Source organism: Rutidosis leptorrhynchoides, chromosome 3 (genome assembly GCF_046630445.1).
Source record: "Rutidosis leptorrhynchoides isolate AG116_Rl617_1_P2 chromosome 3, CSIRO_AGI_Rlap_v1, whole genome shotgun sequence".
NCBI classification, from domain to species: Eukaryota; Viridiplantae; Streptophyta; class Magnoliopsida; order Asterales; family Asteraceae; genus Rutidosis; species Rutidosis leptorrhynchoides.
This window is the reverse complement of record NC_092335.1, coordinates 418,776,183-418,848,271: the sequence shown is the minus strand read 5'-3', so window position 1 is coordinate 418,848,271 and position 72,089 is coordinate 418,776,183. Positions and strand designations below refer to the sequence as shown.

Genomic DNA, 72,089 nt, shown 5'->3' with positions numbered 1-72,089 from the left:
GAACTCGATCATTACTACATATAGAGTGTCTATGGTGATTCCAAATAATATATATAGATGCGTCGATATGATATGTCAAAACCTTGTATACGTGTCCCGATATTTAAAGTGCGTAAAATAAATAACAAAAATTAAATGACAATAAATTAAATGCGTAAAGTAAATAACAAAAATTAAATGACGATAAATAAAATTGCGAGAATGTAAATTGCGATAATTAAATTGAATTAATATAAAATGTAATCAGTTAGCTAGGAACAATTAGCTAGGAACAGTTAGCGTGGATTCTTAATAAAATTTCTCATAGTTAATTTGTTTGTTTCTAACAAATTTTATTTTGTCTAATGTTTTCTTCATTATGCCACTTGTTGGATTCTGATAGGACAAAATCCAAATATGAAATTGTATGAAAATGGTTATTCTGTGATGAACGGATTCGTATAGCTGTGGTTGCAAGTAGGATAGTAAATGACTGTTGAATCACATTCGTACAGTGTAGTTTATTAATGTGAAACCTAAATATTCCTCGGGTATTACCTACCCGTTAAAATATTTTCACCATTAACAGTTTGTACAAAAGAATTTTTAATTACAATCTTTATGAAAACATACTTAAATATATATTTTCTTCAGATGTAATTATAGATTTAGTGAGTTAATATAGTATTAATCTCATTTGATTTACCGTTAGAACAAGAAAAATATTCTCTAAAACATTAGAGATTACATAATCGCCATGTCAAACGAAAATAACATAGATAGAACGATACGTAGAACGATGATTATACTCGAGGTACAGAATGAGATGTCGAAGCTGGTGATGCGAATGTTGTTGGTGGTGGTACTAATGATGTTGGTGCTAAGGTTGGTGATGTTACTGGTGTTGGTGATACGGCTGGTGCTTGCAAATTGTGTACCGTGCTCTCTAAAGTTAACACTCGAGCTCGAAGTTCTTTAACTTCTTCTACTAACCCTGGTTGGTTATCAGTGTGAGGTAGAGATCGAATATCTTCTCTAGTTCCGTTAATGATAGTCTCAAGACGAAAAATTCTGGCAAAAAGGGTATAAATGGTGTTGCGAATAGGTTCGCCGGTGAGCGGGTCGAGTACTCCAAGGTTAGGTGGTAGATTCGGTTCATGATATGTAGTACCTTCTTCCCTTCTCCATAGGGTGAGTATGTTGCGAACCCACCCCCATTTTCACCAGTAATCACGGTAGTTGATTGGTTGGTGTGCTCCTGTCACGCTGTCTTCGGAGTCAGAGGAACTTGGTCGATTCGTAGAGGCCATCTTACGCGATCTCAGGAAATTTTTTTGGTATGAAGAGTTTAGTGACAGCAATTGATAGTTGGATGGTATTCTCAATGCATAATTTGCATAGATATATATAGTACCAGGATCCCTTAAATTAAGGAGAAATTTAAGAGAGATATCAGGCAAGGTCTATAGTAACAGATACGCTAAGATATGAATTGTCAGATACGCTAAGATATGACTTTTATCTATACACTATTCATGCAGTCAATGCAGTAAAACGTGTCTAGACTAAGAATAATGAGTAAGTGATTTCCTAAGGATGATAAGCAGATGATTTTCGACAAAAATGATAAGCAAAACTTTTGGCATGCAGACACGGTCGAAGTCCAGACTCACTAATGCATCCTAACAACTATCAGTTAGACATACTAATGCAAGACCTGGTTCGCTACGACCACCGCTCTGATACCAACTGAAAGGACCCGTCCTAATCCATCCGGACGAATACATTACAATTGATTACATCGTGAGGTACTTGACCTCTATATGATACATTTTACAAACATTGCATTCATTTTTGAAAAGACAATCTTTCATTACAATGAAAGTTGACAGCATGCATACCATTTCATAATATAACCAACTATAATTGACTTAATAATAATCTTGATGAACTCAACGACTCGAATGCAACGTCTTTTGAAATATGTCATGAATGACTCCAAGTAATATCCTTAAATTGAGCAAATGCACAGCGGAAGATTTCTTTAATACCTGAGAATAAACATGCTTTCAAGTGTCAACCAAAAGGTTGGTGAGTTCATAGGTTTATCATAAACAATCATTTTATAACATTAATTGACCACAAGATTTCATATTTCCAATTCTCATAAACATACGTCCCATGCATAGAGACAAAAATCATTCATATGGATTGAACACCTGGTAACCGACATTCACAATATGCATATAAGAATATCCCCATCATTCCGGGATCCTCCTTCGGACATGATATAAATTTCGAAGTACTAAAGCATCCGGTACTTTAGATGGGGCTTGTTGGGCCCGATAGATCTATCTTTAGAGTTCGCGTCAATTAGGGTGTCTGTTCCCTAATTCTTAGATTACCAGACTTAATAAGAAGGTGCATATTCGATTTCGATAATTCAACCATATAATGTAGTTTCAATTACTTGTGTCTATTTCGTAAAACATTTATAAAGCAGCGCATGTATTCTCAGTTCCAAAAATATATATTACAAAAGCATTTAAAAAGGGAGCAAATGAAACTCACGCATATAATTATTATAAAACAGTTAATAAAACATTTGCATGTATTCTCAGCCCCAAAAATGTAATGAGTAAAAGGGGATCAATGAAACTCATGCATATAAATATTGTACAACAGTTAATAAAGCATTTTGCATGTATTCTCAGCCCAAAAATGTAAAGAGTAAAAGAGAATCAAATGAAACTCACCTAATGTATTTTGTAGTAAAAATACATATGACGACTTTTAACAATAGTAGAGTTGGCCTCGGATTCACGAACCTATACCAATTGTATATTTATTAATATGTAAAATGGAAAATTACATAATTTCATTTATTAATATATTATTTATATATTTATATTTAAAATAATTAATATTTATTTATTTAGTTATATTAATGTATAAATACATGTAGTTATATATATGATTGATATTATTTTTAAAATCAGTGGTTTGTTATACAAAGGTATTTATAAGAAAAATGATAATATGTTATATATATATATATATATATATATATATATATATATATATATATATATATATATATATATATATATATATATATATATATATATATATATATATATATATAGTTATATGCAAGGTTAACATAATTTTGGTATATATAATCTGTATACTTTATGTACATAATAAAATAAATAGTTTTGATGATAACTGTTTACTAATAATAACAATAGCAATAGCTTTATTAATAATGGTAATACTAATAATAACGATATTGTTAATAAAGATATTTATAAAATTGATACTAATTAAAGGAAATAATAATAATAATTTTATTGTTTTCATATTAATGATAATAACAATGATCCTAAACATGTTAATAATATTAATACATATGTTAGTAATGATATTAAGTTTAGTAATAATAATTATATATCATCATTGTAATTATAATTACGATAATAATCATAAATGATAACTATACTTTTATTAGTGAAAATAATAGTACTAATAACTATAACACTAGTAATAATAACAATAACAATAATAATAATAATAATATTAATAATAATAATAATAATAATAATAATAATAATAATAATAATAATAATAATAATAATAATAATAATAATAATAATAATAATAATAAGATTGATAATAATAATAATAATAATAATCCTAAATAATAATACTTGATAATAATAATAATAATCATAACAATCTTAATAATTAACAATAATTATACTAACAATAATAATAATCATATTTAATACATAATAATAACATTTATAATAATAATAATATTAATAAAATAAATTGTAAACTACCTCAAACTCGAATTTCTAAAAAGAGTTGCCCCAGACCGGACTTGAACCCGTGACCTCTCGCTACCTCAGAACACACTTAACCATCCATCCAGCCTTACTATTCTGTTCTATATCTGTTTTGTTTGTTTATATCCCGTGTATTATGTATATATATATATCATCTTCATCATCGTGACAATCAACCATGGCAACTATTTGACAAACATTACAACTAATATGAGATTTAAATTAAACCGTAAACATAAATGTAAACTGCCTGAAACTGATTATGTAATCAATTAAGCAAAAAAAAAATAAAAAAAAATAATAACAGCAGTTGCTGTCCGTCGCTTGAAACACAAAAAAAAAAAACTGATTTTAAAATTGAGAACGTTTTAGATAAAGTTATCAACACAACATGTGTTTCAAATGACTCCTTTAAACTATCTGACTTATCAATTGATCCCAAAACATAACAGAACGATCGAATTTTATCAAGAACATAATGTTTGACTTTTGTAAATAAAAGTTTGACTTCAAGAATTAGAACTTAATCGAACGAATTGGAACCTGGGATTTTTCAGATAGTTTAAGTGAAGGATTTAGGACAACACTGCATTTACCTATTTTTAGATTTCTTTTGATTTTGAGCTTTGGCTAAATAGATCACGAACAGGGTGTTTTGGTCGACTTCCCATCCTTTTTTTTTAATTCGATTAATTGTCAGGACCCAGCTTATGATTTAGAATGATAAAGGATATTTGAACAATTAATTGATTGATAATTGGGTGTAGGGATGTTGGATTCAACCAGGGTTCACGAGCAGGGAACAAATAGAGAAAGAGGGAGAGAAAAAAAAAATGTGATAGAGACTCTGAGTTATCTGGCCATATCTATCTGTTCTTATTTCTTTTTTTTTATTTATTTAAAAAATTTGTATTAATAATTAAGTAAATAGGTATTTTAATAATAATAGTAAATGATAAAAATAACTATATGATAATATTAATGCTAACAAGAATGATAATAATAAGTTTAGTAATAATTAATAGTGATGATAACTATACTAATAAAATGATGATTTTTAATGATAATAGTTACAAAAATTTATAAAAGTAATAATAATAATATTAATGTAACAATTTACATGTATCATACTTTATATCCATATATAATAATTTTAATAGTATTAATAATACTGATATTATTATTTATATAATGTTTAATAATTATACAATGTATATTATATGATAATATCTTTTAAATTTTTAATATTTATGCATTTTAATATAAATACATTATATAATATATGTTTGCATTTTCATAATGAAAATATAATTGTCTTACCTATATATATATATATATATATATATATATATATATATATATATATATATATATATATATATATATATATATATATATATATATATATATATATATATATATATATATATATATATGATACCAACTGAAAGGACCCGTTCTAATCCATCCGGATGAAGTCCACATCGATTATAAATGATTCACAACAGTTGATTACATCGCGAGGTACTTGACCTCTATATGATACATTTTATAAATATTGCATTCGTTTTTAAAAGACAAATTTTCATTTCCTCGTAAGTTGACAGACATGCATACCATTTCATAATATATCTAAACTATAAATGACTTGATAATATTCTTGATGAACTCGACGACTCGAATGCAACATCTTTTGAAATATATCATGAATGACTCCAAGTAATATCTCTAATATGAGCAAATTCACAGCGGAAGATTTCTTTCGTACCTGAGAATAAACATGCTTTAAAGTGTCAACCAAAAGGTTGGTGAGTTCATTAGTTTAACATAAATAATCATTTCATAATTTTAATAGACCACAAGATTTCATATTTCCATTTCTCATAAACATACGTCCCATGCATAGAGACAAAAATATCATTCATATGGATTGAACACCTGGTAACCGACATTCACATTATGTATATAAGAATATCCCCATCATTCCGGGATCCTCCATTGGACATGATATAAATTTCGAAGTACTAAAGCATCCGGTACTTTGGATGGGGCTTGTTGGGCACGATAGATCTATCTTTAGAGTTCGCGTCAATTAGGGTGTCTGTTCCCTAATTCTTAGATTACCAGACTTAATAAAAAGGGGCATATCCGATTTCGATCATTCAACCATATAATGTAGTTTCAATTACTTGTGTCTATTTTGTAAAACAGTTATAAAAACAGCGCATGTATTCTCAGTCCCAAAAATATAAATTGCAAAAGCATTTAAAAGGGGATTAATGAAACTCAAGCATATAAATATTGTAAAACAGTTAATAAAGCATTTGCATGTATTCTCAGCCCAAAAATGTAAAAAGTAAAAAAGGGCAAATGAAACTCACCTAATGTATTTTGTAGTAAAAATACATATGACAACATTGAACAATGCAGGGTTGGCCTCGGATTCACGAACCTATATCATTCGTATATAAATTAATACATATATTTGTGATCGGAAAAATATGTATATTATTAGTAATATAAGTTTTAGTATTAGTAACTTATATGTTTCATTATTTTCATTTTATTCATTTTAATAAACGAGATATTAATATAGTTTACTTTTGTATTATTAAATATATTGTTATATGAATATCAATTGTTAGTCAATTTAATGAAAAAAAATATATTTAGATATGGATGTTAATACTTTTAGATTTAATAATAATAATATTAATGCAAATTTTATATAAAATGATAAGTTTAATAATAATAATGATAATGAAAATAATAATTTTAATACCATTACATAATTCTTAATAATAATTATTATTATTATACGATCTTATTACTAATAATAATCTTTATAATAATAATTTTGTTGTTAATAATAATAAGTCTAAAATGATACTAATACTAATATTAAATATAATAATAATAATAGTTTGTGTTATCTTCATAGGAACAATAATAATAATCATATTCGTAATAATAATAAAAATCATACCTTGTATTAATAATAATAATACTTTTAGTTCATAACGATATTACTTAATAATAACTAAAATTATAATAATAAGAATCATGTTATAACAATAATAATACTTACTAATGAACATAAAATCAATACTAGTACTACTAATGATTATGATACTCATAGTTGTGATGATAATAATAGTAATTGAACTAATAATAATATTAACAATAATAATACTATTACCTAATACTAATACTTATATTAATAAGATTACCCATTTTCATAATTATAAGTAAATAATATTCATTACTTGTATTAGTAATAATGATGACAATAATAATATCCTTAATCCTTAATACAAATAATAATACATCATTAACAATAATCAGATTAATAATAATAACAATAATAATAATAATAATAATAATAATAATAATAATAATAATAATAATAATAATAATAATAATAATAATAATAATAATAATAATAAATGAATGACTACCTCAAATAAGATGGGCTTTTCAAAAAAAAACTGACTCTGCACGGTATCGAACCCCCAACCTCTCGTTACCTCAAAGCACACACAAACCAGTTGGGCTATTGCCATATATCCGAAATATTACTGAATTCATTATTATTTAACCCGTATTATGAATATATTCATCATCTCCTTCGCCCAAAATACAATCGACCAGGATTAAACCACGATAATCACAGTTTGTTCTTTCGGTTTTAAGACACTCAACCAACACAGAAACAAATAAGATTTAGTTGAATTGTTTTATGTAACAGAAATAAAAAAAATATTTGAAACCGTCGTGTTCTTGGGTTTAATAAACTCAATGTTTGATTTTGATTTATAAATGGTTTCAGGAAAAAATTATAACATAAAATATGTTGAAAATGATTCATATAAACCTTGTGAATCATTAATTTCAACATCAACAACACCTACAGCTCTGATTTCTTCTTGAATCGTTTATTTGACTTTTTAACTAGAACCTTTGACTTCAAAATTCTTTCTCAATTTAAGAAATTGAAAACTGAAACATTACAGATAGATTAAACGTATCCATCCTAACATGACTACATTTCAAGATTTTTAATTACGATTTGAATTCGAAGTTTTTGAAAATAAAAGAAGAAACAGAGATACCGATGCAGTTAAATAAATAAATAAATAAATAAATCTGTTTACTCTTTGATTTTCAGGAAGCAGAGTTGTTGTGTGATTCATAAAGGTGTTGGGAGTTTGAACGAATTGATTAAGACTGATACAAATCGAATTATGTATCAAATTTTGGTGTCGACAACATTTTCCCTCAGACAAGAAGAAGATACAAAAAAAATTAAAAGGTAGATAGTGATTTATAACAGAATTGTACCAATTAGGCTACAGATAACTCTTAGATTAGACAGAAAGTAGAAATTACACAGTTCGATTCGTGATATGCAATAGATGGGATTTGTACGTATGATTTTTATTAATATTACTAATTAATAATTAAATTAATAATAATAAGGGTTATCATAATAATAATAATTGAAATAATAATAATATTAATAATTACAATAATAATACTAGTAATGATATAAGTGAGTAAAAAAAATATTGATAACAATAACTTTAAAATCTATAACAATATTATTATTGGTAATAATAATAATAATAATTATAATAATAATAATTATAATAATACTAATATCAATAATAATAATAATAATAATAATAATAATAATATTAATAATAATATTACTAATAACATTAAAAGCAATAATAATAATGATATGATAATATTTATAAGAACAATAATAATGATATTAATAAGCTTACTAATATTTAATAATGATAATATTTATAAAAATGATAATAATAATTTTGTTATTGATACTATTAGTAATATTAATTATATTGTTAATATTATTACTGATAATAATATTAATAATAATATAACAACTTGTACATATCACATCTCATGTTACAAACAATAATATTATTAATAATAATGTTAATATTAATATTAATATTAAATGTAATAATACTAATGAAAGTAATAGTAATAATAATAATAACAACTTATGTTATAACTCGTAATTAAACTTAATATATTAAAATTACATATTTTTAATTATATCTAAAAATAATAACATATAATATTTATATCCAATATGTATATCATAATAATTATTTATAGGACTCATACACATTTATATTTAACTTTATTTTAATAACCACTTTATTATCTTGTATTTTATTTTTCATACTTAATCTTACTGATCTATTGTATTTTATTATTTTAAATCATTATATATACTTTTGTTTATATTCATATATATATATATATATATATATATATATATATATATATATATATATATATATATATATATATATATATAAATATACATATATGTATACATATTTATTTACACTCAATTGTTCGTGAATCGTCGGACACAGTCAAAAGGTAATTGATTACATGAATATAGTTTCAAACTTTTCGAGACTCAACATTACAGATTTTACTTATCGTGTCGGAAACATCTAAAGATTAAAGTTTAAATCTAGTAGGAAATTCCCGAGTCATCACATTTAGTCCAAGTCCATGTTGCATGGTATAAGGCGTATATGTATGTGGTGTAATGTGTAGCCCTACATGTAGCATTGTGAAGCAAATAGTGCAGGTATGGTGTATAAAAGTCATCCAAGACACACGGCTATAGACTAGACTTCACTAATGCGCCCTACGGTTAGACACACTAATGTATCCTAGTTCCCTATAGCCACAGCTCTGATACCAAATGTAACACCCCGTCAAAAATCCCTTTAACGGAATGTTAACGCTGGTCCCAGTGCTTGGCTTGACTTCTACGTAATAGCAATATTCTACAGCGGAAGCAATTAATACCCGAGAATAACAACACGCAAAAACAGGTCAACAAATAATGTTGGTGAATCTACAGGTTTAAAGTAATGTAACAGTATCTGAAAATCAGTTATCAGAAAAATAGTTTAGTTTCCTTGACCACGAGATGTTTGCATAATCTGAGCACCTGAATATTAGCAATGACCCGAGTATAGAAGCCACTATACCCGCCTTACCTCGTAAAATGTTATACACTTGTTCAAATGTATTTAATGTTCAAAATAAATGCACCACAGTTTTTATAGTTGAGGTTGTCAACCTAACGGATCCGTTCATCTAAATTGTACTTACACCGATGGTATTAAAAGTATTCAATCTAGAGGTTTTTTGAACAAACTCAATATGCATATATAGTACTTATGTCAATACAAAAGTATTTGAAATGTAAATATAACAGCGTGTATTCTCATCCCTGAAAATATGTAAAAAGCGGGACTGTAGACTCACCTTTGAATAAAGCTCGGATTGAAAAGTGAACAATTAACTTGTACGGTTTATAGCCAAATAATGCAACCTAAGTATACGTATGTAGGTTGGTCAATATATGTATCTTAAATAAGTGTGGTTTCATAGTGTACGTTGTCTTATTGCTCGACTCGACGCGTTTCAAAGTAAAAGTCAACTATATCATGCAAGTCAAACAAAGTCAAACCGAAAGTCAAACTTGGTCAATGTGGTCAACTAAAGTCAACATCAGTAGTTTCATGTCAAATATTGGTCAACATGTCAAACCTAAGTCAAAAAATACGTTTTAGGTCATGAATGATCATTTTCACAATTTCAGTTTATCGTTATGCACAAAGTTCATGAACACGTAGCATACTTAGCACATTATCTCATAGTACAAAATTCAAGTAAATATGACAAACTCCAGATCATAAATATACTTAAAATTGATTCCAAAAAGTCAGTCCAGGGACTCATACGACAATTAAAAGTCAGGAATCAGAAGGGATACATTCGGGGTTTGCCAAGTCAGTTTCTGACCGCGCACTGATTTCATTTTTGCTATAAACGGAGTTAGGAACATGAAATTGATACAAGACCAGCGGACATAGTTCAAGGACAAATCAAAGTAACACATATAAAAAATATAACAACTTTTGTTTAGCCAATTTGTACAGTTTATTCGTGCAAGTTGAACATTCAGTTTTCAGCTCAAATTAGAACTCACATAAAGTATGGCTCTATTGTGCCCAATGTATAAGATTTCAGAGATTGACATAAACTAACAATAAGTCAAATATCATGTTAAGTTTCATTTTCCAGAAGCATACATTCTCATGCAATTCTCACAATCCACAGAGTACAAAACCGTGAGCAAGTTACAGATTCGATTCTTATTTAGTTAGTCACATTCGCACGCGATTATCCGAAGATCTAGATACAATTAGCCTATGATATTCACATGAAAGATGAAGTACCTTTTGTCTAATTTTCAAATATGCAAAGCTTTAATCACATAAGTTAAGACATTTTATGATACAAGGTTATTTTCATGCAAGTGCTGTATAAAACTATCTTTGCACTAATTCAAGTATATCTCGGGCTATACAGAAGCAAACGACATGATATCCTAGTCTAAATTGAGTGTTTTTAAATTATATTTCCAGTGGTATAAGTCTCACATTCCAATTCATTGTCTATAAATACCAGATTTCTGATCAAGCAACAAAAACACATCGATAATTCAAATTGACATAACTTAATCATACGGAAACGAAATCAAGCGATTCCAAAGCCTAAACTCAATAGTTTTTCGCAAGGAATCTGATTATAACATAATAATTAACATTTGAAAAACTTAATTTTTCTGATCAAACAATAACAAATTCGTTTTTAAACCCTAGCGCATCAAACAATCAAAATAACGATAACGATTAACACGTACGCGTATAGACTTGAGCAATTGACAACATAACTATGAAACTCTTATAAAAATCAGATTTTAAGAATTAAGGTTTATGCAATTATACCTTAGATCGCTAAAAGAATTATACCAACGCGTAGAGGATGAAGGGAATTGCACTTTTCGTGTTCGAGGTTTAATCTAAAACTCAAAAATTGAAGGTGATGTGATGGTGGAGATGGGCGACGGTTTTGGGGAGGGAGAGGGAGATCGACTACACAATTTTTGTTGTAGGGGATTATGACTAAATTAGGTTATCACTTTACATTTATAACAAACCCTAACTTTGATAATTAGCACTCGAGTCCCTCAAGTAAGCAAAAATTAAAAATAAAGGGGTGGGGTGGGGGGTTTTCGGCTGAATGGGGCCCAAGGGGAGTGCCCGGGCTCACGTTTTGCAATTCCGTGTAATCGTGATCCGTTTTAAGTGTCGTTTAGTCGTACCGAAGGCCCGGAACGCTAAACCGATCGTTAAACGCAACCAATCGTTTAATTTATTAAAAACCCAATAAATTAAATATTTTAAAAAGTTAATAATTAATAAAATTAATTATTAAAATAAACCCGAGTGTTTCGTTGTTCAAAAAGCAGTTATCAAAATCGTATCGTTTTTATCGTATTTCATTATCCGAAATATTTATTTGAATTAATATCAATCCATATTAATTATTGTAACCCTCCAAAGATCAAATATGCATTTATTACACGTAAACGCACAAAAGTTAAATAATCGCTGTTAAGTAAACTAACGAAAGGTTAACAAAAGTAACGGAAAATGTAGGGTTGTTACACCTTAATTGATGATAACCCGAGCGGAGATCGATTTTCGAATATACGCGAGATCCTTGTAGTTGATCAAAGAGGTCATCGATGCGTGGAAGAGGATATCGGTTCTTAACCGTCAATTTGTTTAGTTCACAATAGTCGATACACATTCGTAGGGATCCATCTTTCTTCTTAACGAATAAAATCGGAGCGCCCCATGTTGAATGGCTAGGTTGAATAAAACCACGGTCAAGTAGTTCTTGGATTTGACTTTGCAATTCTTGCATTTCGGATGGAGTAAGTCTATACGGTGCACGTGCTACGGGTGCGGCTCCCCGAATAAGATCGATTTGAAATTCAACCGGTCGATGAGGTGGAAGACCCGGCAATTTGTCGGGAAAAACATCGGAAAAGTCACTAACAATTGGCACATCATCGATATGCTTCTCATCGGTCTCAACTTTCTTAACGTGGGCTAGAATCGCGAAACAACCTTTTCGAAGGTATTTTTCAACTTTAAGGCATGAGACGAGGTTGAGTCCGGTGCAAATCTTATCGCCATAGACAATCAAGGGTTCACCATTCTCGATAGGAATTTGAATCGCTTTAAGATTGCAAAGAATGTGGGATTTCGTTTTGGCTAACCAATCCATACCAATGATTACATCGAAGCTCCCTAGTTCTACAGGTATCAAGTCAATTTAAAACTCTTTACCCATTAAGTTTAATGTACACCCCCGATAAAATTTGTCGGCACTCAATAGTTTTCCGTTGGCCACCTCAATGGTGTAAGTAGTATCTAGTGGGAGTGGTGCAGTGCTAAAAGAATGAGTCAAAGTCTCGGATACAAAACTCTTATCGGCACCCGAATCGAATAAACAAGAGACATAAGAATTATTGAGAAGAAACGTACATGTGACTAGTTCATTGTCATCTCGGGCTTCCTCGGTGTTAATGTTGAAAGCTCAGCCGCGCGTATTGGGATTATCTTTCTTCTTTGGGCATGCATTTCTATAATGACCCGTTTGGCCACATTCGTAACAAGTGACCGTCTTTGGTGCATTGGGCTCCTTTCGAGCGACGGGGGCGGCACTTTTACAATCATTAGCCTTATGACCAATTCCTTGGCACCGATGGAAAATTAGCTTGCCACATTCACCAAAGTGATGCTTGTTGCATTTGTTGCAAAGAGGTAGGTTTCCGGCATAACCCTTCTTGCCGTCGGAGGTGAAAGGCTTCTTGGCAAAGTTGTTGTTGCTTGATTGGGGGGCTTCCCATTTTCTTTTGTTGTTACCCGACTTATCCTCTGCTTTAGGTGCCGGTACTACGATTTTTTGCACCGTTTCAATCAATTTGCGGGCCATATTCAAAGCTTCTTGATGATTAGTGGGTTTGGATGACATTACCCCGTGTTTGATGCTCTTTGGGAGACCATCCGTGTAGAGTTCAACCCTTAAAGACTCGGGGTTCACAAGGTTTGGGCACATCAAGGCTAGTTCGAAGAATCGTTGATTGTAGGATTTGAATCGTTTCCGACCGCTTTTAAAGTTCTTAGCTCTTGTTCGAGCCTTCGGGTTTCTTCACGAGGAAAATATTCGATGATCATCTTTTCCCTTAATTCGGCCCAAGAGAGGGCGTGAGCTTCATCGGTACCCATCGATTGTACATAGGTGTTCCACTACGTAAGAGCGACACCAGCGAAAGTGTGAGTGGAGTATTTGACCTTGTCTTGGTCCGAACAACCGCTTATGCTAAATACGGCTTCCGTTTGCTCAAACCATTGGGTGAGCACAACCGGTCCTCCGGTTACATCGAAAGTGTGAGGTTTGCACCCCATGAAAGCTTTATAGGAGCATCCCTCGTTTGAATTACCGGCTCCATTGTTGTTGTTGTTGTTATTGTGGTTGTTGTTATTGTTATTGTTGTTGGATGAGTGACCGGCCATGGCCGCATCTACGGCGGTGGCTATCATCCGTTGGAGAGCTTGTTCGGGTGTTTCATGGCGTGGTACACGGCGAGGAGGCATCGTTCCTTCAAAACACAAGAATATCGTTGATTAGTATTCTCAATAATACTAACCGTGATATGGAATGAGGATAAAGAGAATGTTTTCCTTGACTCGCCTTAAATTCTTTATGTCATAATGTCGGAACGTTCATATGAGTCACCGTAATATAATCCCGGAAATTATATTACCCTAATTCATATGTGCATTCGACATTATTTCACTAAGTCAAGGTGGCGTGTCAACCAAATTAAACAACGTGAGATTAAGATGGAATAAAAGTTAGATATGAATAGAAGAGTTCGAGTATAAATGCACAAGTAGTCAAGTAATTCCTACTTCAAGTCTATATAATGTACCCTATAACTCGGGGTTGACACCAATGAACTCTAAATCCCTACAACCAACGCTCTAATACCATCTATAGCGACCCGACAAAATCGTCATTGACGGCGCCGTCTACTTAGGTCCCGTTACGTGGTCATAAGTCTTTAAAACAACGTTTGACCAAAAATATGTCGCATTCATTTCAAATGTAAAGATTGTTTCAAAGTTTACAATAATAGTTCAACCACAAGTTACGTTATAACGTTATAAGTACAAATGAAACCTATGCGACACAATTTAAAAGTAGCCAAAAGACGCTCCATGTATGCATATATACTCGACATCCAAAGCAATTATCAAAATATTGAGCGGAAGCATGTATCACAAAACGTTCAGGGACCTGAGAAAAATATAGAAATCTGTCAACGAAAACGTTTGTGAAATCATAGGTTTAAGTAAGTAAGTAAGTACAAATGAGCCACAAGATTTATATCATTGAAATAATAGTAAACCATTCTAAAATTTGTTGTCACGAGCACCCAATTATCAAGGCTTAACTTTTCATCCATAGAACCCCATCACAATAGTGTTAGAACATACACTGTTTCTCGAAAATATATTTCATCCAAATAACGGTAGTGAACCGTCCTGTGATGACCCGAAAATTTCTGACCAAATTTAAACTTAATCTTTGTATGATTAACATTTCCGACACGATAAGCAAAGTCTGTAAAACTGAATCTCAAAATTTTTGAACTACTTTTATATATTTAAATACCCTTCGGTTGTTTTCGACGATTCGCGAACAATTATATGTAAATAGATACATATATACTATAACTTGAAAAGGTAACAATGTATTAATTATTTGATACCGTACATTAAACTTATTGGTTTAAATATCTATTTGAAAATATATGATAAGTTGAAATATTTATTATTAAAATTTATTTATAAATAACTTCCAATGTGTATTTAAAAACTGATTTATGTATATTAAAAAGATATATACATATATATAATTTCAAGTTATTTAGTAAACGATAGTAACATTTTCAAATTGCTAGAGTACCCAAAATGCTACAGTGTTTTCGAAAATCACTATTTGCTACAGTGAAATGGACTTTGCTACAGTGAATTGCTACAGTAAAAAATTGACTTTGCTACAATGAATTGCTACAGTGGTATAGTTTATGGATGATTTAAGACTATATTTTGACAAAGGTACGATTCACGAAACGTAAAGTACAAGTTTTCTCAGTATACGATAGGACGTTCGAAAAACCGGAACCGGGATATAAGTCGAGTGACGACGTACGACTTATCGGAACGAAAATTACAAGTCAACTATGCATGTGAATTTAATATAATATATAATTAATTATATAAATTAAATATATTATATTTATAATTAAAAAATATGTCGACAAACTAGAAGTTAAAAGATCATGAGCTGGAAATCCATCCCATGCGATCGCATGGGAAATGGTCTTGGAGGCCATGCGATCGCATGGCAGTCCTGGACAGGCCACACCTATAAAAGCTCGATATATCTACCTCTGTTTTAATTTAAAAATTACTCCGCATTATATTTATTAATTATATTATTATTATTATTATTATTATTATTATTATTATTATTATTATTATTATTATTATTATTATTATTATTATTATTATTAAGATTAATATTATTATTAATCTTATTATTATTAGTAGTATTTGTATTATTATTAGTATTATACATAAAATACTACGACGAGGTCATGAGCGTGTCACTTTCAAAATAGTTTTATGAGCGGGATAAAGCTAAGAAAATTATGGGTTATTGCCAAGGAGGTTATGGGTAATATTCATGGGTATTATTTTCAAGTCAAACCTAGTGTTATCATCTCCGTTACGTCTACGTACTTTTCTACAATATTGAATCTCAATATTGATATGTTGAGATCTACGATTATTTGGTAATCCGTGTTTCGATCACATTTTGGTGAACGACTTTATATGCTGCTAAGGTGAGTTTCATAAGATCCCTTTTACTCTCTACATTTTTGGGCTGAGAATACATGCAAATGCTTTGTTAACCGATATACAATATTTATATGCGTGAGTTTCATTGATCCCTTTTTAATTGCTTTTGCAATATATATTTTTGGGCTGAGAATACATGCACTTTATTTTAAACGCAATGGATACAAGTACATACTAAATTCTACACTGAGTTTGAACCGAAAATCCCTTAGCTTTGGTAACTGTTAACTGCCAGTTATAAGAACTGGTGGGCGCGAGTAGTAGTATATGGATCCATAGGGCTTGATATCCCCGTCCGAGCTAGAGCACTAGCCTTTTAACGGACGTATGCTATTTGAGAAGCGTACACGTTGGTTTGCGTGTATTATTAAGATGATTATACAAAGGGTACAAATTATATATACGTTAAGTTTAGTTACCAGGGTGCTCAATTTCGTAGAATATTTTGATAAACGTTTCTGGATTGAACAACTGAAATCTTGTGATCCATCTTTATATACAGATTATGCGCAACATTAAAACTATGAACTCACCAACCTTTGTGTTGACACTTGTTAGCATGTTTATTCTCAGGTTTCCTAGAATTCTTCCCCTGTTTGCTTAGATGTTAAACAAGCTATGTGCATGGAGTCTTACATGACATATTTTTCAAGGAGACGTTGCATTCACCAAATCATCACCATGTATCTTATTTTGACTGCATTGTCAACGGAAATACTGTTGTAAACTATTATTTATGGTGATTGTCTATATGTAAAAATCATCAGATGTCGAAAACCTTTGATTTAAATATTCATTTATGGTGTGCCTTTTCAAAAGAATGCAATGTTTACAAAACGTATCATATAGAGGTCAAATACCTCGCAATGAAATCAATGAATGACGTGTTCGTCCATATGGATTTGGAGCGATCGTCACACGTCCGAATGAGGGTTTGTCAAACCCATATGGCCATACAACATAAGTTCTCGCTTACACCCGGCAAGTGTAACTAATGATAATCGAATTGAGGATTTTTGTTCTAACTCGTATGTAGAATGTTTGTTTTCGTACTTGTGTTCACTTTGTAAAATGAAACGTTTATGTTTTCTCATCCCAAATGTAAGTCTAAAAGAGTAAAGGTGGGACTATGATCTCACCTTGAGTGCATGAGTAATAAAGTACTTCACAAGTAAACGTGTGCAAGGACAATTACTAGTCTTGACCTAAACAAGTAGGTTGTATCAATAACGGGAACACGATTGGTCAAAGTTGTTCAATTAGTCCTATGGCTCGTTACGACTCGAATATATAGCATGTGAATCAAATTGTCAAGTTTCATGCAAGATACAAGTATAAAAGCATGTTAGAACGATTGCCTAAATATTTGGTTAAGTTTGACTAAAAGTCAAACTTGGTCAAAGTTGAAGTCAACGGGGTCGGGTCGGGTATCCGAAAATTTTCATGTTAATCGGAGTTGCGGTTAAGCGGGAAAAATTTGTGAAAAATAAAACAACAAAGGAATTTTGGTCTGGGGAAGTGCGCGGCGCGCGCAAGTATGCGCGGCGCTTGCTAAAGCGTGGAATCAGGTTTAGGAATTGTCTAAAGGGGGTAAGCATCTGGGTCTTCACATTTGCGTGGCGTGCGAAAAAATGCGCGGCGCGCATTACTACTTAAAAGGTGCTGTTTGCTGAAATTTTGTTAAGTCTCGAACCAAACATCAAACAAACATAACTCATGAACCGAAAACATTCAAAATGCATGCCATACACCGTTGGAAAGGTAATTTAACGAGGAACACAACTAAACACATTTCATCAACCAAAATCATAATTTACAATAATCAAATCCAAGTTGAAAGCTCATTAAATGCCCACCATAAATGCTTTCAAGTTCATAAATGCACTTTGATGATTCGAAAATTAAATGCACACATATAATACGCCGTTTTGTAGGTAATCATGCATACAATGCTAATAAACACTTACAATTAACCTTGCAAAGCATTCAATGCATTTAAATTCCATTTTACTTATATCAAAGCCTAACCTAAAATCACAAAATCAATAATCATTTTAATGAAGTGTTCTTAATCAACCTACACATCAAATTGAAGCTAGTGATGCTAGTAACACATTTAATACATGCACTTTTAACATCTAACAACATTTAAGCAACCAAATCTCAAGATCAAACACACCCATTTCAAGTTTAAGCTAGTTTCATCAAAATAACAAGAACAAGCATACAAATCATATATTCATGTTAGACTTGAGCCATAGACACTAATTAACACTTTTAAATGTTAAAAACATCAAGAACAAAGAATCTAGTGATTTTAGAAACTTACCCAAACCTGATGAAATCGGTATAGAATTGAAGAGGAAGATGCAAGGATTCCAAATATGTAATTTGTTTTGATGTTTGATTGCTAGATTGAAAATGGATGATGAATCTTTAATTTGGAGTTTTGAGAGAAAAGATGAAAGTATTAAGAAAAATGAAAAAGGAAATGGATAATGAATGGAGGAGATGGATGTTGACTCTTTGACCTAGTCATGAGTTTGATCAAATGACAACATTGGTCCCTCAAGTTTGAAGCGGGTGCGTGTATTAACCAAACGGATTACCTAAACGAAATATTTTAAAATGCGTATTAACGGAAGATGTTATAATTATATAACGGACTTTAAATAAATAAACGGAAAGTAAACGAAAAAAGGCGGGATGTTACATTTTCATAAAGTAATAATTTTACGTTATCTACCCCTAAAAAGTTGACATGTTTAATATTGTTTGGGGGTGTTTATGTAAGTTTGGTGGATGTTGTCGTTTGAGAAATGTATAGAGCCAAAAACGGCATAGAATCCCACTCTTTTTAGTAAATAAAGGATTATCGCGTAAAAAATGGAGACGGAACCATCGATATGATGTATGCATGTAAGATAGCCCGAAATATTTACCGTTTATTAAAAAACGTTCGTTTAATGTATAGTTAGCTGTGTTGTGTTCGTAAAATTATTTCGAGTTGAACGATAACGTCGGAAAAATTTAACTCACGGCGGGCGGGAAGATACGGCCAATTAAAAGTGCGGGTGGAGTTTATTTAAGTTTTTTCATAAAGTAATAGTTTTACGTTATGTACCCCTAAAAAATTGACATGTTTAATATTGTTTGGGGGGTGTTTATGTAAGTTTGGTGGATGTTGTCATTTGAGAAATGTATAGAGCCAAAAACGGCATAGACTCCCACTTTTTTTTAGTAAATTAAGGATTAAATAAATAATAAATAATAAATAATAAATAATAAATAATAATAACAATAATAAAAATAATAATATAAACTATACCTTATCAATTCTTTTAATTATAATTATAATGTTATGATTATGATATATGCATATGATATGATACGTAGTATAAATAATAAAATCCCTGAAACTGTTGATCCCTTTATATAAATCTCATCTCATTATAGCATTATATCTTGTTTCAAATTGAGTGGTTTTGGTTATCTTTAAATCAGGCAGTAGGCCCAGAGACAATGGGACATACTCCATTATTTTCAATACCAACTCTCATAGCTTTATCACATGAACTTTGATATCATAATCATGAGCTAAGATCAATAATAATCTGCCCATAAAAAGAAAAGATCAATAATTTCACAGCCGATTTGGTTGAACTTGTCATGCTAATTTTTTCCCTATCTCAACATTTATCATACTTGGTCAAAACGAGGATACAAAGTCCGCGCTTCGCTGCTGGTTAGTTTTGGTCGGTTAAAAAAAGAGTATCGGGTCGGTCAACGTTACGGTTGATTGAACGGTGCAAAACGGTTAATGGTCAGACTACTAGCTGTTTAAAAAGTAAAAAAGTAAGATAAAAAGAAAGTAATACAAATTTAAATTAAAAAGGTTTTAAAAAAATGAAAAAATATATACCAAAATACTCTTAAAGTTGGGGTATTTTCAATAATGTTGCATGAACAATAAATGGGATTTAGTGTATTAGTTAATTAATAATGAACGGCAGTTTCGAAAAAATTTAATGCGTGGCGAGCGTGAATATATAGCCCGTTGAAAATTTAGGTGGAGTTTGTTTAATTTTTTTTTTATTATAATATGGATTTTACGTTCTACCCCCACCATTCCGATTCGCGTATAGTTAGTTGCGTTGTGTTCGTAAAAACATTTCGAGTTGAACGGTGGTGTCAAAAAAATTTAAAGCGTGGCAAGCGAGAAAATTTGGCCCATTAAAGATTTGAGTGGAGTTTGTGCAAGTTTATAATTAATATATTAATAATTATACATTTTGCCTCCTTATGTTGGTGGTAGAAATGTGTTCTGGTCAGTTTTGAGGTAGAAATGTAGGTTGGTGTGTGGGGTGATTTTATTTTTTTGTTACTACCACCCCTTGTGGGTACAACACTTTAAGCAAAGAGTGCAAGTCTTTGAAACTTAGGAGAGACTAGTATTCATCGAGTTTTTTTTTTAAATGGTAATAATTTTAAACCAACTTTCAAAACTGAAAAAAATGAAAAATTCGTTGCAAAAATGGTAAAACCGAAGTTTGGAACTTCGGTTTTGCCATTTCCGAAGTTTCAAACTTCGGTTTTGGGTGGTCTGTCAGCAGAAACCCTAAACCGAAGTTTGGAACTTCGGTTTTGCAGTCTGCATCATCAGTCACAATTATGGACTGAAACCTGCAACCCTAGTCTCAATTATGGACTGAAACCTGCTAACCTATCATTTCAAAATCTAATTTATCATCTTTTTTCATTTATTTATATCACCCTTATCATGGACTCAAACACAAACATCACCAAGAACACAATTCAAGCATTTCAAAGTCAGTTTCAAACACCAACAACACAATTCAAACTAATCTTAATCAGTTTCATACATCAATAATTACAAAAATGTCTATAATTCGTCCATTTATGGTTCATTTTCTTTGGGGAGGGCAAATTTCATTCCAAAATGGTTGGCTTACTGGTGATAACACAACGATTAGAAGGAGTTTTGTGTTGACAACCAAGGTTAACTGTATGCAGTTAAACCAAATGGCGTATAATTATGTATGTGTGAGTCAAAGATCACACACGTTAAAAATGTTCTTGTGGGTTCTTTTCAATAGAAATGAATGAAAAAGTGAACTTACTGATGATAACACTTTGGAAACAATATATTTTTATTCTCCATAATGATTCAAATTACGAGGCTCAAATTGAAATTCAGTTTGAGGAAGTTTTTTCAACCACCCAAGGTTCGGGTTATACTGATCTTATTCAAACTTTGGAGGGTGGTCCATCAACATCAAACTACCATTCAACAGTTGTTGAAGATGAACAAGAACGAAGAGACGAAGTAGAAAATGTAGTAGACCCAGATGATGGTATGTCTACTGCAACCGACGATACAGTTTCTGAAAATAGCGTTGAAGATAATGTTTCGGGTGACGAAGGTAGAGAAGAGCAAGTGGAACCACAATTGGAGCCTGCCCCAGTTTCACTTTTTGGGTTTGTTAATGAAGGTGAAGGTAGTAATAGTTTTCCATACGATGACGACCAAGAAGCTTCATGGATTTTTTATGATAAGGAGATCGGTATTATTTCCAAAGGAATGGTGTTCCAGAACAAATCCGAACTTATTTATGCTGTTCGAAAATGGAATATACACCATAATAGAGAAATAGTTGTTACACAAAATAGGTACTGCTTGCGCCACATTCGTAGCAACTTGTTGAGCAAATACACTAAAGTGAAATCGCTCAAACACTTGTGTTGGACAGTCGGTTCAACAACAAATCAAATATTGTACAAGAATGCTTTAAGAGCCATCAAACAAGCTAGTGTTGAGGCTTGACAATATTTGCAAGATGCTGATGTAGGAAAATGGACTGTGTATAGGGACAGTCAGAGGAGTCGTTGGGGTAACACAACGACAAATATTGCTGAGTCCCTCAACAATGTGTTCCGTCATGCCCGAATGATGCCGATCAAAGCGTGTATCGAATATACATTTGATTATATAACGACTCTCATTTTTCCATTCTATATTTCTCATTTTTCCATTCAATACTTTTCTTATTAAATGCCCAATAAAATAATTAAACTTTAATCGATAAAAGTTAAGCGTTAAGAATTATAAAATACGATAATTCACTTTGTACAAGTTAATAAATATAATAAGTTAATAAACTTTTGTGAGTAAATATATAACTAAAAGACTTGTGTAATTAAAATGAATAAACTTAAATAATTAAGGGTTATTAAGCTAAATTAAAGTGCAAGGTTTAAAGTGAAAAATGTTAACCCTAACCCACAAAAACCCTAGCCGATTTTGAAGGGTAAAATACCCCTTTTATCCCTCTATAATTCGGCACCCATCACCACCATAACCTCCTCATCAAGCTAACTTGATCCCTAAGTAATTCCTTATAAAACCCTAATTCTAGAATAATCCTAACACTCCTATAAATAGGGACCTAGGCTAAACCATTCCATGTACTAAATCAGAATCAAATCCCTCACTCAAAAATCTCTCTCTCCCTCTCTAGATTTTGGCCAAAACCAAAATTCCCCACCACCCATCGAAATCCTTGAGGGTTTCCAAGTAATCTTCAAGTGTTCTTCGCGTTCTTCGTGTTCTTCAAGAATCTTCAAGGTGTTCTTCAAGATATTCAAGGCTTTGATATTCCATCTTCATCAAGTTCTACTTTTCTTTGTTAATCTTCTTGGATCTTCAAAGGTATAACATAAAACCCTAAACTATTTTCATAAACTTTGATCTTTGTTAATTCGTATGCATATTATAAACATGTTATACATAAGTAATTACATAAACACCTAGATCTATATATGTAAAAAAAAAGATAAATCTATACATATACATATACATGTCGACTAAAAAAAAAAGGGGGAAGAAACTTTGATCTTTAAAACCCTAGATACAATTAGGAGATTTGTTAGTGGTTAATTAAGGAAATAAAATAAACTTATATATACATACATATAAATCGACATACATATATATACATGTGGAAAATAAATTTTTGTATATATATATATATATATATATATATATATATATATATATATATATATATACACGACATCATATACATATATATACTAAAACCCTTAACCCTAATTTGAATTATACTACTTTAATCAAAACCCTAGTTTTATTAAAAACCTAATTAATTATTAAACCCTAATTCATTAAACCTAACTCTAATTAATTAATACCACTTTAATTATTAAACCCTAATCATTACCTAATCATTACTACATTAAATAAAACCCTAATTTACTAAACCCTAATTTATGAAACCATAGGACATTAATTACTAAACCCTAGTTAATTAATTACTACTCTAATTAACTAACTCTAATTAATGAAACCCTAATACTACTTATACTATTAATTAACATGTATATACTATTACTATTACTAGCACCTATAACCTACTACTTATATTATAACACTTAAGAACGTTTTGGGATATGTATTAGAGATGTATAGATCTTCGAACTTTCTTGACGAATGGTTTCTACGAGACTCTAGGCAGAGAGTTTGGATTTCCGATTTAAAGGGTCCTATGGCTCAAGCCCCTAGATCTGAAATGGCCATTCGAAGGGAAATGGGTGATTGGAAGCTTATCTAATACAACAAGTATCCTAAAATGGAAAACACTCTTTAAGTAGAAACTTTCTAAGTATAGAAACCTACAAAAAAAATAGGAAACTTTCTAAAAATGGAAACTTTCTAAAAATAGAAACTTACTAGGAATAGAAACTTAGTGAAACAAACTATACATAAACAAGTACTTAAACTCAAACATGGGCAAAACACTTAACTACTCTTAAATGTCAATAGGCTGACTTTTCTGCTCACTCGTTCAACTCTCTATTCCGAGGAATAACACTCTCTCTACTTACTAAGGTGAATTCATAGCCCCTCTTCACTGCTAGCAAACTTACTTACTTTACTTGGGGTGAGACACATGCTGTTTTTACTTTTTACACTTTAGACACAAGTACCAAACTGTTAAACTATGCTATACCCGGCTATGTCCGACTAAGTCCCTACAGTGATATTTTTAGTTGCTGCGGCATGCTTAATTATTGGGGGTAGGCCTATCGGGAGTAACGTCCCCGATACATTTTACTAAGTCTTTGTATTACTTGATAATGAAATTAAAACCGACAAGGACAGACACAACTTGTCATGGGGCAAACTTGAACGTTTAGTCTAAATATCACGCTTTGACATAACTTTAGATCTTGCGGGAGATCAACTTTACAAACTAAATCTTGTAGTCTAAAACAACGGTCAAACTTTTGTTAAACCTATGAACTTCACTCAACCTTTTTGGTTGACACTTTAACATGTTTTGTCTCAGGTGCTGTCTGATTTAAGCTTACTTATCTACTGCTTATGTGATGCTACTTGGACATAGGATCAAGAGATTATCGCATATTTTACTATTGCATTTAAACATTTACTTTATTCCTTTGTAACGACATTTCATTTTCCGCTGCGTACTCATTAAAGTTAATTTTCTCATTTAGTATTGTTCTCGTTATTATAATATGTTGGTATATTTTGGTATTAAGTCACATTTCGCCCAGGCCCTAATTGGGGGTGTGATAGATTGGTATCAGAGCATAACCAGGCTGTTATAGAGGACCAGGATTGCATCTTTATGTGTGCCTTATTTGCTAGATAGGGTGCCTTAGCAATCTAAGAAACTATAACCTTTCCTGCCTCAGACTTTAAAGCACTTAGGATTGCCCTATAATCTTAACATTTATGATTTCCAAAACTTCACTAAAAGATTCTAATCAAAGTCTCTTTCCTAATGATAGGATGTCAAGCTCAAGCGTTAACAAGCTCGACAAGGCAACTCACAACCCTACTACCGAAGTAGGTGTTGGACACTCTGAAACATCAAGACCTGTTAGAAATCCTTCTTACAGTCCTGCTTCACCAAACTATAGTCCAAATACTCTGCGAAATTCACAAAGGTCTCCTCAATATTATCCAACTCTGAGAATCGAAGATAAAGGAAAACTTCATGAAGAAGCCGGTCCATCAAGGAAGAGAGCCCGGACTCCTTCTTATAATGATGCTGCTAAGTATGAGGGTTTGCTTCGCCACATGGCGAGAGTGGAGGTCCGTATGGATGAAAAGGACCGCGAAATTAAGAAGTTGGTGGAGGAAAATGTTGAACTAAGAAAGGAATTAAGGCACCTAAAGTACGAGGAAGAACGCAACACTCGTTGGGGAAAGCAATCACTTGCTCTTCTCCAGGAGGATGTTAACTTCCAAATGAAAATTGAGAGAAGCCGAGTCGACAAACAACTTGCCTTAAGGGAATACGACACCAATGCCGTTAACAGTCGTGTTACCAACCTTTACGACAATCTCGAGTACCTCTACAAAAAGCAAAAAGCAAAGAACGAGCGATACGAGAAGTTCATCAAAGAATCCCTCGAATCTCAAACCGAAAGGCTAGAGAAACTTGTGAAGGATAACATGGAAAAAGTGATGAAGCAGTTTGAGGACGAGAAGAAGAAATATGAAGATTATTTCAATCTTAATATTCTTTAGTTATCTTTCCTATTTTTCCATCTATGTAAAGGCTATGCCTTAAAACTATTTCTAATTCCGAATCGTGTATTAAGGCTTATTTAATGCCTCATTCCTTAATAAAATAAAGTGTTTTATTTATATCATGTGATATTAATACTTTATCTTATTCCTACTTGTAATTGCTCAACCCTATAATTTGTTAACTTATCCGACTTATGTTCACTTATGTAGCGACATCATGGTTCGTCCAGCTGCACCTACTGTTAACAATATCGTTTTGACTACTGAGCAATTCCAACAACTACTCACTGCCGCACAAGGCAACAATCAAGCTAACAATGTTAATCCTCAACCGAAACCTTGTTCCTACAAGGATTTTTCAAACTGTCATCCTCCTGCATTTAAGGGAACTGAGGAAGCTGTCGAACTAGTCCGATGGTTCGAGAAGATGGAATCTATTTTCCGTATTTGTAAATGTGGTGATGACGATCGAGTAAAGTATGCCACTAGCTCATTGGGTGGTAATGCTTTAACTTGGTGGACTGCTCATGCCAAGTCCGTAGGAATTGATAATGCTAATGCAATTCCATGGGACGAACTCAAAAGCATGATGGTCAACAAATTTTGCCCGAGGTGTCAAGTCCAGAAACTTGAAGCTGAGTTCTAGGAACTCAAGGTCAAGGGTACTGATATTGAGAACTACACCAATCGTTATTTGGAACTTTCTACTCTCTGTCCTGAGATGTTTCCTACCGAAGCTAGAAGAATTGAGCGGTATATAGAAGGTCTTCCCGAGGATGTTCAAGGGAATGTTATAGCTGCCGAGAAGGTTACTCTGGATGCTGTGATTCTTATGGCACAAAATCTGATGTTGGCCAAGAGAAGAAGAGCGTTAGCCAATAAGCAGGTTGAAACCAAGGGTAATGATGGTAAGAGGAAGTTTGAGCCATCACAAGGTTCGGCTCAGAATGATAATAAGAAGCATGCGGATAACACAAGGTCGAATTATAAGGGTACTTATCCTTTCTGTATTCGTTGTGAGAGGCATCACCCGGGGAAGTGTACTGCGGTTTGTGCGTTATGTAAGAAAGTGGGACACGTTGCTAAGACGTGTAAGACTCCTCCAAAGGATAAGGCTATTGTTCCAGCCAAAGCTCCTCCAACCTGCTACACTTGTGGAGAAAAGGGACACATTAGTCCTAATTGTCCTAAGAAGAAGGATAATCCTGCTACTGGAGCTAATGCTACTGCTGCGAAGGGTCGTGCATTTGTTATCACTGCTGCTGAAGCCCGAGATGAGGATGAGGTCATCACGGGTACGTATCTTGTCAATAATTGTTATGCAACTATTTTATTCAATACTGGTGCCGACCGAAGTTATATGTCTAGTGATTTTTGTACCCTATTTACTGAAAATCCTCAACCCTTAGAAACTAAACGATTAGTAGAAGTAGCCAATGGAAAGATCATGCAAGTCGATAAAATCTATAAAAACTGCAACTTAATCTTAGCCGATAAGGAATTTAAGATAGACCTTTTGTCGGTCGAGCTCGGAAGTTTTGACGTTATAGTCGAAATGGATTGGTTACGTCCATCACATGCTGCTATCATGTGTTACGATAAAACTGTTCATGTTCCATTGGGAAATGGAGAGACTCTCATCATCCAAGGTGAAAAGAGTGGTTCCAATCTCAATATCATCTCCTGTATTAAAACTCACAAATACCTTATGAAAGGGTATCCAGATATTTTAGCTCACGTTAAGATGATTGAATCGAAAGAGAAGCGTATTGAAGATGTACCTGTGGTTAAAGACTTTCCCGATGTGTTTCCCGAAGATCTTCCTGGTCTTCCACCTCCTCGACAAGTTGTATTTCAAATTGATTTAACTCCTGGTGCTGCTCCTATTGCTAAAGCGCCGTATCGTTTAGCAACCTCCGAGATGAAGGAATTATCCAACCAGCTCCAAGAACTATTGGATAAAGGTTTCATTCGTCCTAGCTCGTCCCCATGGGGAGCTCCTATTCTGTTTGTTAATAAGAAAGATGGTACGTTAAGGATGTGCATTGATTATCGCGAACTTAACAAGCTTACTATCAAGAACCGTTATCCGTTGCCGCGTATCGATGATCTATTCGACCAAGTTCAAGGGTCAAGTGTCTATTCAAAAATTGATTTGAGATCTGGTTATCACCAACTCCAAGTCAAGGAATCCGATATTTCTAAGACTGCTTTTTGTACTCGATATGGACATTATGAATTCTGTGTCATGCCTTTTGGTTTGACCAATGCTCCTGCTGTATTCATGGATCTTATGAATCATGTCTGCAAGCCTTATCTCGATAAATTCGTCATTGTTTTCATTGATGACATTTTGATCTATTCCAAGAGTGAGAAAGAACATGAGCAACATTTGCGTATGATTCTTGAACTCTTAAGAAAGGAACAACTCTATGCTAAATTTTTTAAGTGCGAGTTTTGGCTCAAAACCGTACAATTCCTTGGACATGTTGTTGATAGAGACGGAATACATGTCGATCTAGCTAAGATTGCTGCTATTCGGAACTGGGAGATACCAAAGACTGCGAAACATATTCGCCAGTTTTTGGGACTTGCCGGTTACTATCGAAGGTTCATAAAAGATTTTTCTCTCATTGCTAAACCTCTTACGAAGCTAACTCAAAAAGGGAAGAAATTTGAGTGGTCCGAAGAACAGGAATCTGCTTTCAAGATTCTGAAGGAGAAATTGACCACAGCCCCGATTCTATCTTTACCTGAAGGTACTGACGATTTTGTTGTTTACTGCGATGCTTCGAAGTAAGGCTTTGGTTGTGTTTTAATGCAACGAGAAAAGGTTATTGCCTACGCATCTAGGCAGTTGAAGAAACATGAAGAGAACTATACCACACATGACCTTGAGTTAGGTGCTGTGGTATTTGTATTAAAGATATGGAGACATTATTTGTATGGTACCCATTTTATGGTGTACACTGATCATAAAAGTCTTCGACACATCTTTGATCAAAAACAGCTGAACATGAGGCAAAGCCGATGGCTCGAGTTATTGAACGATTATCATTGTGAGCTGAAATATCATCCTGGCAAGGCGAATGTAGTTGCCGATGCCCTTAGTCAGAAAGACGATGTTAAACGTGTTCGTGCTCTAAACCTGAAAATCAAATCAAATCTTATCTCACGTGTAACAACCCAAACCGTAACCGACCAAACACGACGAAATTTCAATCAAAAAAAAATTTCTGGTGCAGGCCATCTGCGCGGCGCGCCAGATGGCCGCGCGGCGCGCCAAATCACTTGGACAGCCCGCTGTCCCCGGAAGTCTATTTAACGAAAATGTTTGACTAGTTCCCGACATTTTTAGCCAAAACGCTTTTAACCATACATTCATATATGTAAAACTAGCACATAACTAAGGTTTGAGCGAGTTTTACAAAGTGGGGCCCACACGTGCCCAAAACGCCACTAAGTTTAAAATACAATGTTTAATACAAATTAGAGTTTCGACCACAAAAGGTTTAATTGCCAAACGACACACGAGCATGGTGTTTGGGGTTAAACTACCCAAGTCTCGGTCAAACTCCAAGCCATAACCCAAAAGTGCTTCCTAATCATCGAAGCGGGAAACTCAATCCAAGGTAATGCCCTTACCCTTATCCACACACGAACCTATAAAAAGGTAAACAACGAGAGGGTAAGCAAAGCTTAGTGAGCAAAATAATTATACATATACATATATAATCTACTTACTCGCATCACTTACACAACTTCATATTCGAGTTTAACAACTCATCAAGCATGCTACAATATTAAGCATATACCAATAACCGCAATACCACAATAGCTAGTAATACAATAGCATATATTTCATGATTAAATACTTTCAATACATAAATCACATAACCTTGGTTAACCAATTCGAACAAGGGAAACGGTGCTTAAGAGCCCGTTGGAGTTCATAACATCCGTTAGTGCTACTTAACCAACGCGTAGTCACTAATCCCCCGGGTGATGTCTTAAACAACGCGACTCACTCACCCTTTCCAATGTGGCGTCTTAAACAACGCGACGATTCCACATGCCATTCAATACGATGGGTGGTGTCTTAAACAACGCGACATCCACCCCAATACATTGTGGTGTCTTAAACAACGCGACATCCACTTCTATACCATGTGGTGTCTTAAACAACGCGACAATGCCACATTCATGCAACACAAATAAATACATTATATACACATACGCATAATTATTCCACTCACCTTATGCCGTCGGTGATTACTAAACCAAGCTTGAATTCCGAGGTAACGTACCTATTTCACAAGCATATAATCAATCAATCGACTCGGCCTAAACTCATAACACACATCATCCTAGGTCATCTTGACCCATTTTGACACTTAACCCTAATTTGGGTCATTCTTACCAAAAACCCTAACTCTTGGCACTCAAGGCCTTCATACACTTTAAATCACTAGATTTTAACACAAAACACTAACGTTAACCAATCTTGGTCCATTTTGACCCGTTTGACTCAATAAAAGTCAATACGCCCATTTTGGGTCATTTATACCCAAATCACACCCATTTACACTTCCCTAAGGTGTTCTAGCAAATTATTAGCCAATTAGGGTTTCATAACAACAATTAATACCTTTAAAACCCTAGCTTACACATAATTGAGTCTACATGACCCAATTTACCCAAGAACACCCAATTTACCTACAAATGGGTCTTAGTGTTCATCTTCAACACAAACCCTAACCCATACACGAAAACAAAACAAGAATTGAAAGTTAAGGCATACCACAACTATCAAAAGGTAGCAATTGACGAGATGAACAACTTTAGAACTTGGGCTTTAGCAAGAAACCCTCTTCTTCCTCTTCAAAGTGAGCTTTCCCTCTCTAGAACTCACTCTCTCACTAAAATAAATTGGGAGGTGATAAGGTTGGTGAACAAGGGAGTAAATGAGCTCCCAACTACTGAACCAAGCATTAAACTCGGCCTTGATGTGAATTTACCAAAATACCCCCAAAATATCTAATTTAAAAAGAGAAAGGAAACTGTCACAGACAGTTGGCGCGGCGCGCCACAAGGCCGCGCGGCGCGCAACCCTGCCAGTTCAGCTCCTTTTGTATTTTAAATACGCGCAACAGAACCCCGTTTCAAGTACCGTACATTACACTTATATACACTTATGTACACTATAAATAATCGGGTCTTACAACTCTTCCCCACTTATTCGGATTGCGACCTCGCAATCCATGCCGCATGACAAGCGGGAAGATAAACCAACACAAACTCTTCAGGTTCCCAAGTGAACTCGGAACCCTTATTCCGCCGCCATTGAACTTTAAAAGTCCTAACCTCCTTATGCCTCAACCTCTTGACCTTTTCATCAAGTATTGCAATTGGCTCTTCAACATACTCCAACTTATTGTTTAGCTCAATTTCATCTAAAGGCATCCATGAAGAATCATCCGCAAGGCACTTACGGAGGTGAGAAACATGAAACGTGTTATGGATCCCCGCAAGCTCTTCGGGCAATTCCAATCGATATGCAACTTCACCAACACGAGCTAAGACTTTAAACGGTCCAATAAACCGAGGGCCTAACTTTCCCCGTTTCCGAAATCGAATAATACCCTTCCATGGCGAAACCTTAAGCATAACCATGTCGCCCTCTTGGAATTCGATCGTTCGTCTACGTTTATCGGCATACGACTTTTGCCTATCTTGAGCCTTTTTCAAATGCTCCCGAATAATATCAATCTTGTTATTCGTCTCTAAAACCAAATCGGTACTTCCGATTTCTCTTTGACCCACTTCTCCCCAACAAATGGGAGTTCGACACCTTCGGCCATAAAGCATCTCGTAAGGTGGCATCCCGATACTAGTATGAAAACTATTATTGTACGAAAATTCCACCAAAGGTAGATGCTCATCCCAACTACCACCGAAATCGATAATGCACGCCCGTAACATATCTTCCAAAGTTTGGTTCGTACGTTCGGTTTGACCGTCCGTTTGAGGATGATACGCCGTGCTCAACTTTAATTGTGTACCCATATCTTCATGAAACTTTTCCCAAAATCGAGATGTAAAACGGGTATCTCGATCCGAAATAATAGATATAGGAACGCCATGTCGCGAGACCACTTCCTTGATAAACAACTTAGCCAAGGCCTCCGACGATATTGCTTCTTTAATGGGAAGAAACAAAGCGCTTTTCGTCAACCGGTCCACGATCACCCAAATCGAATCATATTGAGTTCTCGCCGTCTTAGGTAATTTAGTGATGAAATCCATGGTAATGTGCTCCCATTTCCATTTCGGGATCTCTAACGGTTGCAACTTACCATACGGCTTTTGATGTTCGGCTTTAACTTGCAAACAAGTAACACATCGTTCAACGTATTTTACAACATCGCGTTTCATGCCCGGCCACCAATAATCTTTCTTCAAGTCATGATACATTTTCGTCGCGCCCGGATGAATGGAATATTTCGACTTATGTGCTTCATCGAGTAGCACCCGTCGGTAATCACCCGTCTTAGGCACCCACACCCTTCCTTGAAAGGACAACAAACCCCGCGGACCCATAGTAATAAACTCCGATTGGCCCACAATTCGTTCCGTGTGCTTATCGTGAACATAAGCCTCTATTTGGTCTTCAACCATCTTTTCAAGAAAGTCGTTAGTGATAATCAAACGTAACGATGTTATACGTATTGCCGGATGTTGAGTCTTTCGACTTAACGCATCCGCGACCACATTCGCCTTACCCGGATGGTAAAGTATCTCACAATCATAATCTTTCACCACATCCATCCATCTACGTTGACGATAATTCAAATCCCTTTGAGTAAAAAGGTGTTTCAAATTCTTATGATCCGAATATATCGTACACTTGACACCATACAAGTAGTGGCGCCAAATTTTCAACGCATGCACAACCGCCGCCATTTCAAGATCATGAGTCGGGTACCTCGTTTCGTGTTCCTTTAATTGCCGAGAGGCATAAGCAATGACTTTACCCCTCTGCATAAGAACGCACCCGAGCCCATTTAAGGAAGCATCACAATAAACCACCATGTCTTCGACGCCTTCCGGTAACACTAACACCGGAGCTTGACACAACTTCTCTTTCAATAATTGAAAAGCAATTTCTTGCTCGTTTTCCCAATTGAACTTAGCACTCTTCCTCGTCAGCTTTGTTAATGGAGAAGCAATCTTAGAAAAGTCTTGGATAAACCGACGATAATAACCGGCCAATCCGAGAAAACTTCGGATCTCCGTGGGCGTAGTCGGTCGTCCCCAACTCTTCACCGTCTCAATCTTCCCCGGATCCACTTGGATACCGCTTTCGTTCACAATGTGACCAAGGAATTGAACCTCTCTTAGCCAAAATTCACATTTAGAGAACTTTGCATACAACTTCTCTTTTCTTAGCGTCTTCAAAACTTCACGTAAGTGACGTTCATGTTCGTGCATACTTTTCGAGTAGACTAGTATGTCGTCAATGAATACAATAACCGACTTGTCCAACATAGGTTGGCACACCCGGTTCATAAGATCCATGAATGCCGCCGGTGCATTCGTAAGACCGAAGGGCATAACTACAAATTCATAATGCCCGTAACGCGTTCGGAAAGCCGTTTTCTCAATATCTTCCTCACGGACCCGCATTTGGTGATAACCGGACCGTAGGTCGATCTTAGAGAAATACGTTGCGCCTTGAAGTTGATCAAACAAATCGTCGATCCTAGGTAGTGGATAACGATTCTTGATCGTCACCTTATTCAACTCACGGTAATCAATGCACATACGCATACTACCGTCTTTCTTCTTCACAAATAAGACCGGAGCGCCCCATGGCGAAGCACTCGGTCGGATAAAACCCTTCTCGAGCAATTCTTGAATTTGATTCAATAACTCTTGCATCTCCGTTGGTGCTAAACGATAAGGAGTTTTAGCAATGGGGGTAGCCCCCGGAACCAACTCGATGCGAAATTCGACTTGTCTTTCCGCCGGGACACCCGGTAACTCATCCGGAAAGACATCTTCAAACTCATTGACTACCGGAATTTCACGAATTGGTGGTGGCTCATTACGAGTGTCGACAACATGAGCAAGGAAAGCCATACCACCGGTAACAACGTGACGTCGTGCCCGAGCAAAAGTGCATATCGGCACCGATCTCATTCGTTTGTCACCATGAATAATCATCTCTCCCCCACTTGGGGTCTTTACACGAATAAACTTGTCGTGGCATGCAATATCGGCTCTATAACGATCGAGCCAATCCATACCAACGACAACATCAAAATCACCCAAAGTCATCGGAATAAGATCAATTTCGAAACTTTCGGCGCCAAACACAACATTGCAATTTTTACACACATCAACCACTAGCGCCGTCTTGCCATCCGCTATTTCAACTTCTACCGGACGACTCAACTTTACTAGCGGTTTATTTAACTTAGGCACAAATCTTGGAGATACGAAAGACAAATTAGCACCACTATCAAAAAGTATTCGAGCCGGATTAGAATTAACCATGAAAGTACCTGAAACGACTTCATTGGATTGTTTAGCTTCTTCATTAGACATCAAGTAGTTACGACCCCTAGCCGTACCCGCCGCCTTCTCTATCCGCTTAGCATTATCATTACGCAACTCGGGACACTCGGGCCGTTTGTGCCCTTCTTTACCGCAATTGAAACAAGTAAACTTGGGTGTAGTAGAGGGATTGGTGCAATCACGGGCCATATGTCCCTTTCGCCCACAATTATGGCAAGTATAACGAAACTCTCCCGGCGCACTCTTCTTGACACTTCCGACACTCTCGGTTGCACCCTTCTTTGAAAAGTTTGACTTCTTGCTTGAAAAATTTGAGTGACTCGAACCTTCATACTTTCTCTTCCTCAACACAATCGCTTCAAACCCTTTCGCCATATTAAACAACTCATCGAAGCTCTTCACCACATTTACGCTAATCTTTTCTTGATAACTGTCATTCAAGGTTCGATAGAAATCTTCTTTCAACATTTTATCATTCCCGACATACTCCGGGCAAAATTGCGTCTTGGACAAGAACACGGATTTGAGAGTGTTCAAGTCCATCGACCCTTGCCTTAAGGTGCGTAACTCGTCCTTAAGCCTTGTAAGATCGGCCGAAGTTCGGTACTCATCGAAGAACTCCGCTTTAAATTCATCCCAAGTGAAGTCCATACATTGTTCTTCACTATAAAGTTGGATCTTAGCATCCCACCACAATTTCGCGTCACCCCTTAACATGCTACAACCATACCTAGTCTTCTTGTCGGGTGGACACTCACAAGTACGGAAGGCCCCCTCCATATCGGAGATGAATCGGGCACTCTTGAGTGGGTCCCGATCGCCCTCAAAAGTAGGAGGTTGAGCATCCCTAAAGTTCTTGAAGAAAAAGTCACGCCTTCCCCCATTTTCTTCTTGAAGAGCAATCTTAATTTGCTCCTTAACCAAAGTGACGACTTGTTCGTCAATTGTCTCGAGAAACATCTTCTTAACATCTTCGCGAAACTCCGCCTTTTGGCGTTGAAAGATGGCCTCAACCTTGGCCGTGAACTCGGGGTCCTCGCTCGTGCCCCCAATATCGGTGTCGTGTCCGTTTCTCATCTTCATTCTATAAAACGGAAAGATTAAACAACGAAACTAAAGACATGACACATATATACATATACACCATACCACTCCATCTCGCTTGACAATCGTCGTACATCGCTTGCTTGACACGATTTGCACCCGTAGTAAGGGTAGCTAATCATTACTACGCGAGCTCGTCGCGTTAACTCGCTAGTACAACGTTCATTTCGCTCGATGATTGCTATACAACACAAACAATAACGCATGATTAGTTCATATAAACCTATGCGCTAACCAAGACCCGGTCCGACCCAAAGTCCTACAAGTCCCGCACAATACGCACACAAAAGTCTAAGTCTAGGCGCCTATCTCAAGTCACCTAAATCCCTTAGACCATGCTCTGATACCACTTGTAACAACCCAAACCGTAACCGACCAAACACGACGAAATTTCAATCAAAAAAAAATTTCTGGTGCAGGCCATCTGCGCGGCGCGCCAGATGGCCGCGCGGCGCGCCAAATCACTTGGACAGCCCGCTGTCCCCGGAAGTCTATTTAACGAAAATGTTTGACTAGTTCCCGACATTTTTAGCCAAAACGCTTTTAACCATACATTCATATATGTAAAACTAGCACATAACTAAGGTTTGAGCGAGTTTTACAAAGTGGGGCCCACACGTGCCCAAAACGCCACTAAGTTTAAAATACAATGTTTAATACAAATTAGAGTTTCGACCACAAAAGGTTTAATTGCCAAACGACACACGAGCATGGTGTTTGGGGTTAAACTACCCAAGTCTCGGTCAAACTCCAAGCCATAACCCAAAAGTGCTTCCTAATCATCGAAGCGGGAAACTCAATCCAAGGTAATGCCCTTACCCTTATCCACACACGAACCTATAAAAAGGTAAACAACGAGAGGGTAAGCAAAGCTTAGTGAGCAAAATAATTATACATATACATATATAATCTACTTACTCGCATCACTTACACAACTTCATATTCGAGTTTAACAACTCATCAAGCATGCTACAATATTAAGCATATACCAATAACCGCAATACCACAATAGCTAGTAATACAATAGCATATATTTCATGATTAAATACTTTCAATACATAAATCACATAACCTTGGTTAACCAATTCGAACAAGGGAAACGGTGCTTAAGAGCCCGTTGGAGTTCATAACATCCGTTAGTGCTACTTAACCAACGCGTAGTCACTAATCCCCCGGGTGATGTCTTAAACAACGCGACTCACTCACCCTTTCCAATGTGGCGTCTTAAACAACGCGACGATTCCACATGCCATTCAATACGATGGGTGGTGTCTTAAACAACGCGACATCCACCCCAATACATTGTGGTGTCTTAAACAACGCGACATCCACTTCTATACCATGTGGTGTCTTAAACAACGCGACAATGCCACATTCATGCAACACAAATAAATACATTATATACACATACGCATAATTATTCCACTCACCTTATGCCGTCGGTGATTACTAAACCAAGCTTGAATTCCGAGGTAACGTACCTATTTCACAAGCATATAATCAATCAATCGACTCGGCCTAAACTCATAACACACATCATCCTAGGTCATCTTGACCCATTTTGACACTTAACCCTAATTTGGGTCATTCTTACCAAAAACCCTAACTCTTGGCACTCAAGGCCTTCATACACTTTAAATCACTAGATTTTAACACAAAACACTAACGTTAACCAATCTTGGTCCATTTTGACCCGTTTGACTCAATAAAAGTCAATACGCCCATTTTGGGTCATTTATACCCAAATCACACCCATTTACACTTCCCTAAGGTGTTCTAGCAAATTATTAGCCAATTAGGGTTTCATAACAACAATTAATACCTTTAAAACCCTAGCTTACACATAATTGAGTCTACATGACCCAATTTACCCAAGAACACCCAATTTACCTACAAATGGGTCTTAGTGTTCATCTTCAACACAAACCCTAACCCATACACGAAAACAAAACAAGAATTGAAAGTTAAGGCATACCACAACTATCAAAAGGTAGCAATTGACGAGATGAACAACTTTAGAACTTGGGCTTTAGCAAGAAACCCTCTTCTTCCTCTTCAAAGTGAGCTTTCCCTCTCTAGAACTCACTCTCTCACTAAAATAAATTGGGAGGTGATAAGGTTGGTGAACAAGGGAGTAAATGAGCTCCCAACTACTGAACCAAGCATTAAACTCGGCCTTGATGTGAATTTACCAAAATACCCCCAAAATATCTAATTTAAAAAGAGAAAGGAAACTGTCACAGACAGTTGGCGCGGCGCGCCACAAGGCCGCGCGGCGCGCAACCCTGCCAGTTCAGCTCCTTTTGTATTTTAAATACGCGCAACAGAACCCCGTTTCAAGTACCGTACATTACACTTATATACACTTATGTACACTATAAATAATCGGGTCTTACATCACGAATATGTGAAGCTCAATTGGAAGCCATTAAACCGACACTTATCAAAGGTGAAGGACCCATTGGTTTCGAGAACCAACTTCAAGTGAAAGCTAATGGTATACGGTATTTTGGCAACATAATTTGGGTTCCTCGTTTCGGTAATCTCCGTGAACTAGTCTTGGATGAAGCTCATAAGACTAGATATTCTATTCATCCCGGTTCCAGTAAAATGTATCACGATGTGAAGCAATTCTACTGGTGGCCTAACATAAAAGCCGACATTGCTACTTATGTTAGTAAGTGTCTTACTTGTTTGAAGGTCAAGGTCGAGCATCAAAAGCCTTCTGGTCTATTGACACAACCTGATATTCCGCAGTGGGAGTGGGAATGTATCACTATGGACTTTGTTACTAAGTTACCTAAGACTGCGAACGGTAACGATACTATTTGGGTCGTAGTTGATCGTCTTACTAAATATGCACATTTCATACCAATCAAGGAAACCGACAAGATGGAGAGATTAGCACAGCTTTATATTAAAGAAATCATCTCACGTCATGGTGTTCCTATCTCGATTATTTCTGATCGCGACAGTCGATTTGTTTCTAGATTCTAGAAAACTTTACAATCTGCTCTTGAAACTCAACTCGACATGAGTACAGCTTATCATCCTCAAATTGATGGTCAAAGTGAACGAACTATTCAAACCATGGAAGATATGCTACGTGCTTGTGCAATCGATTTCGGCAGAGGTTGGGATGGACACCTACCTTTGATTGAATTTTCCTACAATAACAGTTATCACTCTAGCATTAAAGCTGCACCTTTTGAAGCTTTATATGGACGGAAGTGTAGATCCCCTCTGTGTTGGGATGAACTTGAGGACAGACATTTAACTGGCCCTGAAATTATCCACGAAACTACCGAAAAGATCGTTCAGATTAAGCAACGTTTAGAAACTGCCCGTAGCCGACAGAAGAGCTATGCCGATAAGAACCGAAAAGACATCGAATACTAAGTTGGAGATAAAGTCATGTTGAAAGTATCCCCTTGGAAAGGTGTTGTTCGCTTCGGTAAGCGAAGTAAACTCAGTCCACGATATGTAGGACCTTTCACAATCACTGAAAGGGTTGGTCCTGTGGCGTATCGATTAGAACTACCAATCGAACTCAGTCAAGTACATGATATGTTTCATGTCTCAAATCTCAAACGGTGTCTTGCTGATGACACACTCGTTATTACACTGGATGATGTTTGCATTAATGAGCAAATGCACTTCGTTGAAGAACCTATAGAAATCATGGAAGGAGAAGTCAAACAAACGCGTAAAAGCAACATACCTATCGTTAAAGTCCGGTGGAATTCGCGTAGAGGCCCCGAATATACCTGGGAACGCAAAGACCACATGAAACAGAAATATCCCCATCTCTTCTCAACTGCTGATGCAAACGAGGAAACTACCTAAAAACTTCGGGACGAAGTTTTCAATAACGGGGAGGTACTATAACGACTCTCATTTTTCCATTCTATATTTCTCATTTTTCCATTCAATACTTTTCTTATTAAATGCCCAATAAAATAATTAAACTTAATAATTAAACTTTAATCGATAAAAGTTAAGCGTTAAGAATTATAAAATACGATAATTCACTTTGTACAAGTTAATAAAAATAATAAGTTAATAAACTTTTGTGAGTAAATATATAACTAAAAGACTTGTGTAATTAAAATGAATAAACTTAAATAATTAAGGGTTATTAAGCTAAATTAAAGTGCAAGGTTTAAAGTGAAAAATGTTAACCCTAACCACAAAAACCCTAGCCGATTTTGAAGGGTAAAATACCCCTTTTACCCCTCTATAATTCGGCACCCATCACCACCATAACCTCCTCATCAAGCTAACTTGATCCCTAAGTAATTCCTTATAAAACCCTAATTCTAGAATAATCCTAACACTCCTATAAATAGGGACCTAGGCTAAACCATTCCATGTACTAAATCACAATCAAATCCCTCACTCAAAAATCTCTCTCTCCCTCTCTAGATTTCGGCCAAAACCGAAATTCCCCACCACCCATCGAAATCCTTGAGGGTTTCCAAGTAATCTTCAAGTGTTCTTCGCGTTCTTCGTGTTCTTCAAGAATCTTCAAGGTGTTCTTCAAGATATTCAAGGCTTTGATCTTCCATCTTCATCAAGTTCTACTTTTCTTTGTTAATCTTCTTGAATCTTCAAAGGTATAACATAAAAATGTAAACTATTTTCATAAACTTTGATCTTTGTTAATTCATATGCATATTATAAACATGTTATACATAAGTAATTACATAAACACCTAGATCTATATATGTAAAAAAAAAAAGAAGATAAATCTATACATATACATATACATGTCGACTAAAAAAAAAGGGGGGGGGGGGGGAAGAAACTTTGATCTTTAAAACCCTAGATACAATTAGGAGACTTGTTAGTGGTTAATTAAGGAAACAAAATAAACTTATATATACATACATATAAATCGACATACATATATATACATGTGGGAAATAAATTTTTGTATGCATATATATATATATATATATATATATATATATATATATATATATATATATATATATATATATATATATATATATATATATATATATATATATATATATATATATATATATATATATATATATACACGACATCATATACATATATATACTAAAACCCTAAACCCTAATTTGAATTATACTACTTTAATCAAAACCCTAGTTTTATTAAAAACCTAATTAATTATTAAACCCTAATTCATTAAACCTGACCCTAATTAATTAATAACACTTTAATTATTAAACCATAATCATTACCTAATCATTACTACATTAAATAAAACCCTAATTTACTAAACCCTAATTTATGAAACCCTAGGACATTAATTACTAAACCCTAGTTAATTAATTACTACTCTAATTAACTAACTCTAATTAATGAAACCCTAATACTACTTATACTATTAATTAACATGTATACACTATTACTATTACTAGCACCTATAACCTACTACTTATATTATAACACTTAAGAACGTTTTGGGATATGTATTAGAGATGTATAGATCTTCGAACTTTCTTGACGAATGGTTTCTACGAGGCTCTAGGCAGAGGGTTTGGATTTCCGTTTAAAGGGTCCTATGGCTCAAGCCCCTAGATCTGAAATGGCCATTCGAAGGGAAAGGGGTGATTGGAAGCTTATCTAATACAACAAGTATCCTAAAATAGAAAACACTCTTTAAGTAGAAACTTTCTAAGTATAGAAACTTACCAAAAAATAGGAAACTTTCTAAAAATGGAAACTTTCTAAAAATAGAAACTTACTAGGAATAGAAACTTAGTGAAACAAACTATACATAAACACGTACTTAAACTCAAACATGGGCAAAACACTTAACTACTCTTAAATGTCAATAGGTTGACTTTTCTGCTCACTCGTTCAACTCTCTATTCCGAGGAATAACACTCTCTCTACTTACTAAGGTGAATTCATAGCCCCTCTTTACTGCTAGCAAACTTACTTACTTTACTTGGGGTGAGACACATGCTGTTTTTACTTTTTACACTTTAGACACAAGTACCAAACTGTTAAACTATGCTATACCCGACTATGTCCGACTAAGTCCCTACAGTGATATTTTTAGTTGATGCGGCATGCTTAATTATTGGGGGTAGGCCTATCGGGAGTAATGTCCCCGATACATTTGACTAAGTCTTTGTATTACTTGATAATGAAATTAAAACCGACAAGGACAGACACAACTTGTCATGGGGCAAACTTGAACGTTTAGTCTAAATATCACGCTTTGGCATAACTTTAGATCCTGCGGGAGATCAACTTTACAAACTAAATCTTGTGGTCTAAAACAACGGTCAAACTTTTGTTAAACCTATGAACTTCACTCAACCTTTTTGGTTGACACTTTAGCATGTTTTGTCTCAGGTGCTGTCTGATTCACGCTTACTTATCTACTGCTTATGTGATGCTACTTGGACATAGGATCAAGAGATTATCGCATATTTTACTATTGCATTTAAACATTTACTTTATTCCTTTGTAACGACATTTCATTTTCCGCTGCGTACTCATTAAAGTTAATTTTCTCATTTAGTATTGTTCTCGTTATTATAATATGTTGGTATATTTTGGTATTAAGTCACATTTCGCCCATGCCCTAATTGGGGGTGTGATAGATTACAGCAGACAACACTTCTACGATAAAAGTCGAGAAGCAAGGCTATGTAATTCATCACTTTCGAAGTTCACGTTCAACGTCTTTAACGAACGGGCAAAAAGAGCTCAACGTTACAAAACAACATGTTATCACGAAGAACAAGGTATCTACAAGGTTCATTCAACTTATCAAAGAAGTGGTGAAGGTGGCACTGATTACACAGTGGAGTTTAAAAAGAAAAGGTGTTCATGTGGTATTTGGCAACACCAAAGATTACCTTGTTCTCATGCCATTTCCGTATGTAGCCATCTAAACGAGGATATAAATAAACAAATCAGTAAAAAGTATACAACTCCTACATGGAGAGAGCAATATAGCGATCATTTTAATCCATTAAGAGATGCGATATACTGGACACATATAGAATGGAAAATTATGGCCGATCCATCAAGATTGATTAAGCACAGGGGGCGGAAGCAATCAAAACGTATGAAGAACCAGATGGATGAACGTGAAAAGCAAGCTCCGAAGTGTGGTATATGCAGAACTGAAGGTCACAACAGGAATACTTGTCCACGTACTAGAAACCCATAGGTTTTCATTAGTAATTTGTTGTATTTAGTTTGTTGTACTTTGTTTCTTGTAGTTTGCTTCTTATGAAGTAACTTTAATTTATAAAAGGTCTAGGTGCATAATAGTATTCACCATGACTATCATACATCGTATCGAACTCTAGTGCGTCTTCAAAAACTCCAAATAAAACATACAACTCGATGTTTTCTGAAAGTATACACGCTTTCCCTACTAATGTATACCATTCTTCATCATAGCACATTGCTTCGGCTTCACTTGCTCCTGCTTTGTAGTAGTATATGTCCATTGAACGTGGATTCTTTGGTAGCTTTTCTCGAAGAAACTCATTCAACTTCTCCATATTAAAGCCCCGAACATCTACGTTATCAAACGTCATTTTAGGCCCTTTAGAGAGTTCCGTTTTACCATCGTTCCATTCAAAATCACAACCATGATACACGTCAATTGATACGTATTTCGAATTCATTTTTTGTTATGTATTTACGAAACAATCACAAATCACTTTTATATGCCCGAATCTACATATAACCGAAGTTTTAAAGTTCGGTTTCAGACCTATCAGAAAAAATCATGCAAAACCGATGTTTGAAACTTCGGTTTGTCAGGTACTAGACATGTCATAAAAAGCAATTAAAGAAATGTTACTGTTACCTTTTACTGTTCGGTAGCTTTTACTGAAACCGAACTTTAAAAGGTCGGTTTTTCAATTTTAACTACGCTATATAAACCGACATCTATTACAACAAACAGATGTATCACTCTATTCTCCCTTCTCCAAACATAAATTTTAATTTTGTAAACATAAACATGTCACAAATTCCTGTTCAAATTAATGTCTATTGGAATGGACAGTTTTCAACACACAAAAAAGTTTTACTATGGGTACAAATATAAGTACTTTCAAAATGTAGATGTTAGTCAGATGACAACAATTTCGAAGTTGTTTGAGTGGCTCAAAGAAAACATTACGATTGAACATTCGGGCGTGATGTTTTGGAATGAATGTAAAGGAAAATTCGAGTATCTTTGTGAGGAAGATGAATGGATTATGATAAAAAACGAAGCAATTGTGAAAAACCAACCTCTTCCATTGCATCTAATTTAATTATGTGTTAAATTTCTACGTGTTGTTTTAAATTATGTATTTTTATTTTCAAAAAAATGTAATCGTGATTCTGATATTAATAAAAGTGTTGTTCAAAAAATTTGTATTTGCATCTTACTAATATTAATATTTTATTGTCTGTAATGTTATTATATATTTTTAAAGTAATTTTAGCGTATGAAACTGTAAATTAACTATCAAAATCAAGTTATTTATAAAATTAGTGTTTAAAAAAAATAATACCAAAACCGAAGTTTGGAACTTCGGATTTGGTAAAACCGAAGTTCCAAACTTCAGATTAGGGTTTCTGCTGACACACCACCTAAAACCGAAGTTTGAAACTCCGAAAATGGCAAAACCGAAGTTCTAAACTTCCGTTTTACCATTTTTGCAACGAATTTTTCATTTTTTCCAGTTTTGAAAGTTGTTTAAAATTATTACCATTTTAGAAAAAAATTCATCAATAGAGGCCAAACTTTGTGTTTTAGTACATAGATATAATATAATATAATATAATATAAAATAAAATAAAATAAAATAAAATAAAATAATATAATATAATTAATAATTAAAGATAATTAATCAAGTTAGGTAATCTAGTTATCAGTATAGTCATTTACAAAACATTCAAACTTCATGAAAAAAGGTGTAGTTTTACTATACTTATGTTAGCATTAGAATATTACTCCAGAATTTATGACCAGATATAGCCCAAATGTACAGTTAAACTATAATATAGTTTTGGTACATTCCTTGAAATTATTAAATTTTTGTTATAATAGCTAATTTACCACCATAAGAGAACTCTTGAAGAAGATTAACAACAATAACAAAAGTAGCATAACAAAGAACTAAAGCACAAACAGCATGAAACACCATGTTCCATACATACACGATACACAAGACTAATTAATCATCATCATTCAACTCTAATTATCTTAACTCACCTGTGAATCCAATCATAACACCTTCAAAAGAAAGCTCGACTTCCATAAAACACACGCGAGCGGGTCCCATTTGGTGTATTCGTGTTGTTCTGATCCGAGCTCGAGTTTCCTGAACTCGTCTGCTGATCTTTTTCAATCTCCAATGGCAGCTTCATTTTAGCCAATGACTCTGTAAACTGCTGCATACTCTTCATATACAAATCCACAAAATCTTGCTGAACCACTTTTTGCTCCGGCTCGATGTTTACTTTTAACTCGTCTACTGAGTTACCAACCGAACCACCCTCAGCAGATAAATCAGATTCTCGAATCGCATATTTCGAGTCTTTATCAGAATCAGAAGATTCAACACTTGCAGCAGGAACAGAATCACACTGCGACCCATTTGTTGACACACTGGTCGGTGGCGAATTGGGTTTGGGATTCTCAGACCCAAAATGTGCACCATTTTCAGAGCTCAACTGGGTCTCATTTTCAGAGCTCGAGTGGGTTCCCTTTTCAGAGCTCAAGTGGGTCCCATTTTCAGAGCTCAAGTAGGCACCGTTTTCTGACCTCGTCTGATCATCTGTATCAGACGAGACTAAACTTACCGAGCGAATCTCATAATATTCCGAGACCATCATCTCGTTTTCATTCGCCATTTTGGGATCCGGGAACTCAAGTTTACCCAACTCCGATTGGTCAGTTACGCTAGTGGTCTTAGCTGGCGGCAATGGCGGCGAAATAGCAATTACATCCGGTGACACTCCAGTGTAGTGCAGCGAAAGCTGCACAAAACCCGAAGGAGAGTGAAAAAGATCATCTGTCGATAAAGTGAATTCCTTCTCGACTTTCCCATTTTCGACGATGACATCAGCAATCGGGATCAAAGCAAACCCTAGCAATTGATCTTGGAGATAGTTTCTAACTCTACTTAACATATAGATTTCACATTTAAGTGAAGCATCTACATTAGGTACATCGATACATAGGTTTTCGTTAAAAACGGGATTTTGTCCACCGCCATTTATTGTTTTTGTGGTGACCGATTTTTCGGGGTTACTAGTGAGGGAAATTTTTGCATAAACATCTTGTTTGTGATAAATACATATGTTTTGAATATCTCTAGCTTGATGAATGTAAACCTCAAGAACACCAAGTGATGACTCAGCTTTTTTGGATGTAAAACTCGGGTTCCTTGTAAAATGATCAAGATTATGCTTTTCGGGATCGGTATAAGTCGAAGTACTCTTCAATGGTGACACAACAGATTTAGGAGATTCCATAATTTTAAACCTATAGAAAAACAAGTATGAATATGAAATATATCAGAAACTGCAGTGCTTCTTCACATAGTTTAACTAGTCAAGATTTAGTTACTGCAAATTTACATAAGAATGATATATTTACAACTACAAGTTTTTAATACTGTGATTATCCAATTATTGGGACTATAAATAATGATTTTTCTAATAGTATTTCAGGTTAAGGTTTAAACTTTGAACTATTATGAGTAATAAAGTTGCATACTTTCATTCTACCTAATTTAATAGTTTATTTTCTAATAAGTGACTACAACAGTAAAACTCAAGCAAAGAAGCTCTTTTAGAAGCACTATTTTAAGCACTTAGAAATGATATCCAAACACCCCTCAATTAAATTAGCAAATCTAAAGCCAGTTCAACTAAAAACCACAAAATTGAGCAAGTTCTTGAGCAAAGTAAGCATTCATGATTCAAGATTATCAACAGAAAATGAATCAAACCAATAATTTAAACTCAAAACAACATAAATAATGCACAATTCAAAATCATACAGACTTCTTGAGCAAAGTAAGCAATCATGATTCAAGGTTATCAACAGAATATGAATTAAACCAATAATTTAAACTCAAAACAACATAAATAATGCACAATTCAAAATCATACAGACTTCATGATCATGATCAGCACAAAAACCTAACCTGAATTGAAACAAGAAATAGAAGGCTGAAAGTGAAAAGTGGAAGCAGAGTAGCAAACAACACAAAATCCTAATCTTGATCACCTAAAAACATGCATATATAGAGACCCACAAAATATTATTAACCCCAGTACCCAATGAACCTAATAGTAGCTTAATAAGCCCTGTTTTTCAATAAACAAAAACACAAAAATATAGCACAGAGCTCAATTCAGGAAATTAAAGAAGCATATACCAATAAAGTTGCCAACTTTACCTCAAAAACCAAAACCCCAGAATCCAAGAGAGCAAATACAGGGAAAAAAGGATAAGCTAAAACTACAAATAGATATAGATCTCATGTAATCATAACCTTTCAAATTTTACTTTACAGAAAAACATAAAAATCCAAGATTTTTCATTTTTATTAAAGTAGATTGAATAGTGAAAAGGGTAAAGCACAAAAAGGATAAAAGTATAGTCATTTATTACCTTTTTATGTACTAGATTCCAATTCCAATAAAGAGTAGTAAAATGTTGATGTTTTGATAAAATAAAATCTGGGTAGAATCAAAGTCGGAATTTTAATCACGGGTTTGAAAGAATGTAGGAAAATAGTGTGTGTTTGTGCGGTTGAATTTGAGGGTTGTGGTGGGTATCATTCTTTTTCAATATTCAAGTTTAAATAAATTGTCTGCCTGTTGATTAAATTAAATTAAAATAATGGTGGATTATTGTTACCGACATTGTTTACGGAGAAAAAGTTGACATACGGTGTCAACAATTCAACCTAATTTCGTAGTGGATAATATAAATATAAGTGAAAAATCTTTAATTCGAGGGATATTGAATATTTAATTCTTGCACTTAAACGTTTAGCACACAATGATAGTTGATTCATGTTTAAATGAAGGAACTGTGATTGATAGTAAGAGATGACTGTGTATAAATATTATCGGAATGGTGAATGATTGGAGTTTTTACGGATTTTTTTTCTTTTTGTTTAGGGTTGAATTCCAACTTCATTAAGTTGTCCCAATATTTTTTCTTTTTAAAGATTTTTTTTTTCTTTTTGTTTATGGTGAATAATTGCATTTTGTCTTCATTAAACTGCTTCAAAGATTGGCGAGCTTTTTGGTGAGGTGTTAGCCGTTACAAAATCATCCTCATCGGTGGGTAATATTAGCTCTCTTTTTGTGTTCATTAGATTAACGAATGCAAAACATATTCATTATACGGTTGAAGTTGATTGGTAAACTCAAGATGTGGTTAGCTTGGTTTGTAACGTTTTAGTGTCCGAAGTTTCGGATCTGCACAGACTGAATTATGTCTTCTTTGATGCTTTCAAACAACAGTTGCTAGAATCCACGAACTGCTTCGGGACATTGAATTGTTCGATTGATGATGGATCCATCGAAAATCACGGAACAGAGAACACGGTTCTCGGATGGTGTTTATACCGCGCTTTCGCCTTCGGTCTATAATGTGAATTTAGATGTTTACAAATGTGTGTAAATCCGTCTTCTGTTTTAGAATCAGATACAAGGGGTTTTAATGAGGATATTGCGATATCGGATGATATTAGTGTTAGTTTGAAGTTTGGATCGATATCCGATGATGTGGTTTCGATTGAAGTTCCAAATCGCTCGAACAAAGTGGTATTTTCCCCTTTGATCGGAGCGTCCAGTTATGTTTTATTAACCAAAAATGTTTCAATTATTGGCTCACTTGATCTGGGCGATTCCTCATCTAAGAAAGTAGACAAAGCTTCATCACATGTGGTGGATCATACTAATGTGCTCGTTTCTCCACCTAGTGATGTCGAGCAAGTTATGTTTATTGATATTCCACCTACTGTTGTGAGTAAGGGTGATATTGGTTCTAAAATAAATGGTGATCTTGGTCATAAGTTTGTTAGTCCGGAAGGAATTATGATTTCAAAAAATGTGCAATTGAGGGTAATATCGTCAAATTCATTAACGATCGTTAGTCAAAATTCGTTAAGTGCTTACATGTGCTTGACATGTGAGGGACAAAATTACAGAGTTGATCCCTGAACCTTATAAAAAAAGAATAATAAATATAAAAATTAAAATTAAAATAAATTTAATTTAGTTTTTGAATTTTAAATTTTTTGAATGTTTTACTTATTATCGTTTTTTTAAATAAAAATAAGAAGAATTTAGGGTGAATTACTATTAATAATATAATTAATAATTAATAGACAAAATTTGTCTTATTAGTTATGAATAGTACTATTTAATATTTCATTTTTCACACACTCAACCCTCTAACTTTTAATAAAATACAAATCGAACCCTCCCATTTTATAGTACTATTTAATATTTCATTTTTCACACACCCAACCCCCTAACTTTCATTAAAATACAAATCTGTAACAATCCAACCCGTTAACCAACCAATAACGCAGAAAAAAAAAATATTTTGCTGGTACAGCACATGGCGCGGCGCGCCATATGGCCGCGCGGCGCGCCAAAGTGGCCTGTCCAAAAAGTCATGAAATGCGAAAATGTTTGACCACTTCCCGACGTATTTAGACAAAACGCTTTTAACCATACATTAATATATGTAGAACTAACACGTTCCATTAATAAAATTAGTTTTACGAAGACCGGGCCCACATCGGCCGTTTTACGACTTTCGTACGAAAATACAAGTTTTCAACCACATGATTTGTAATACAAAATAAAGGTCGAGCATGGCGATTGGGGATACGCTACCCAATCCTAATCAATCCAAAAACAAGCCTTCTAAAGTAACTACGCGAGTCCACTAGTCCCCGCTTACCCGAGCCTCCGCATCCATGCAATCTATAAAAAAGTCAACAACGAGAGGGTAAGCTAACGCTTAGTGAATGATAACATACTACATACATATATATGTATAAAATGGACACGCCACACAAATATCAAATACCGCATACCGAAGCATCCAAGCATAAAGGCAAGCTAGTCTAAGCATACCGTAACATCACTAAGCAACAAGCTAACAATAAATAAAGTGAGTTCACCAACGACGATGTGAACAACGCCAATAAGCCACACCCGGAGGGTTAGCTACATCACAACAATTCATTAATATAAACAACATTATACGTATACAATATATATATATATATATATATATATATATAATATATATATATATATATATATATATATATATATATATATATATATATATATATATATATATATATATATATATATATATATATATATATATATAAATATCTCGAATAGCATAATTGCTTACGCTTACATCACAATAACCATGGTTAACCAAATCTTCGCAAGGGAATGACTTCGCGAAACAAGTCATCGATGTTCATAACATTCTTTAGTATACTTAACACCTCGTATCACTAAACCTTAGGGTGACACCTTAACACCTCGGTACTTCACCCCGAGTGGCATCTTAACACCTCGATGCTTCACTCATTATTTTACGGAGTGGTGTCTTAACACCTCGACACTACACCCCTAGGTGGCACCTTAACACCTCGATGCTTCACCCCGAGTGGCATCTTAACACCTCGATGCTTCACCCGTCAATTACTTAGAGTGGCATCTTAACACCTCGATGCTTCACTCCGAGTGGCGTCTTAACACCTCGACACATCACACGTCACATGAAACGTGGTGTCTTAACACCTCGACACTACACATTTCACGCTACCACAAATAGATATATTATATACCTACACATATAATTATTCCACCTATACGAGAAGCGAGCTCTACAAGCGAGAACCCCTTCTCCCGACCCGCACCCATCCTACACATACATATGCATATAGGATATTACCACTCACATTGTCGTCTTGAAGAATGCTACCGAATAATCTGCAACTCGTCAATGGAAAGTACCTATTCCATTATCACAAATTCAACAACACACTTAGATTGGATTTACAAACCAACCCAATTTGACACTTAGTGCAAATTTGACCCAAATGCACTTCCAAGTACAAACCGCGCCCAAAATTAACCAATAATCACTAACACAAGTGAGAATGGTCTTAATACGCCAATTAAACCCCATCATAGGTTTTAAATACCTATATTGCCCAAAATGACACTTAAACCCTAATTTGACCCATAAGAAGTCAATATCACGCCATTAGCAAGTTTTGACACCAAAACATATTTAACTCGGTTCTATGCTTCAACCTAATCCATTTTAAGTTTATAAACCTTATTAATTCGACAATTGGGTCATAATCATCACCAAACCCTAATTTTGACCCAAAGTCAAAATTAGTCAACCAACACACCTAAAAGTGTTCCAACACTTCCATAATCACTAAACCTAGTGATTAAACCCAATTACAAGTCCTAATCAAGGCCAATTTGTTCACCAACCCAAAATCCACCAACACTAACAATAAATCCGATTACTAGCTTCACTAAACCCACTTCATGAGTCTAAATGGGTTTATCAACAAATCAAGTTCAAACCCTAACTTTGAATAGCAAAATCAACAATGAAATTCGGAGTTAGAACTTACCAATACCGCCAAAATGATGCCGTTGACGAGTAGAACAACTTTAATGCTTGAGGTTTGACTCGAAACAACCTCCTTCTTCTCCAAATGGAGTTCTCTCTCACTAGAACTCAATCTCACTCTAGGGTTTGAGGATGGGAGTGTTTGATGAGTGAGATGTGATCCAAACTGATCAATGGATCAGTTTTGATGACCCCAAACCGACCCCAAGTGAAAAGACCAAAGTACCCCTCATTTAGACCTTTTAAAAAGGCTGAAAATTGCATCAGACGGGTTCGGCGCGCCGCGCCGAAAGGTGGAGCGCCGCTCCAACCTTCAGGTCAGTTTTCAGTTTCTTGTTTTGGCCATAACTTTTTGACCGTAGCTCCGTTTTTGATGAATCAAATATCGTTGGAAACGTGATAAGATTTCCTTTCCAATGGTAAGGCTTTGGAACATCAACACAAACTTTATTTGGGGTTGAAAGGATACGTACACACCTTGTCACTTCAGACAACGTTCGGTTTTCTTCGGCGTTCGAGCAAGCAACACGTAAACTTCATACACGCATCGTACACCATAAATACATTATGTACAATAAATATTTGGGTCTTACAACTCTCCCCCACTTAAACTCGATCACGTCCTCGTGATCTTCTCCACTTAACCAATCCGGACCTACTCAACGATCCTCACTCAAGTCCCAATACGAACTTTCCTAGACAATTCTTCCCAATGGATCACTTTTAACAACTATAATCGTCAACCGTGATTTATCAAAACCACAATCCGAGCACTAAAACCTGCTCAATTTCCCATATCGGGAAAAACTCAACCAACCTCGTACCGAGATATAAATTCCTTAGCGTACCTTTACCACGGACAACGCTAAAAGTGACCAAGTCTCAACCTAAAGTCAACAATCCGAACGTTGAAGATCGAACCACATGAATCCTCCCGGATTACTCTTACCGCTAAACATCCTTTGTAGTGCGCAATACAACCAATACGCCACTATCCTAACATCATAAGCAACGACTAAAACCAAAAGCGCCCAAAACGACTATGGCAACGCTAATCCTAAGGTGTCCAAAATCGACTATTGTCACACCCGTAACAACACGTGAGCGAAACACGGCTATCGCAATCACTAATCACACAACATGGTCCTCATGATCCCACCATCGGTGTATAAAACAACCAATAGATCACTCAACACCGGATGAAGTCAGCGGACCCCGAAGGTCATGCTCCACCAATCAAAAATACTATGATGAAGTCAGCGGACCCCGAAGGTCATGCTTCACCAATCACATACGTACTTTTGGCCTCGAACAACGAGTAGTGCAACATCACACTCTGTTACACTATAGTGAACCCTAACGGATACCACTAACCATCCACACAATCGAGCAAGAACCACCTATATCAAACATAGGTACAAAACAATAATTCTCTAAAAGAGAATCCGACACACACATCCCTTAACCGAGGGATTTCACCTTGCTTGCCAAACACGTCCATTATCTCTCAACGAGATTTACCACATTACCACCTTAGTGATAATTCAAATCCAAAATCATAAGTACAATTTAACCGAAATTGTACTCTACCACAATCGACCAAATCTAGGTCCCGACACAAGTTTCGGTTTACTAAAACATTGTCCGAAATCTCACACTAAAACCTCCTCGTGCAGGAGTGTAACTCCTCCACTTGGAATTACGTTCCATAACCGCATCTCGTACACCCGTACAATGCTACCAAAGGTAGAATTTACCAATAATTGGGTTCGCACGGCCCATCACCATGTCTTGCTCCAACTTTGAGCATACCAAGGATCCTAACCTATCCTTGAACATTTCGAACGAAAAGTGTACCACAAATTACACGAACTATACACTCGCAATTATCCAATTGCTTTAGTTTGTTGAATTTCACCCGATCACTCATGAACCTAAGGGTTTCACTTCGGTACCCTAAGTACAATGTAACCGCAACACAATCGGAGTCGAACACCACGCTAGTAGGTATAAAAGAGGCACCTAATGTCGCGTCACGTAGAATCCTTTACCAACATACGTTGAGATCCAAAACACTCGATTTCTCGGGTTTCATCCCACCCGTCGAACCTCATGGTTCATCAACTTTAACACTAGAGCGAACACGCTCTAACATCCGAACACCAAAACTCATTTCCATGGCTTGGTAGAGACATTTCCCAAATACTAAGGAATGCTTGGTTACGCCAAGTCTTACGCCCTTCGCCCGACAATCCAAAGTCACCATAGGGTACTTCCATTAGGAACGTCACCCATATCAATAACATGCACAACACAATTGAGACCTTAAGGGTCTCACTCGAACGAGCTAAACAACCCGATACCAACCAAAATGCCTAAGTACCCAAGGATTCACACCATAGAGTCAAGGCACAACACACCACTTATACGCTCTGCTGAGAGCAAACCGGAACCATAAACGTAAACCGCCCGCTTGCTACAAATTATCTCCAACGGAGAATAAAGTTTATCTAAGACTTACGCACATACCGTATGTTATTACAAACGAATGACATATGATTTCGTACTAAAAGTACCTGATGTAGCGCTGTTGGGCTTCCGTGCTCCACTTCCCATCATATATTCGCGCTCTAACCTCCTAACCCGATCGTCATGCGATTCGGAACACTCTGACTTCCGGTGTCCCTCCATCCGGCAAATGAAACACCTGATTGAGCCTAAAGGCACTACCGTACAATCTTGTGCCAAATGACCCCGTTCCCCACACTTAAAGCACGTAAGCTTGTAACCCTTCTTACTCTTCTTCTTCACATTCCCGACGCCTTCAGGCGTACTTCGTGCCCTCTTACCATGAGCACCGTGTAATCCTAACCTTGCAAGTACATCTTCATCATCGCTACCTCGAGGTTTGGGAAACCTCTTTTCAAACTCTTCCTTTACAACTTTAGTCACTTGGTCTCGGACCACTTTCGTCATTTGTCCTTCGACCAACTCCTTGGTTACTTCTCTAACTCTGCCGGTGAAAATCGAGACATATCGTTCAAACACAGCCTCAATCTTTAACGTTAACTCATCCTTCCCTTCGTGAATAGGCTCACTCGTTCCGCATCCATCTTCCGTTTTCATTCTAAGGAATGCAAACGATTAGATCACGAACGTATAAACCACACGCACAACACCGTCCCATCTTGCTAAACACTCGTCGTACATCACTTGCTAGACACGATTTCCACCCGTAATAAGGTTTGCAAGTCCTTATTACGCATACACGCCGTATCAGCTCGTTAGTACAACGACCGCCTCGCTCGATGATATATGCAACCGCAACATAAACAAAGCACAAACCAAATCCTACGCGATATAAACACACGCGAGAATTATTATCACATCACAATAATATATTAATAATATCCGCATTACTAATATACACGTTAGTCAATCTATAAACAAGGCACTAACTAAAACCCATTCCGACCCGTAATCCTACAAGTCCCGCAACAATTAAGCACACACACAAGTCTAAGTCTAGGCACCTATCTCAAGTCACCTAAATCCCTTAGACCATGCTCTGATACCACTTGTAACGACCCAACCCGTTAACCAACCAATAACGCAGAAAAAAAAAATATTTTGCTGGTACAGCACATGGCGCGGCGCGCCAAAGTGGCCTGTCCAAAAAGTCATGAAATGCGAAAATGTTTGACCACTTCCCGACGTATTTAGACAAAACGCTTTTAACCATACATTAATATATGTAGAACTAACACGTTCCATTAATAAAATTATTTTTACGAAGACCGGGCCCACATCGGCCGTTTTACGACTTTCGTACGAAAATACAAGTTTTCAACCACATGATTTGTAATACAAAATAAAGGTCGAGCATGGCGATTGGGGATACGCTACCCAATCCTAATCAATCCAAAAGCAAGCCTTCTAAAGTAACTACGCGAGTCCACTAGTCCCCGCTTACCCGAGCCTCCGCATCCATGCAATCTATAAAAAAGTCAACAACGAGAGGGTAAGCTAACGCTTAGTGAATGATTACATACTACATACATATATATGTATAAAATGGACACGCCACACAAATATCAAATACCGCATACCGAAGCATCCAAGCATAAAGGCAAGCTAGTCTAAGCATACCGTAACATCACTAAGCAACAAGCTAACAATAAATAAAGTGAGTTCACCAACGACGATGTGAACAACGCCAATAAGCCACACCCGGAGGGTTAGCTACATCACAACAATTCATTAATATAAACAACATTATACGTATACAATATATATATATATATATATATATATATATATATATATATATATATATATATATATATATATATATATATATATATATATAAATATCTCGAATAGCATAATTGCTTACGCTTACATCACAATAACCATGGTTAACCAAATCTTCGCAAGGGAATGACTTCGCGAAACAAGTCATCGATGTTCATAACATTCTTTAGTATACTTAACACCTCGTATCACTAAACCTTAGGGTGGCACCTTAACACCTCGGTACTTCACCCCGAGTGGCATCTTAACACCTCGATGCTTCACTCATTATTTTACGGAGTGGTGTCTTAACACCTCGACACTACACCCCTAGGTGGCACCTTAACACCTCGATGCTTCACCTCGAGTGGCATCTTAACACCTCGATGCTTCACCCATCAATTACTTAGAGTGTCATCTTAACACCTCGATGCTTCACTCCGAGTGGCGTCTTAACACCTCGACACATCACTCGTCACATGAAACGTGGTGTCTTAACACCTCGACACTACACATTTCACGCTACCACAAATAGATATATTATATACCTACACATATAATTATTCCACCTATAAGAGAAGAGAGCTCTACAAGCGAGAACCCCTTCTCCCGACCCGCACCCATCCTACACATACATATGCATATAGGATATTACCACTCACCTTGTCGTCTTGAAGAATGCTACCGAATAATCTGCAACTCGTCAATGGAAAGTACCTATTCCATTATCACAAATTCAACAACACACTTAGATTGGATTTACAAACCAACCCAATTTGACACTTAGTGCAAATTTGACCCAAATGCACTTCCAAGTACAAACCGCGCCCAAAATTAACCAATAATCACTAACACAAGTGAGAATGGTCTTAATACGCCAATTAAACCCCATCATAGGTTTTAAATACCTATCTCGCCCAAAATGACACTTAAACCCTAATTTGACCCATAAGAAGTCAATATCACGCCATTAGCAAGTTTTGACACCAAAACATATTTAACTCGGTTCTATGCTTCAACCTAATCCATTTTAAGTTTATAAACCTTATTAATTCGACAATTGGGTCATAATCATCACCAAACCCTAATTTTGACCCAAAGTCAAAATTAGTCAACCAACACACCTAAAAGTGTTCCAACACTTCCATAATCACTAAACCTAGTGATTAAACCCAATTACAAGTTCTAATCAAGGCCAATTTGTTCACCAACTCAAAATCCACCAACACTAACAATAAACCCGATTAATAGCATCACTAAACCCACTTCATGAGTCTAAATGGGTTTATCAACAAATCAAGTTCAAACCCTAACTTTGAATAGTAAAATCAACAATGAAATTCGAAGTTAGAACTTACCAATACCGCCAAAATGATGCCGTTGACGAGTAGAACAACTTTAATGCTTGAGGTTTGACCCGAAACAACCTCCTTCTTCTCCAAATGGAGTTCTCTCTCACTAGAACTCAATCTCACTCTAGGGTTTGAGGATGGGAGTGTTTGATGAGTGAGATGTGATCCAAACTGATCAATGGATCAGTTTTGATGACCCCAAACCGACCCCAAGTGAAAAGACTAAAGTACCCCTCATTTAGACCTTTTAAAAAGGCTGAAAATTGCATCAGACGGGTTCGGCGCGCCGCGCCGAAAGGTGGAGCGCCGCTCCAACCTTCAGGTCAGTTTTCAGTTTCTTGTTTTGGCCATAACTTTTTGACCGTAGCTCCGTTTTCGATGAATCAAATATCGTTGGAAACGTGATAAGATTTCCTTTCCAATGGTAAGGCTTTTTAACATCAACACAAACTTTATTTGGGGTTGAAAGGATACGTACACACCTTGTCACTTCAGACAACGTCCAGTTTCCTTCGGCGTTCGAGCAAGCAACACGTAAACTTCATACACGCATCGTACACCATAAATACATTATGTACAATAAATATTTGGGTCTTACAAAATCGAACCCCCTTTTATAGTACTATTTAATATTTCATTTTTCACACACACATCCCCTAACTTTCATTAAAATACAAATCACCTATATTCTAAAATATTATTTATCTCATCACTAACACTAAAAATATTGAATAATGACACTCACCATGCTATTACTGTGCTACTTTTTTTTTGTTGTCTAAAACGATAAAAAAGCAACTTTCATAAAAGGAACAACCCTTCAATGCTACCAAAAGATGTCGAAAAATATTCTTTTTTACAAAATAGATCAACTAACTTAAAAAAAAAACCCAAACGCTAAAAGAAGCAACTTTCACAAAGGAACGACCCTTCAATGTTAGATGTCGAATTTTTATTTTTTTTACAAAATAGATCAACACTTTTTTCTTAACTCGCATTCAAAACGGAGCCTCCGACACGAAGCGAGGGCTCCACAACTAGTTTAGACTATTTGGTCTCATGAAAATACAATAGATTTATACCTAAATAAATCTGAGATAACAAATACATGTTGCTTTAAGAGAATATATTACAATTGCAGTCCCTGCACTATTACAAAAAACAAAACATGTATAAAATAATAAATATTGAAATAAACTCTTACCAAGTTTTACCTTTCACGAATATGCCCCCAAAGGTCTAAATACTTCACAAAAATGATCCTGCTGATTAATAAGAAACGGTATGGACATGTTAATTTGATACTTTAACCATTCCCCCTCAAATGAAGCATGGAACACATCAAAATGAAGCTTATCACACAGAAACATAAGGTGTTTAGTGTTGGAGGTTTTAATAAAACTTTCGTGTAGGGCAAAATAACCGATAGCCGGATAAATTACTGAATCGTGGTATCACTTTCCAAAAGTAATTATTCGACCCTTGTTTCCTGGGTTACACGAATATCACTTTGGGATAAGATAGAGATTAGTTCTTGTTATTGGCAGTAAACAAGAACTCTTTTTGCATAAGAGTATTAATGTGTTTGTGTGTGTTTATTCTCATTAATGATAGTCCATATTTATAGGCACCTAAAAACAAGTATTATTCCACGATGGAGATGTTTCACCTACTCCACGATAGAGATGTTTCACTAACTCCACGATGGAGATGTTTGACTAACTCTACGATGGAGATGCTTCACTAACTCCACGATGGAGATGTTTCACCTACTCCGCGATGGAGATGTTTCACCTACTTCGCGATGGAGATGTTTCACCAACTTTTTAACAGCAAAAGTGGGTGCATGAATAATACTTCCGTAATCACTCAAATTTGTGATAATGAAAAACCACTTTCGGGTCCGGGTAATCTATCACTTAATGGGTGTACACTCCGTACCTCCTAACTCATTTACAAGTGTAGATTAAATCCCTCAATTACACTAAATTTTCAACAATCCTCCCCAATTTAGTGCAATTCGTTTCATGAGAATTAAACAAATTAAAACAAAAACTCATGCATAAATGAAAATATCTTGAAGATTGAATTTTCACCTTAGTACATTAAACATTCCAAATATTCGAGAATCGGGGTGTTCTAAAAATTGAACCCTTCAACCCATTTGAATAACTGAAAATAATATACACATAAGTTATCAAATACTCTAAAGCTATCCTGACACTTTACAAGCCATGTCTCCATATCCTTTCATGAATGTATCTAAAGCAAAAGTCCAAGCTTTGTTAAAGCGGCAAAACTTCACATTCACATAGGTACTTCATTTCAGTCATGCACCTGCTCATGCACTTTTTCAAATGAACTATTAAGAAGCTAGACTTCAACCCCACCTTCAGCAGGTCCGAGTACATACCTTACCTTGGGATGATATAAAATTTATGTACTCCAAATTTCTAAGTATAAGCCTTCCACATTGAATTCAGCTTCTGATTTTCATCAGAAGGGAATTGGGTATCTTATAATTAGAAATTTATGTGGACTTTAAACCCATCCCCATAGCAGACTTGTCAACCAAGTCTCTTGCCAATTCCTTCGTCAAGTGATCAGCTAAATTTTGTTGTGACCTCACGAACACTATAGAAATCACCCCATTCATGATAAGTTCACGAATCATGCTATGTCTGACACCTAAGTGTCTAGACTTCCATTGTACATCTGGCTATAAGCCTTTCCCAATGTCGCAACACTATTACAATGAATAGACATGGGTGCTATAGGTTTAGGCCATAATGGTATCTCATGAATCAAGTTTCTAAGCCATTCTGCTTCTTTACCAGCAGCAGCTAAAGCAACAAACTCAGATTACATCGTTGAATTGGTAATACATGTTTGCTTCTTAGAATCCCATGAAATAGCACCTCCCCCAAGCAAGAACACCCAACCACTCATTGAAGAATGATCTTCAATATTGGTTATCCAACTCGCATCAGAATATCCTTCTATTACCGAAGGAAACCGATTGTAAGATAAACTATAGTCCATAGTTTTCTTCAAGTACTTCAGTACCCGCCTAATTGCTTGCCAGTGATGAGTACTAGGATTACTAGTATATCTACTCAGTTTTCCCACTGCAAAAGCAATATCCGGCCTTGTACAAGTCATGGTGTGTATCAAACAGCCAATCACCTGAGAATACTCAAGTTGTGATACAGCTTCACCTTGATTAGGCATAAACTTCTCCTTTGGATCCACAGGGGTACTCACGAGAGTACATTCAAAGCAATTGAACTTTTTCAACACCTTCTCAATATAATGAGATTGGTAAATCGAAATTCCTTTGCTTTCACATTTGATCCTAATGCCAAGGATAACGTCAGCCTCCCCCATATCTTTCATGGAGAATATTGATTACAAAAATTCTTTTGTTAAATCAACCTGACTTTGGTTAGTCCCAAAGATTAACATGTCATCAACATATAGACCAATTATAACTCCTTTACCAGAATCATCAAATTTACTATATACACATTTATCTGCTTGGTTTAATTTAAAACCATTAGATAAAACCACTTCATCAAACTTCTGATGCCATTGCTTAGGTGCTTGTTTCAAACCATATAAGGACTTCACAAGTTTGCACACCTTGCCTTCATTTCCTGGCATGACAAAGTCCTGAGGTTGGTTCATATAAACCTCCTCATCCAAATCACCATTCAAGAATGCTGTCTTCACATCCATCTGGTGAATAACCATATTGTGAATTGTAGCCAAAGCAATCAGCAGTCTAATGGTAGTGATACGTGCCACAGGAGCATAAGTATCAAAATACTCAATTCCAGACTTTTGTCTAAAGTCTTGAATGACTAACCTTGCTTTGAACTTTTCAATAGTTCCATCCACCTTCATCTTCTTTTTGAAGATCCATTTGCAACCCAAAGGTTTGCAACTTGAAGGTAGATCAGCTAACACTCAAGTGTTATTGCACATGATGGAATCCATCTCATCATTAATTGCCTCTTTCCAGAATGCAACATCCTGAGACCTCATTGCTTCATCATATGTTTTGGGATCATCATCAACATTGAAACAATACGAATATTGGGTAGAAACATCATCTCTGGAACCTTCAACTAAGTATAGTTGAAAATCTGGTCCAAATGATTTAGGTTTCCTTTCTCTTTTGCTTTTCCGAAGCTCAAGTGACTGATCAACAGCCTTTTTAGAGACTTCATCATTACAATCCTTGTTGATTCCATTGTTACTTGGAATCATATTCTTTGGTCTATGTATAGATGAAAATTGATTTTCATCAAAGATTGCATCCCTTGAATCAATCACAGAATTGATTAAGACAAACTCATTAGGCTCTATTACATAGAACCTATATGCCTTGGAATGTTCAACATATCCAACAAATATGAAATCTATACCTCTTTCACCTAAAATTTTCTTCTTGGGATCAGGCAGTCTTACGACCGCCCTACAATCCCATACCCGAAGATAATTCAAGTTAGGTTTCCTTTTATTCCAAAGTTCATAAGGTGTAATCCTGTTTCTTTTGTTAGGAACTCTATTAAGCAAATAACAAGCTGTTAACATAGCTTCCCCCCAAAATCCTTCACTTAAACCCGAATAGGATAACATGGAATTAACCATTTTCTTGAGGACCCTATTCTTCCTTTCAGATATACCATTTTATTGTGGAGTATAAGGAGCAGTGGTCTCATGGATAATACCAACGGATTGAAAATACGATTGGTCAATGTATTCACCTCCCCTATCCGTTCTAAGTCTTTTAATCAAAGCCTTTTGTTGTAATTCTACTTCAGTTTTAAATATTTTAAATTTATCTAATACTTCATCCTTAGTATGTAACAAATAAACATAGCAAAACCTAGAAGCATCATCAATAAAAGTCACAAAATATTTCTTGTTCCCTAAAGTAGGAGTAGCATGCAAATCACATAAATCACTATGTATTAATTCCAAAATTTCAGTATCACGATGTACATTTTGAAATGGTTTTTAGTGATCTTTGTTAACATACACGTTTTACACTTTTAATTTTTCATGTCAAAGGCCGATATTAATCCATCTTTAGACATATCTTGCATTCTTTTAAAGTGTACATGTCCTAGTCTAGCATGCCAAAGTGTAGAATTATTTATGCTAGAAGTAGATATAAAAGCAAAATTAACATTCAAGTGATTAATGTTAAGTCTAAACATTCTATTGCATAAATAACCAAAACCAACAAACATACCATGTTTTGACAAAACAAACTTATCAGATTCAATCACTTGTTTATAACCACAACAATTTAACACACTACTGAAAACCAAATTTTTCCTTATTTGTGGTACATGCAAAACATCAAACAAACAAACAGTTTTTCCAGAACTAAAACACAAATCCACACTTCCACGTCCATGAACAGAGGCTGTTAGAATTGATCCATCAGTCGCGGACTCGTAATTCTTGAACCAAAATCTATCCTTGCATAGGTGGGTGGTAGCTCCCGAGTCAACCCACCACGCGACATCATCATCCTGCATAAAATAAGCCTCATATATATATGAAACATAATAATTCTTATTTGAATTATTAAATATATTCTGACCTTTTGAGTTGTGGTTGTTTAAACCATTTCCCGAACCGCTTGTGCTAGGTCCTTTGGCATTATTATTACTAAAAATAACCTTGCAATCCCTTTTCTTGTGTCCAGTTTTACCACACTTCCAACAAGTCAATTTAGACTTCTTATTCGGATTAGCCTTGTTATAACCTTGATGTTTACGTTTGCCCTTTTTGTCATTATTACCAGTGAACTTTTTATGTTCCACCATATTGACAACAGGCGTACCAGCAACTTCGTTGCTCTTTGTCTTGTCATTATCCTGCAACCTGAGGGATTCCTCAACACGCAGATGACTACCCAACTCAACAAGAGTTAACTCCTCCTTCATATGTTTCAAAGAATGTTTAAATTCTTTCCAAGATGGAGGTAGTTTATCAATTATGCTTGAGACTTTAATAGACTCATCCATATTCATTTTATGTTGTGTGAATTGACCAAGTATACGAATGAGCTCATTGTATTGTTCCAAGACCGGTCTAGAATCGACCATCTTGTAATTATTAAAATTACTCACAAGGAACTTTTTACTAGAAGCATCCTCAGACATATACTTGGTTTCCAAACAGTCTCATAGTTCTTTAGCAGATTCAACATTTTGGTAAATATCAAAAAGGGAATCAGCCACACCATTGAGGATTAAACCTCTAGCGATGTAGTCATCGTTCTCCCACTTGCACCTTTTCCGAATTTGTTCAACAGTGGCATCATCACCATGATCTTCAGGAATTGGTGTGCTGAGTACGTACACCACACTCATGCTGCTCAGAAAGAAGTGCATCTTCTTTTGCCATCTCCTAAAATCAATTCCCTCAAACTTATCAAGTTTGGAGAAATTCGCCGTCATGTGTTTCATCGTAGCCGCCATCGATTATAACAGATAATTACTTTCGATTGTTGGAGGTTTTAATAAAACTTTCGTGTTGGGCAAAATAATCGATAGCCGGATAAATCACTGAATCGTGGTATCACTTTCCAAAAGTAATTATTTGACCCTTGTTGCGTGGGTTACACGAATATCACTTTGGGATAAGACAGAGATTAGTTCTTGTTATTGGCAGTAAACAAGAACTCTTTTTGCATAAGAGTATTAAGGTGTTTGTGTGTGTTTATTTTCTTGAATGATAGTCCATATTTATAGGCACCCAAAAACAAGTATTATTCCACGATGGAGATGTTTCACCTACTCCACGATAGAGATTTTTCACTAACTCCACGATAGAGATGTTTCACTAACTCCATGATGAAGATGTTTCACTAACTCCACGATGGAGATGCTTCACTAAATCCACGATGGAGATGTTTCACCTACTCCGCGATGGAGATGTTTCACCAACTTTTTAACAGCAAAAGTGGGTGCATGAATAATACTTCCGTAATCACTCAAATTTGTGATAATGGAAAACCACTTTCGGGTCCGGGTAATCTATCACTTAATGGGTGTACACTCCGTACCTCCTAACCCATTTACAAGTGTAGATTAAATCCCTCAAATACACTAAATTTCCAACACAACATTTAGTAGAAAGAATTTTGGTAAACAAGTCTTCAACATTTTTAATAGAATCAACCTTTAAGATTTCAATAACTTTCTTGCTTAACTTCACCCTAACTAAATGAAGATCCACCTAAAAATGTTTAGTTCTTTCATGAAATACTAGATTAGAAGCAACAAGTATAGGAGACTTGTTATCATAAAATATTTTAACAAGTACCAAATTAGGCACACCTAGATCAAACATAACTTTTATGATCCACTATAATTCACATGTAACAAGCCCCAAAGCTCTATATTCAGCCTCAGTAGATGATCTAAAAACTGTGTTTTGTTTTTATGCTTTTTCAAGCAATTAAATTATCACCAAGGTATACACGAAAATCAGTTATAGATTTCAAAGTTCTTTTTGCGGTATAAAAATTTTGAAAACAAAATTCATTTACCTCGTTCATGTTTTAAATATCTTAAAAAACTCAAAGCTCTTTTTATATTAGAAGATAAGGATGTATGCATAAATTGACTCAAGCACTGCACAACATATGAGATGTCAAGCCTAGTACGTGTGAGATAAATCAATTTACCTACAAATTATTGATATTTGGTAATATTTATAAGAGTTAAATCACTCTCACTTCTAGTATCTAAATAAGAAATAACAATATTTTGTTCTAAATGAGTTATAACAGGTTTATAACCTAAACACCGTAGTCAAAAAGTAATTTCATACAATACTCTCTTTTGAAATACGAAGTCCATTTTGAACTCAACAACTTCAACACCAAGAAAGTACTTAAGTTTTTCTAAGTCCTTAATCAAGAACTTAGTACTTAAGAACTTATTAACTTTATAGATCTCAAACAGATCATTACTTGTGATGATAATGTCACCAATATACACAAATAAAGAAATAATAACACTATCGATAACATCTCAATCAGATCATTACAAGATCATTACTTGTGAGATTATGTGCACTTTCACAATTTTGGATATATCTCACTCATGAACTAGGATTGAGGTGATTCAAAAGCCTATACCACCATAACTCTAGCCCAGACGACTTCACCAAAATTCTAAAAAGTGGAGGGATGCGCCGCATCTGGGTCTAGTAACAGATTCTGGAAGATTTGTGAAGTTGACAGAGTGAATGTGTAATATTGTTATAAACGGGTTTTAACCCCAAAATGTGAAAGGAAGCCTCATTTTTTAGTCTTAAAGATTCCAAAAATGCTCTCTTTCTAGTGTGAGAGTTTAATGATAGAAAGTGAAGAAGATGGAGAATAACGGTGCAATCTTGACCCATTTTGTGTGTTTCTGGTTCCTACAAGCTAAGGCTTCCCTCAAACACTTATGGTAAGTTTTAGTCTGAATTCTATTGCTCCTGATTTTTGAATTCAAGAAGGGTTAGGGTTTGATGATGAACATAAACCTAATATTTCTTGTTTGTGGGTTGATGTGTTGTAAGGAAATGTGCAAGTAAGCACTTAGAAGTGGGATTGGGTAATTTATTATTTATGGCTAGTGAATTGTATAAGGAACCCTAACTTTAGTTTTATTATTTTTACCTTCTTTGGTTATATGCGATGAGGATTTAGTGAATGTCATGTCATAACCTTTATCACATATTTTATCAAAACTTAGCAAATTAAAACTTAGGTTCTTAATATGCAAGACATCCTCAAGAGTAATTTTATAGTTAGTGATGTTACCTTTACCGACGATTTTACCTCGTACATCGTCACCAAAGATTACGTCACCACCGTTATGTTCTTTGTACTTTGTGAAGAAGTCTTTGTTCCCCGTCATGTGCATTGTACATCCACTATCGATTATCCAATCTTCTTCTTGTACAACATCATTTAGGCAAACCTTTATTTTGTTAATTAATATCTTTGGTACCCAATTTTTATTGGGTCCGGGATGATTAGCATAAAAAATTCCTATTCTAACCCATCTTTTTACGACTTTAGCGTTGTGGTTTCTTTTGAGTTGGGCCTTAGTTTCAAGGGTTTTCTTCCTAGGGTTTCTTGAGTGGATAGTTTTACTTTCTAAGAAATTCTTCTAGAGTTGTTTAACTTCTTTGAAAAATTTTAATTTTTGAAGATTGGCTTGCGGTCGACTCCACGGCTTTGCCGTGATTCGACCGAATGCCTTCTGTGATGTTTGGACTATCTTGAGACTTAACAAACACTATAGGTTGTTGTTTTGATGATTTTATTTTGAGAGAACTTTCTTTAAAACCTAACCCATGTTTGTTATTGCTTGACCTTTGAGCACTTAGAATGTGTTCCAACACTTTACCACTTTTATCATATATTGAAAATTTGATTTTATTTTCAAGTAGTTTAAAGGTTTTGTTAAGTGCTTTATTTTCATGTTGTAGAAAATCACAAGTAAGGCATTTTCGTGAGTTAGTTATTCTTTTCTTGAGCTTAGTCACTTCTAACTTAAGTAAGTTGTTTTCCGTTTTTAGGTTAGTGTTACTAGTGCTAACTATACTATTTAGATCGCAAAGCTTAATGAAATTATCAATATTAAATTCAAAAGAATTTGGAAGAACCTCCTTGTCGATTTATTCGACTAGGCGTGCTTCATCATCTCCTTCTAAGTTTGGAGCTTCAACGGCCATGAGGCATGTTTACCTTTCCTTCTTCTTGTGTCTCATTTTCTTCATCGTACCATGCACGTCCAAGAAACGCCTTCTCATTCTTTCTTTTGGGACATTCACTTATCAAATGATTTGGTTCACCACATCCATAACATTTCCTTACGAACTTCTTCTTGGAGTCAAAAGGTACCTACTTTGAGTCCATTGGAGGTCGGACGTGATTTCAGAGTCTTCGGTAGATTTTTTTGGATGATCGAAAAATAAATTCAAGTTGTTCATCATCGTTTAGGATATCATCTTCATCCTCTTTGTATTCTCTTTTTTCACTCGCTTTGGCCTTCAAAGCAATTGACTTATTCTTTTTTTTCTTAACTTTGTCCGCTTCTTCATCCTTGTCTAGGATGACCTCATGGACTTTGAGATTTTCAATGAGCTCATCAAGAGACAATTTTTCCAAGTCCATTGACTCGTCTATTGCCATCACTTTGGGTCTCCATTTTGAGGGCAATGCTCTTAAGAATTTTCAAACATATTGATTATTCGTGTAGATAGTACCTAGACTTTCATATTTGAACAAATATTGTTAAATCTAGAATAAGCGATATCAATTTTCTCATCATCTGAGATAACAAATTGTTCATATTGAGCTACTAGTAGTTCAATTTTATTTTCAGTGACTTGCACATTTTCTTGATGAGTAATTATTAAACTATCCCATATTTCCGTTGCACTCTTAAGCATAAGAACCCTTTCATATTCTTTTCTAGGCAAGGCATTAAATATGACAAGTTTAGCTTGATAGTTTTTCCCTACATCCATTTTATTTTCTTTAGACCAACTATCTTCAGGTATAATTATTCTAGTTTTCCTATCCTCACTAACTTGGAATGGAACATAATCACCCATAGTAATGATTTTCTAAACATCTATGTCTTTTGCACGGACATAAGTTTCAAATCTTTGTTTCCAATAGCAAAATTCTTCACTCTCAAGTAGTGGAGGTCTTTGCATATAGGAACCTTCACTATAGCTCAAGTTCTCAAATTTTTGTTCCATGATCTTTAACTCAAAAGTTTGCAAAAATTAATTTTATTCTTAAAAATAACAATTATAGCAAAACGTTCAGAGCAACCGCTCTGATACCAATTGTAAGTAACTAGAGGGGGGGGGGGGTGAATAGTTACTTAATTCAATTTTAAAACTTTTTCGATTTAGAACTTGAGATTACTATAGTGTGATATGATTTGTTTATTCACAGGTAAAGTAAATGCAAAGATAAGGGATAAGAGAACAAATATGGAGATTTATAGTAGTTCGAGAAGATGTAAACTAATCTTCCTTGATCCACTTTTAAATTCTAACAAATTGAGAGTTAGTTTCACTATGATGATCCAAACTCGGTGAAGTGTCCGGATATAATACTAGCTCCTTGATAATCTGTAACTTATGAACCCTTACGTCCCTTTGAAGAATTCACAATCACCAAATGCTCTTACCACAAGACCCTAATGCTTCCACTAAGTGAAACGTCGCCTATCTTCTAGATCCCTTTAAGAAGACAGTTTACAAGTAAACTCATAACTAAGTTTACAATCGCTCTTGCTTGAATCACTCTAAATAGATTAAAATAGTATTTGAATGATATCAGGAAATGAATGGAAATGTAAGTGCAAGAGGTGAGTCTTCAAGTGCTCCAAGGTTTGGCTTTTATAGGCAGAGAAATTCATACCCGACTGACTGCGGTTCACCTCACAGTCAACCATGGGTCGACCGTGCAGGTCTCTGACTTCTAAATTTGTAGCCTTTTGAGATCTTTAACTTTGTCATTTTCCGTTATTGAATGGCTGCAATTAGATGCCAAAAACATCTGAAAAGACCTGCATTACCCCATTTATCTGGGATGTATTCTTTAAAGTTGACATTGGCTTAAAAGAGGAAAGTCCCATTGTACTAGTGGTGTGTCATTGATTTCCCTTTATGGTAAATGAAGAATTTTGATCCATTGACAATCACAAGCATCCAAACTTCAAGTCACATGTCTTAAACGCTTTTGTCAACATTAGTATTTCAAGTATATGCATTCATTAGTTACTTGCAACCTTCCAAATAAGACCAATTTTTTTTACATGAAGACTTTTGGGAGTTTACACTAAACTCTTATTAAGCATGTAAGTAATGCTTAATGGTTTTTCAAGTGGAGAGCATCTCTTTAGTTGGGACTTTAATGACCATCCTAATCATTTCATTATTTTAATTTAGATTAAAAACATGACTTTGAAAAGGAACTTTTAGCAATACTGAAGTGTTTAACATTAATCACAAACTAAAAGTGTCTTTAAGACGTCATTAAGTGTGATTAACCAATATTAGTATTTTAGTGACCAAAACTCGTTTGGATATGAAAGAGGCAGCTAATCTAAGAATGTTGAAATAAGTTTTGTAAATTATAGATGCCCTGAAGTATTCAAACATTTTTTGATCAAAAATTCGGACAGAGAGAACTGCGGTCTACCCACGTTTGACCGTGGAGTCGACTGTGCACTTGGATATTCAGAACAAGGTACAGGACATCCACGGTCTGACCTGCGGTCGACCGTGGACCCAGCCGTGCTCTTTTAGTGTTTTTCAATTGACTATTTTGACTTGTTTATTTTGTGTATTGGTCGTTTGCTAGAGATTATGTAGGCTTGTGAACTTGTGTTGTACTATACGTTGTTTAAGCACATAAGACTTAGTGTCATTATCAAAACAAAGTGGTTATCATTTGAATATTATCATTGGATCGCTAACCAACATTCTCCCCATTTTTGATGATGACAAACCTATGTAAGTGTGCTTAAGCATACAATACAACACAGGTGTTAACGTTACTTATCATACACTTTCTCCCGCTTTTGTCGAAGCAAAAAGGTTAGCTCCCCCTGAAACTAAGCGCGCCCTAGAGTAATGCTCCTCCGTGAATCTTACAAAGCAGTAGATGATATTGATCCCCCTTGAAATATGCAATATAAGACTCAAAGAAAAAGGATTAGTACACACAAAAGTCATAATAAGAGTACATAACACATTACACATCATAAGCATAAGTATTAGTCATAACTACCTGCCCTCAATATTAACCTAACCAACATTTTAAAGATACTTGGCATTGGTGCTGACAGCATCAGAGATTGCGGAGTCCTCAGAGTCGGATGAGAGAATTGTGATAGGAATGGCAATCCAAAAGGTAAGCGGAGTGGTTGACATTGAATGAGGAATCTCTAGAGGTGTTATCATGCCTAGGTGTCAAAAGATGAGATTGAGATGAATAGAGTAGGGAAGTGGACAGTTAGGAAGGTTACGAAGATTGCTCAATCGTTGAGTCACGATAAAGGCTAAGTTTATGGCATCCTTTGATAAAAAGGATGATAGAATGGCTACTTTGGTTACCGAGAGATGATCAACGGAAGTTTCCTACAAAGATGTTGCGTCGAATGACAGTTAAGAGGAGTTGAAGATCATGACGAATCTCGGTGTCTCGAACACGGATGCGGTGATTGAGATTGTGAGGTACATACAAGTGAGTGATGGAGGATAGTACTTCTTGTGTGGGGTATGTGGGGTGCAAGGATCTAAGATCAGTTCTAGGGGTGTAGAAGTTACGACCTTGTGAGGGAATCTTCATAACCAAGGTAAAGTACGAGAGAGACAGATGTTATGCGAGGTGTATATGAAATAGCTTATATTTTACTAGGAAAAACTATTAAATACGATACATTTTTACACAAGTTATTTATTTATTTACAGATGGGATATACCTAAACCTTGCTACAACACTATAGGCAGTGTACCTAATCGTAGAGTAGTGTAGTTTTTAGTAAGTCCGGTTCGTTCCACATGGAGCTGGCTTATTTCACACTATATTTTAAACAATTATATTCGTACAAAATATATTATATTAATAATATATAAAAGGGGGTTTTACCGTTTAATGACCGGTTTGTCGATTTTATATTTTAAGCGAAGCGTAAAGTAAATTTAATTAACAAAATAAAATAAATAACAAAAAATATAAATGACGAATAATTAAAGGTGCGATGAAATATAAAATAAAATAATTATGCTTATTTAAACTTCCGTAATCATGATGTTTGATGTGTTGATTTTTAGTTTATTCCCATGGGTTAATTGTTCTTTGTCCGGGATTATTTAATATGCCCGTCTGGTTTTTGTCCATAACAGTCCATCAGTCATAAATATAAAGTGCGAGTGTCCTCGTCAAATTATCCTTATATCCGAAGTCAAATATTCCAACTAATTGGGGACTTAAACTGTAACAAGGTTTTAATACTTTGTTTAATAATTACACCAGGATATCGACTGCGTGTAATTCAAGGTTTAATACTTTGTTAACAATTACGCCAAGTGTCCTTGTACATAATTTCACCCCTGTTTTAATAATTCTAGTGACTATTAATCCATTCCCGTGTCCGGTTAAATGAACTATTATTCGTACATATAAATTCCCCGCCCATCGTGTCCGATCGAGTGTATATGGTTATTTATAGGGAAGTCCAATTGTAAATCTTTATATTAAAATTAACAAACTATCATTTAGTTAAACAAATATAAAGCCCATTAATAGCCCATAGTCTAATTTCCACAAGTGTCGTTCTTTTGTCCAAACCTCAATTATGGTACAAAGCCCAATTACCCAATTTTAATATTTTTAGCCCAACATCATGATTACTTCGTCTTAAATAAGCATAATAATAACTTAAGTACGAGACATTAATTTAAAAAGGAGAACATAGCTTACATTGATTATTTATCGCGTAGTGTTACACGGACAGAGCTCCAACTTTAAAACCTGTAAAATAACCTTTACATTAACCCAAACTAATCTAATATAAAACTAACCTATATATATATATATATATATATATATATATATATATATATATATATATATATATATATATATATATATATATATATATA

The 72,089-nt window shown here is 35.1% G+C and overlaps 2 protein-coding genes across 4 annotated transcripts; both read right to left on the bottom strand.

The window, feature by feature from the left end:
- Positions 1–45,174: 45,174 nt before the first annotated feature.
- On the bottom strand, positions 45,175–47,831 carry LOC139897800 (uncharacterized). Of its 3 annotated transcripts, XM_071880500.1 has the most exons (3): positions 47,471–47,495; positions 47,216–47,298; positions 45,175–46,548 (listed from the first exon to the last, which is right to left on the bottom strand). In XM_071880500.1, the coding sequence occupies exon 3, from the start codon at positions 46,536–46,538 to the stop codon at positions 45,297–45,299; it is 1,242 nt and encodes a 413-aa protein (XP_071736601.1). In that variant the 5' UTR covers positions 46,539–46,548; positions 47,216–47,298; positions 47,471–47,495; the 3' UTR covers positions 45,175–45,296. The 3 variants fall into 3 exon arrangements, with proteins under 3 accessions (XP_071736601.1, XP_071736600.1, XP_071736599.1); XM_071880499.1 differs by lacking the exons at positions 47,216–47,298; positions 47,471–47,495 and adding an exon at positions 47,686–47,831; XM_071880498.1 differs by lacking the exon at positions 47,216–47,298 and having other exon boundaries at positions 47,471–47,595.
- Positions 47,832–67,664: 19,833 nt separating this feature from the next.
- On the bottom strand, positions 67,665–68,015 carry LOC139901424 (uncharacterized). The gene has a single exon (XM_071884142.1). The coding sequence runs from the start codon at positions 68,013–68,015 to the stop codon at positions 67,665–67,667; it is 351 nt and encodes a 116-aa protein (XP_071740243.1).
- Positions 68,016–72,089: the final 4,074 nt, after the last annotated feature.

What these genes read in the sequence shown, in the direction of transcription:
- LOC139897800 (XM_071880499.1), bottom strand. Translation starts at nt 46,538, where the DNA reads ATGGAATCTCCTAAATCTGTTGTGTCACCATTGAAGAGTACTTCGACT.
- LOC139901424 (XM_071884142.1), bottom strand. Translation starts at nt 68,015, where the DNA reads ATGGGTGATTATGTTCCATTCCAAGTTAGTGAGGATAGGAAAACTAGA.